We start from the raw sequence: 60017 nt of genomic DNA on the forward strand, positions 1-60017 counted from the left end.
TTAAATACATTTATAGCTCTAGAACAAGAATTTCACCATGAAAATGCTTATCATGCTTAACTCAACCATTTAAACTATTTTGAACTTCTAATGACTCACTAAGATTCAACTTTTCTTCTCCTTTAGCTCTTGAGCTTTCTCCTATCTCCTTCACTTTGATTGATCCAACTAGGCTTGAATTTCTTTAAGATTCTTACTTAAAGAAAAATAGAAGAGAGATATGAGAAGATAGGAAGAGTGTTTGGTGAGTTGTCTAAGGGGGTTGTTCACGGTGAAAACATAATATAAGGAGGGATTTTCAGCTTCCAAAATAGCTATGGGTAAACTACACTTTTAGTCCCTTTACTTTTATTATCATGAATTACTCATCTCCCTTCATTAATTCTATTGGGCCCTAATTCAGGCCACTAACAACAACTTGGTCCAACTAAAATAATAAGGTCCAATGACTCAATTTTAGGCTTCGGGTTGACCCGAACTACTAACCCGGGATTCTGGGGTTCAGGACATTACAAATTTAATGGTCCGAAGCGTATCTCAATTTTCCATTGCTAGATTTGTGACTATTTTGCAGGCAATTTTTTTCTCATTGATTGTCTTTCATTAATATTGTTGACTTCTTTATAAATTGAAGCTGCCTACTCTCTCTCTCTCTCACACAAAGTATGATTGACCAAATATTTTATTATAGTTTAAGCACGAGTGTTTATCCTATATAATTTTTTTATTTATATTCCCAACCAAATTAAGTTATTTGAACGGTAAAAGGAAATAAATTAAGCTACTAAAGATGGAAACTATTGTGTGAATAACATCAAACAGTAAAACATTCTTTGATCAATTTATAACGTATTTATCATTACTTATTATTTTATTTATTTTTATGGTCTTCAATTATTTTTATTCAATATTCTTTTACAAAAAATAATAAAATTATTTGATCAGTTTTTGAATTAAATTATAAAATTATTTCTTTTAAAGCTCAATTTGCAGATATTCTCACAAATTAAGGTGGTGTTTGTTTTCACTGTGCAAGCTCTTCAAACCACTTATGTCTGCGTCGCGCAGACCACGTGCAGACATTAGGCTTCGTAGACTGTTTTTTTTAGAAGACAGAAGCTCTTCAAACGTCTGCGCGAGCTCTTCTTGGTGCAGACTTGGTTTTATGTCTTCAAACCTCTTCAAGAACAATTATAAAATATAGTTATTTATTAAAATAATTTTAAATAATTTAATAAGGTTATTTATTTTAAAATAATTTATTTTAAAATAATTTATTATAAAATAATTTACTTTAAAATAAATTATTATAAAATATGGATTGATTTATTTTAAAATAATTTATTTTAAATAATTTATTAGTATGAATTGATTTATTTTAAATAATTTATTAGTATGGATTGATTTATTTTAAAATATGGATTGATTTATTATTGTAGTTGTGTGGATTGATTTATTTTAAATAATTTATTAGTATGGATTGATTTATTTTAAATAATTTATTAGTATGGATTGATTTATTTTAAAATATGAATTGATTTATTTTAAAATATGGATTGATTTATTTTAAATAATTTATTAGTATGGATTGATTTATTTTAAAATATGGATTGATTTATTTTAAATAATTTATTAGTATGGATTGATTTATTTTAAATAATTTATTAGTATCGATTGATTTATTTTAAATAATTTATTTGTATGGATTGATTTATTTTAAAATATGGATTGATTTATTATTGTAGTTGTATGGATTGATTTATTTTAAATAATTTATTAATATAGATTGATTTATTTTAAAATATGGATTGATTTATTTTAAATAATTTATTAGTATGGATTGATTTATTTAAATAATTTATTAGTATGGATTGATTTATTTTAAAATATGATTGATTTATTTTAAATATGGATTGATTTATTTTAAATAATTTATTAGTATAGATTGATTTATTTTAAATAATTTATTTGTATGGATTGATTTATTTTAAAATGGATTGGGATTGATTTATTTTAAAATATGGATTGATTTATTATTGTAGTTGTATGGATTTATTTATTTTAAATAACTTATTAGTATAGATTGATTTATTTAAAATATAGATTGATTTATTATTGTAGTTGTATGGATTGATTTATTTTAATAATTTATTATTGTAGTTGTATGGATTATTTAAATTTCAGTATTGTAAAACTAAAATTATTTAAATTTCAGTATTGCAAAACTCTTTAAGTTTAAAAAATCAGTTTATTTATATTTCAGTTCATTTTAGCAGTCTGCAGACGTTATAAAACAAACAATCTTTTTCTTGCAGACTGCAGACTTTTGGTCCACCTCTTCTGCTGCAGATGCCTGCAGATGTGGTCCGCAGACTGCAGACCTTTTACCTCTGCAAAAACAAACACCACCTAAGTCTCTTGATTGAAATCTTTTTCTTCATTTTCAACCCAACATTAATGTCTCTAACGAATCAATCTCCCATGTTGAGAGGTGTATTAGAGATAAATAATAGTAATTTTAATTAATTACTAAATCTTGTTTAATTGAGAGTACTCTATGACTTTATCTGTAACATCCCAAACTACGGGTTAATGACTAAATTGTAAAAAATTTTAGAATATGGTGATTAAAGTAGAATAGTTGAATAGTTTAATGATTTATGTGGAGATATTTCCTGAAAGTTGTTAGTAAATATGAAAGGAGTCAAAGGGCAAATAAGTAATTGAACAAGGAAAATAATTAAATAATAATTAATGGGTATTATAATACCCATGTGGATAATGACTGAAGAGATAAGATTCAAAGCAATTCTCTTCTTCAAAGCAATTCTCTTCTTCATCTTCTTCTCTTCTCTTCTCCACGTGAAAACTCAAAGCAAAGGTGAGTTCTCTAATTTCTTGATTGTTTGTTGATTTTAAGCATGAGTTTTGATCCTTAGAGGATAACTAAGCTTAAGGAAAGCTTAAGTTATCTTAAAATCAAAAGATGAAGAAGTTATAAGAGATTTAAGAAAACGAGTTTTTATATGAAATCATGGAATAGAGTTGATAAGTTGAATTTTAAGTTGAATTTGACTTGTCATCTATGAGAATAAGAAGATAGAAGTGTTAGAATTGTATTTAGAACATATTGAAATTTTAGTATGATTCTTGAATTACATATGAAGGATAGGATTTTGAAGTCATAGAGGATTTTCATGGATATAAGTTAGTTTAAGTAATAGTAGTTGGGTTTAATGACATGGTAGGGGTTTAAAATAGAAGAATTGAAGGAAAAATTGATGATTTTCGAGCTTAAAATACAATTTATGGGTAGAGGGAACCGATACCCTATGAATGGGAATCGATTCCCCCTCTTGAACGAAAAATTCCAGTATGTTCAGGGGGTATCAATTCCCCTGGGGGGTATCGATTCCCCCTAAATGAAAATATAGAATTTGATTCATTAAACCGGTTTAAGTTATTAACATCAAGTTTAAAGTTTAGGCTTCTGATAGTTGTTTTGAAATGATATATTTATGTATATATTGAGCCTAAACAAGTTCCGGAATAATCAAAGGATTATAATCGAATTAAAGCAAGGCTAAGGTGAGTGCAATCTAAATTGTACTTATGTGATTGATCAAACATTGGCTTGCGATGAGTCAATGATAGAGTTACTATGGTAAGAAGTAACTTATAAAATGTTATGTGATTACTATGTGTGCATTAGTACATAGAAATGGATGTATGTTTATATGTTACATGATTTACATGCTTACGTGAAAATGCAACATATGATATTAGATATATGTTTACACATACATGTGGTATGTGACAGAAGAGAAGGAACATGTGATTATGAGATCAATGATTACACGTACATGTGATACGTGACTGAAAAGAAAAGATATGTGTTTATAAGAGAAAGAATATGAATAAGTAATGTGAACTGTTATAAATGATAATGCCCATGTTATGTGATATGAGAGCTAGGGGTATAGTTGGCATGCCAAGGGTCGAGGGTTTACCTATGTTCTTCGGGACATATGGACTGTTTACCTATGTTCTTCGGGACATATGGACTGTTTACCTATGTTCTTTGGGACATATGGACTGATTACCTAGGTTCTTCGGAATCTATGGACTGGTCCTTCGGGACATTTATACGAGCTGTTGTGACAGCATAGTGGTGTACAACCTCAATGTACTCACATACCTTAAGTTCTCAAAAGTATACATGGGCTAATACATGGTCTTTACAGAGAGTAAATAAATAAATTGATTTGCTACTATGTATGTTTTGTTGTGAAGTAGTATATGTGTTCCATGGTATATAGAGAAATGTTCGTTATATATATACTTATACGATAAAAAGGTATTAAAAGTACTTGTATTATCTTATGTTATCATGTATACTGAATTATATACGACACGATTGAATTCATAGATTGAATGTTTATATTATGAGAAATGCATTATTATTATGTTTTTGCTTCACTAAGTCTATGACTTAGCGTGTAAGTGATTTACACGTAGGTACTGAGAAGCAGAAGGATCAAAGCTAAGTTCAAAGTAACAACATAACTCTGCTCAAAGATCAGAGCAGAAGTAAATTACACAGTATGTATTATTATGTGATAAATAGGTTGGCATGTAAATAAAGTAGGTAAATTAGGTATTTATGCTCTGATCGAGTTTTGTAATATTTTAAACATATTTATATAAGTATAAATGCAAAGAAATGAACGGTTAAATTTTTACGAGTGTTATGTACAATTTACGAAAATCACTGTAGCACTGTAGCAGGTTACTGTAGTACTATTCATATCGTATTTCACAGTTCATAAACACGTTTTTATCTCAAAATTTTATACCAAACACAATTGAATAATATTTGATTGTATTTTCTTAATATAAATTCAAATGTTCAGTTATTTTACAAGAGTAAAAGTTTTGAAAATGTCAATGTGACATCTCGGACTCGTATCCAGGTCAGGTATGGGTTAGGGTATTACATTTAATGGTATCAGAGCTATGGTTTAGCCGATTCTCGGCATAAACAAGATTCTATGGTGTCTTATAATGTATACATGCCAACAAAATAGTGAAAACTTCTGATCTGGTATAGTAATGAGTATGTTGTTTTGCTAATAGAACGATATGTTTATTCTTAATAGATGTCCGGACATGATAGTTATAGAAGTCAAACGGGAGATGATCGGCCCGCTGAGAGCAGTAATTCACCTGCCCTGGCCAGGCAAGGTGAAGAACATACACCTTTTGGAGTGCCTGTAACTGATCAAGATGTGTTCTTTAGAACATTAGATGCGGTATTGACGCGTTTTCAACCTCCTGTTACTTCAACTCCAAGAATGAATGTTGCAAAGGAGTTGAAGGGTTTAGGAGCTACAGAGTTTAAAGGTGAAGCCGAAGAAGGTCTTGTTGCTGCGGACCTTTGGCTTAATGATGTAAAAATTATGTTAGATGGACTCCACTGTTCTAATGTAGAGAAGTTAGATGGAGTGGTCTCCTTGCTTCGTGGGCAAGCGAGAATTTGGTGGACAAATGTCACTTTGAGAATGACCAATGATCAAGTGACATGGTCTCTGTTCTTAGAAGAGTTTAAGCATAAGTATATAGGAGACCAATTTATCAGGCAAATGAAGCAAGAATTTTTTATTCTGAAACATATGAATCGCACAGTGTATGAGTACGAGTGCGAGTTTAATAAGTTAAGTCGTTTTGCGGCTGAGTTGATCCCAACAGAGAAGGATGTGTGTGAGTGGTTTGTAGAGGGCTTGCGCCCAAGGTTGAAAGAAATGTTAATAGTATTGAACTTTTCCTCGTTTCAAGAAATAGTAAATCGTGCTAAAGCTCTAGAGAGAGCTCAGAATGAAAGGTTTGGGGATCAAAGAACCCAATCATCTAAAAGAATCGGGGCTTTATCGAGTTCTGCACTACCCAAGAGGGGTAGAGATTCTGGTACTCAGTCTCAGGCAAGGTCTGGATTGGTAGTATCATCCGTTAGAGAATCAAATCAGAAAGCTAGACAGACCCAATCAGTAGGGTTTGGTGAGGACAGAAACCAACAGAGACATTGTCAGACTTGTGGAAAATATCATGGTGGAATATGTAGGGTAGAATCCGGAGCTTGTTTCCGATGTGGTGAAATGGGACATTTTGTGAGAGATTGCCCATTGGGGAAAGGAGAACCAGTACAGTCGGAACGATCTGCTTCGATACCTTGGAGAGGGAGAGGTAGAGGAAGAGGTAGGAGCCAACCTGAATCCTCTACTCAACAAGAAATACGCTCCACTGCTCGAATGTATAATATTAATACCAATGAAGATTTTGATGATCCGGAGATAATAGCAGGTATCTTTCGAGTGTGAAATAAATACATTATGATAATGATTGATTTAGGCTTGTTTGTTCATATATTAGTAGTAAATTGGTGAAAGAATTGAGAATTCAATTAGAACTTATTTATAGTAATATGACAGTGACAAATTTATTAGGGTACAGTGTGTGGATAAGTAAGATTGGAAATAAACCAGTTTATAATTACCATAAAAATGTCAATTATAATTGAAAAGAGTAGAGTTAAACAGTTTAGATGAATTGGAAATTATAATGTTAGAGGATTTATATCGTTCTGAAATAGAATAGTTTCTTTGCTGCATTGATAAGATAAGGTAGAGGGAATGATTGTTATAAGGAGAATATTAAAAGATTAAATGATGCAGAATATTGTTATAGAAAAGTTTAAGAATATGTACATCAGTGATCAGTTTATAAGACAAAGGAAAATGGAATGGTTGAATCTGAACCATAAAAAAATATGGTAATTAGAGATTAAAAAAATAGATGGATTACTGGTATGGAGTGATGAAAATAGAGGTTACTGTCTATATAATGAATTACATTATATGGATTTTAGAAAGGTTAAAGTAAAATGCATTGGAGACGTGTAGACAGTATCTTATCTCCTGGTGCAATGAAAATTCGAGGACGAATTTTCTTAAGGGGGGAGATTTGTAACATCCCAAACTACGGGTTAATGACTAAATTGTAAAAAATTTCAGAATATGGTGATTAAAGTAGAATAGTTGAATAGTTTAATGATTTATGTGGAGATATTTCCTTAAAGTTGTTAGTAAATATTAAAGGAGTCAAAGGGAAAATAAGTAATTGAACAAGGAAAATAATTAAATAATAATTAATGGGTATTATAATACCCATGTGGATAATGACTGAAGAGATAAGCTTCAAAGCAATTCTCTTCTTCATCTTCTTCTCTTCTCTTCTCCACGTGAAAACTCAAAGCAAATTGAGTTCTCTAATTTATTGATTGTTTGTTGATTTTAAGCATGAGTTTTGATCCTTAGAGGATAACTAAGCTTAAGGAAAGCTTAAGTTATCTTAAAATCAAAAGATGAAGAAGTTATAAGAGATTTAAGAAAACGAGTTTTTATATAATGGAATAGAGCTGATAAGTTGAATTTTAAGTTGAATTTGACTTGTCATCTATGAGAATAAGAAGATAGAAGTGTTAGAATTGTATTTAGAACATATTGAAATTTTAGTATGATTCTTGAATTACATATGAAGGATAGGATTTTGAAGTCATAGAGGATTTTCATGGATATAAGTTAGTTTAAGTAATGGTAGTTGGGTTTAATGCATTGGTAGGGGTTTAAAATAGAAGAATTGAAGGAAAAATTGATGATTTTCGAGCTTAAAATACAATTTCTGGGTAGAGGGAACCGATACCCTATGAATGGGAATCGATTCCCCCTCTTGAACGAAAAATTCCAGTATGTTCAGGGGGTATCGATTCCCCTGGGGGTGTATCGATTCCCCCTAAATGAAAATATAGAATTTGATTCATTAAACCGGTTTAAGTTATTAACATCAAGTTTAAAGTTTAGGCTTCTGATAGTTGTTTTGAAATGATATATTTATGTAGATATTGAGCCAAAACAAGTTCCGGAATAATCAAAGGATTATAATCGAATTAAAGCAAGGCTAAGGTGAGTGCAATCTAAATTGTACTTATGTGATTGATCAAACATTGGCTTGCGATGAGTCAATGATAGAGTTACTATGGTAAGAAGTAACTTATAAAATGTTATGTGATTACTATGTGTGCATTAGTACATAGAAATGGATGTATGTTTATATGTTACATGATTTACATGCTTACGTGAAAATGCAACATATGATATTAGATATATGTTTACACATACATGTGGTATGTGACAGAAGAGAAGGAACATGTGATTATGAGATCAATGATTACACGTACATGTGATACGTGACTGAAAAGAAAAGATATGTGTTTATAAGAGAAAGAATATGAATAAGTAATGTGAACTGTTATAAATGATAATGCCCATGTTATGTGATATGAGAGCTAGGGGTATAGTTGGCATGCCAAGGGTCGAGGGTTTACCTATGTTCTTCGGGACATATGAACTGTTTACCTATGTTCTTTGGGACATATGGACTGTTTACCTATGTTCTTTGGGACATATGGACTGATTACCTAAGTTCTTCGGAATCTATGGACTGGTCCTTCGGGACATTTATACGAGCTGTTGTGACAGCATAGTGGTGCACAACCTCAATGTACTCACATACCTTAAGTTCTCAAAAGTATACATGGGCTAATACATGGTCTTTACAGAGAGTAAATAAATAAATTGATTTGCTACTATGTATGTTTTGTTGTGAAGTAGTATATGTGTTCCATGGTATATAGAGAAATGTTTGTTATATATATACTTATACGATAAAAAGGTATTAAAAGTACTTGTATTATCTTATGTTATCATGTATACTGAATTATATACGACACGGTTGAATTCATAGATTGAATGTTTATATTTATGAGAAATGCATTATTATTATGTTTTTGCTTCACTAAGTCTATGACTTAGCGTGTAAGTGATTTACACGTAGGTACTGAGAAGCAGAAGGATCAAAGCTAAGTTCAAAGTAACAACATATCTCTGCTCAAAGATCATATCAGAAGTAAATTACACAGTATGTATTATTATGTGATAAATAGGTTGGCATGTAAATAAAGTAGGTAAATTAGGTATTTATGCTCTGATCGAGTTTTGTAATATTTTAAACATATTTATATAAGTATAAATGCAAAGAAATGAACGGTTAAATTTTTACGAGTGTTATGTACAATTTACGAAAATCACTGTAGCACTGTAGCAGGTTACTGTAGTACTGTTCATATCGTATTTCACAGTTCATAAACACGTTTTTATCTCAAAATTTTATACCAAACACAATTGAATAATATTTGATTGTATTTTCTTAATATAAATTCAAATGTTCAGTTATTTTACAAGAGTAAAAGTTTTGAAAATGTCAATGTGACATCTCGGACTCGTATCCAGGTCGGGTATGGGTTATGGTGTTACATTATCTGTATCCCAGAGTTGGTAGAACTCATCTCTATTCTATTGTTTATATATACTCATCGACTATAACATTGATATTCTATTTTACACAACGTATCAGCCAAGTTGGCCTACCAACGACGAGTGAAGTGTTTAAAAACGATGACCATTAGCTTTCCAACCACGAAAACACTATTCGCATACAAAAACATATGACAACGGGATCATCGACCCCATTCCCTGTTTTGTTTTGACATCTACAGATCGAAAGCTGTATAATGCAATTAAGTTTATCTTGAATCTCTCCCCTTCACACATTTTACGGTTCCCATTCTCGTCCTTTTCTTATGGATCCTTGAAAACCCAATGGAATAATAACATAACAAATACTTGAAAGAAGTGAAAATTTAGAATCTTGGGATTTTCCAACGTTTACATTATGTGGAATCTAGACAACAAGACATGAAATTACGACCCCTTTTCTTAATCCCATCAAAATTGTCCTCGGTGAAAGAGGTTTAATAGTTAGGCAAAAAGTTTTCTCCAAGGAAATAACTATAGCTTAACTACCCTATTAATATAGGTTAGATACATATAGTCTATAAATAATGTTGAGAATTGGAGGAACCGATTTTGCTGTCTTTTATTTGATCACATGTCAAAGACCCAAAGAAACTCTGTTGCTTGTTTATGTTAAGTGAAACCTAATCGTCGAGCCAAAAAAAAGCTGTAGGATCAAAATGTTAAAATATTTTTTCTTCCAGTTGTACTCATGTTTTTGTTTTCTTCTTGAACACTTTTGTTGCACTAGGTGCCAGTGCCACACGGTGGTCGAAAATTGTCCACCACTATGGGCTTTCTCGTTCAAGATAGCATCTTCCATGTCCAAGGATGTCTTACATAGCAAATGACAGGGTTTTTCTAAAAACAAATTCATGCAACATTTCAATCGAAATGTTTATCGATGTTAATCATTTAAATTAATTAATAATACTATAGATATAAAGAGATAAAATTATGTTAAATTAAAAATTAAATCCTAAATCTGAGTTATAGTATGGGACAAAAGCATCATTTTTACCAAAATGAAATAGAAATAATTTAATTATTCTTTTGTTAAGGTTTGTTTTTTTATTAAAAGAAATTAATCTGTGTTGTTGACTTTTTAAAGGATAAGGTTGAGTTCGGGTAACGTTTAGAGTGAAAAATCTTGGGTCCAAAATAGTAGTATAATCATCCTTTATATTGAGAATTATTGCAATAATATTTCTTTATTTATGTATGAACCAATTTACCTTGGTGGTTAAAGGAATCGTTGTTCTTCCTAGAGATCATGGGTTCGAGCACCAACGATTGTAGCAGGGTGATTGAGCGTTCATTGTCAAATGGTTGAAAGTATTTAGAACATATAATATTTTGTAATCATCTTAACTTAATATAACAAGTAGTGAGAGAGATGAAGGTAAACATGGCAGATGGGCTGATGAAGGTTCCTGTAAGTGGGATGGAGAATATGACAAGGCTCATTGTTTATCAACTATTATGGTGTATGGGGACTTATTATATCTTCTATTGATCTTCTCTACAAACAAATTTGATGTAGGGGTAATGTACCCTCAATTGATTGTGGATTTAGGAAGGAAGCAAAACAACCTGCAAGCAAGTGAATGGCTCAAACAAAGTGGCTTGGTAGTTGATGTAGGTGAATATGGTAGACTATTTTGATGGTAATGAAGATTTGGTTAAGTGTTGGAAGTGTGGTGGTTTATGAAAGAATGGTTATGGTGTAGAGATAGTATCCTTAGAAAGACTATAAGGAGAACCAATGCTAAAGAGCAGAGACCCTTCCTCAATATGCTTTCAAAAGGGGTGGTAAAAAGGACTTGGACCCACTAGATAGTAATCTAGGAATCACAAATTTCAAATGGAAAAAGATGGACGCCACAAGTATAAAAATACTTGATAAGTCGATAAAAGTCACAAAGAACTTGAGAAAAGAGAGAAATCTCACTTTAATTAATTATAAAAATTGTGTGTTTACAAGGAAAATGACTTAGCTTATTTATAAGCTTTGAAAGGCATGGCTGAATGGTTACAAGAGGTTTCAGCCAACCTTGTATCCCTTTGAAAAGTCATAATTTAATTAGTTACATGCATGAATAAAAGGTGTGATGTTTCGGCTGGATGGGAGAGACATAACCCTTCGTCGAATGATGCTTGAACCTCTTCAAATTGGCGCCTAAATGAAGTAACATGTGCTTTGGTCGAATGGTGAGGTTTCTTGATGTTTGGCGTGCCTAGAGAGTCCATACGCATAGCACATGCTTGTTGGTCATATAATATGCACATGGTGCTCTAGGATGTTTATGGTGAGGCCTTGAACATGTGATGAGTTGTGGGCAGCATAAGCGTGAGGTAGTCTTCGTCCAAGCTTGTGTAAGCGTAAAACTAGCTTAATCAAATAGGGGCTGGTTTGTGAGTGAGCTTTCTAGCCGTGATCTTCTAAGCTCCTTAGCATTACTTTCAGCTACTTTCAGCTGCCCATGTTGTCACTTTTAGCAACTTAGGTTCAAATGACTTTTATAGCTTGGTTTAGCTACATGTTAGCTCCTCCAGCTGAATTGAGCTTTCCATAAGACTCCATGAGTTGCTTGAATCCCTTTGAGCTGATTGTGAGCTACCAATGAATGTCAAATACTCCACCAAGCTGTCATTATGTGTGTCGTCCTTAGATGTACCTACATGTGCAAAGAAAACAAGGTAAATCAAAGTGATTGAGCTGGAATGAATGCAAATGCATGCTGCCATGTGTGAATACATGCTTGTGAGCTAAAGAATGACATTATGAGCTAAGTTAAGATGATATTATATTAAGGAGATAATATATATGACTTGTGAGCTGAATTGAATTGAATTGAAATGAGATAGGAAATAAAGGATTAACATGCTGCCAATTCATGAATGAAATGAAACCTATCTAAATGAATGTAAAACTAATATGAATCAATAACATACTTAATAATGAGTTGAAATAACATCATGCAGCAAGTAACATAAATATGTGATTAAAATAAACTAGTTACTTAATTCATAAAATACATAATTACTCTAAACATGAATTGTTCACCATATGTTAAAGGATGGATTATGAAGGTAAAGATGATCAGAATAATATAAAAGAATATAAAATTTAAGAGGTCTCCCTTGAGTGCTAAGGAAAGGATGGGTGTAAATGGTGAGAACGAGCTTGCATCAAAATTTGGAATAAAAGAATCCTTTGAAGTAGAGATAAAGTTGGAATCCTAACTTGAGAAGGATAGAGCATAATTTTTTTAAAAGTAGGGGGAGAGAATTCATAATTATTCCATAAACATTTAAATTTTATATAAGTATAAATTAAAGATAAAAAAATTCCCAGGTTGGGGTCTCAATCCCACTCTATGATTCTAAAGTCTCATGATATACAACAAGTTATTTTTTGTTAACAAGACTTTTGATATAATTATCGACAAACCCATGAATCTGTCGAATCCAAATCTATTATCAATAGACATATTTATTTAACCTACCAATATAATGGTCTTAGGCTTAATACTGGTAATAAGAACCGCTATAAAATCTTACATCCAAAATTGAGGAAAAAAATTTCATCTTCTACCTCATTTTTACTCGATATATTTAAGAATCGGATAATATTAATCATTTACAACTCAATCATAAATAAATGACTATGGTTCTTTGTTTAAATCAAAAAGTAATAAATTGTAGGAAGCAACGTGACTTTGAATTTTTTTTTTTTGAACAATGACAACTGAATTTTATTAATAATAGAATGAATTAAATTACAACGTATCAGAATAAAGAGATAAATTTGGAGATAATAGTTATCATAATACTCAAACAAAAGTAAATAATAAATCTAAAAATACGAAGAAAATTAAAACCTTCCATTGAGAATGACGACCAATATCGAAACCCAATAACCTTCATACAAACTATTTATCTCTGTTTTATGATACACTTGACAAAATGATAAAAGAGTGGAGAGCAAACCAAATAATTTGACAGGTTTTTTTACTATACAATTTTAATAATATCGACAAACAAATTTTTAATCGTAATCACAGACTAACCGACTATATATGATTTTGAATTTTGAAATACATGTAAGATGCTCAGCTAAATCCATGGGTTTCGTCCACATATATTAATATCTTTCCTTCTTTTCTAGAAGCTACCAAAAGAATGCCGCTCAATCCCAACGTTTTCATATTGAGGAATCGGCAAAAACCACTAAGCGTTCACACGCACAGAACCAACAAGAGGAAATAATACATATTTTAGTCCTTGTACTATACTTAAATTATTAGCTTGGTGTTTCTGTCATATTACTCCTTATACAATCATTCCGTCCCAACGTTGTCCCTTTATAATTTTTAATTAAAGAAATACACAATAAAATAACACATAAAAATGACAGTACATAGGGTAAACTGATAAAAAAATTTGTATAGTTACCAATATAACAATTAGTTATAGAACAGGTACCAAAAAGGGCATTAACCCAAACAATCCGCCTCGTGACGTATTCGCTGATGCAAATATTGCCCTAGCTATCCCGCGTGCAAACAGGTGAAGACTCCACGTGTATATTTCATCTTCATGGTATAAGAAACACGATACCCACACGAGATTTGACCTTGATTTGGAATTCACAGATCCTATAAATAACGCTCCATAGTTTTATATTTTTCTTGTATTGTGCTCGTTTGATACAGTTGTTCTTCTTCTCTTTTACTGAGTTCTAAGCAAACTTCTGGTTAGTTTCCGATTTGAATTTGATCATACTATGGCCAGTCAATCCTCCAAGGGATCCATTTATGACTTCACTGTTAAGGTTGGTTTCGGGTACAATTTCAAATCTATGCTCCATAGATGAATTTTGATATTTCTTTTATTTATTTTTTTTATTTTTCCTAAGATATGGATTTTGTTTTTGTATTTTGGCTCTTCAGGATGCAAGAGGAAATGACGTTAATTTAGGCATTTACAAGGGCAAGGTCCTGTTGATTGTCAATGTTGCATCTCAATGGTACCCTTATAACCATTTTTTTCAAACAGAAGATACTTTTTCATTAGATTACATATTTAGATTGTGAGGCTGCGAATTTATTGAGTGGTGTGTTATTAATGGTTAAGCAAAATTATGAAGAGATACTATATTATATCACCTCAGATTATTTTTAATAAATTATGAGGCTGCAGTTTGGCTTTTTATGTTTAACTGCTAATGCCTGGACAGTTTTTGATTTGCTACTTAAATGTTGATGCAGTGGCTTGACCAATTCCAACTACACTGAGCTGAGTAACTTGTATGAGAAATATAAAGATCAAGGTTTGTTTTAGGCTTTTACTATCGTTTTGCCTTCCTATTTGTGCGTGTTTGTGTGTCTGTATGTATATCATTTTTTTACCTGGAATGTTTACATGGTTAAAAGTAATTTGATCAATGGAATTGTTATTTCTTTTGGATAAGTAAGATTTTATTATCCAAGAATAAGGTTCAACAAACAACCAACATCCCAAAGGGGTAAAAACCCCTATTTACAACAAAAAATGGATTAGACTAGACCCCAATAGGTACAAAGATTATAATTTACATTATCAATTCTATTGACATCTTTATCACTAAGTTGAATACGAACAAACTCTTTGACAGAATTAAGAACTTGGTCCGTTGTTCTTGATCACCTTTGAAAATCCTTCTATTTCTTTCCTTCCAAATCAAGTAATTGAAAGCGTTCCAAGCTAGTCTTAGAATGATAAAAAGTAATGATTTACCCTTCCATTTTTTAGCAGCACCTTCTATCCTTGAATCCCAAGTCTTGTGAGTATCACGTACATTGGAAAGCTTCGTGATGGAGTTCCAGATCGAGGAAGCATAGTTATAGTCAAAGAACAAGTGATTTATGGATTCGAGTTCTTCATTACAAAGGATACAAAGACGGTCAGTAGTTATTCCCATTCTGAAAAGTCTGTCACGAGTAGGAAGCTGATCAAGAAGAATCATCCAAGAAATCATGTTGTGTTTGGGTATATGAAGAGAAAACTAGAGTAACTTCTTCCATGGGACCTTGTCACTATGCTCCCTTATTTCTTCCCATATGTCTTTTGTATTAGTGATTCTAGTTGAGATAATTGGGAGGGCCTCTGTTCTTAGTTTAAGGAGTTTTTTGATGCTCCAGCTAAAGGAAGTACCCACATTGATTTCACTTAGTTCTCTGTTTTTAAAGACATAACAGTGAATCCAAGCAACCCACAAAGATCCATTTCCAGCAAGAATTTTCTGAATGAGTTGAAACATGCAAGCCTTATTCCAAGAATTAAGATCCTTCAAGCCAAGACCTCCTTCGGATTTTGGACAGCTTAATCTGTTCCAGCTGATTCTGGCACCTTTGGCAATTTTATCAGATTCCTTTCCAGAGAAAACGAGAGCATAGTTGTTCAAGACGATTGATAACTTTCTGGGGAAGAAGAAACTGCTGGCACCAGAAATTAACCACACTATAGAGGACAATTTTGATAAGCTCAAGACGACCAGCATAACTAAGAAATTTTCCAGACCAGTGGTGGAGTCTTGCTTTGATATTGTCAAGGAGAGGAATACAATCAGTTTCAGTAAGTTTTCTAGTAACAAGAGGAACACCTAGATATCTTACTGGCAGAAATCCTTGCTTAAAACCAGTGGCAGATTTGATAGAATCAAGAATTCTAGTTGAAACACCAGCAACAAAGAACTCAATTTTGTTGGCATTGAGTTTTAGGCCAGATAAGGTATAGAAGTGATTAAGAACACTGGTAACACCAACAATAGACTCAAGGTTTCCTTTACAAAAAATCAAAAGATCATCTGCAAAAGAGAGATGAGTGATACCTAGCTTTTTGCATTTAGGGTGGTATCCAAAAATCCCTTTGGCACCAGTGAGGTTAAGGATATTAGAGAGAATGTTCATAGCCAGCACAAAAAGAGTTGGAGATAATGGGTCTCCTTGTCTTATACCTCTCTGGCCTTTGGAAAAACCTATTGAAGTTCCATTAAAAGATATGGAATATCTAGCATTTCTGTAACAAGCTTCAATCCATCCTATGAAGGTGGATGGCAGCCCTATGGCAAGGAGAATAGAGGATATCAAATCCCAGTTAAGAGAATCAAAGGCTTTTTGAAGATCAATTTTGATAGCACTCCTTGGAGAAATGTTTTTCCTACCATAGCCTTTCACCAGTTCTTGAGCAAGAAGAGTATTGTCAATAATTGATCTTCCTTTCACAAAAGCAGTTTGGTTGGGAGTTATAAGATCAGGCAGCAGCAAAGTAAGTCTTTTAACAAGGATTTTAGTGATAATTTTGTATATCACTGATCAACAAGAGATGGGTCTGTAATCTTTAACTTTGCAGGGATTTTGGGGATTAAAGCAATTATGGTGGAGTTGAAGGCAGGAGGAATATTAGTCTCTTGAAAGAAGAATAGAATAGCATTGGTTACATCCTCCCCTACCACAGACCAGGAATTTTTGAAGAACATAGGTGTAAATCCATCTGGGCCTGGAGCTTTGTCATTACCTTGACTAAATAAAACTTCTTTTATCTCTTCAGCAGTAACAGTCTTAATAAGAGCAGATGCAGTCTCTGTTGGCAGAGAAAAACGAAACAAATTATTCAAGAAAGCAGGATCTGAAGAAAGAACATTAGGGTCAGAAGTTCCTAATTGATTCTTGAAGTAATCTATGATTTCATTAGCCATATCATCATAGCATTCCAATCTTTTACCCTCATTGTTAGTTAGGACCCTGATGGTATCTCTTTTGAATTTAGAGGCAATAGCAGAATGGAAAGTTTGGTGCATTTGTCTCCTTTTATCCACCTAACCTTAGCTTTTTTTTTTAAGGAACATGAACTCAGATTTTTCAAGGGCAATTAACTCCTTTTGGACATTTAATTCGTCTTCAAAAGAGTTTTTCCCATTAAGAGTTGAAATTTGAGCATTCTCCAGTTCTGTTCTCTTCAATCTAACCCTTGCCGAGATGTCACTAAAATTATCTTTGTTAAGTTTCTTCAGGCAAGGCTTTAAACGTTTAAGTTTAAAGAATAATTTCTGCATCGGGTGGCCTTGAGTAGGTTCCTACCAAGAGTAAAGGACTTCATCTAGAAAATTAGGATGTTTGGTCCAGAAATTAAAAAATTTAAAAGGCTTTGGTTTACTGATTTGATTTTCTTTGGAAATCCTTACCAAAGCCATACTGTGATCTGAGGGGCCAGGGGCTAGAAACTCAACAAAAGAATCTTGAAAAGAAGAAGCCCAAGGAGGGTTAATTAACACCATATTTTTCTTGCAAGATAATTATCCTTTTGCTTGTTGCTCCAAGAAAAGGTGGGGCCAAAAAAAGGGTGATCTTGGAGGAATAAGGACCAAGAAGATGAAAGTCAGAGCTTTCTTTGTAGTGAAGGAAGGTGTTGAAGTCACCTCCCAGAATCCAAGGAAAAGTTCCATACATGGAGTCAAGGTCTTTGAGGTGTTGCCAAAGAGATCTTCTATGAGAGCCACTATTACTGCCATAAATGGCAGTGATAAAGAAAGTAGTGGTATTATAAAGTCACTTAACAGTAATACTTTGATCATTAGAGTGGCAAGGGGCAAGGTCAATGCCATTCTTCCAGAGAAGCCAGATTCTACCATTGACAGCAGAATCATAATTAGTAAGGACATTTCAGCTCCCAAATAAAGAGTGAGATTTTTTCAGAATTTTCAGGTTTAACTCTGGTTTCTAACAGACAGAGAACATCAACATTATAGAGGTTAGCTCTATTCAGAACCTTCATATGTTTTTGAGGATTATTGAATCCTCTAATGTTCCAGAAAGAGATGATCATTGGGGAATAGAGGAGGAAGAACCCTATATAATTTTTCCATGGGAACTGTTGGTCTTGCTGATAAGATCTTTCTTTTTAATCTTGAGCTCTTTGATAAGTTTAGCTACCCCAGCAGCAGCAGGCCTTAATTTCCTAATTTGGATCTCAGAAGATGGTGAATTTTCATCCACTGTGGATAGGATTTCAAATCTGTTGGCAGAACCTCTTATAGCAGTTTTAGATTTGGTCTTTAGAGGTCTACCTCTTCCACGTTTAGGAATAATGATAGGATCATTAATCTTAAGGACAGGTTCAAGAGGCTGGTTAGAAAGATCATCTTTAACTGAGTCTTCACTAGTAGGAGGGATAGGAGGTTGATCATTAGAGTCTTCGATTGGCAGAGCTAAAGGAGAAAGAGTATCACTTTTAGAAAATTGATCATTATGATTAACATGATCTTTTCCTTTAGAAGCAGTCTGAATTATTGAAGAAGAAGATTCTGGCAGAGAAGTTTGCAGTGAAGGATCAGGCAGGGGAACTTGCAAAGTTTCAGATTTTTCTTGAACTTGAGGATCAGAAATGATATTGTGAGTGTTCTTTATCCTCCAGATTTTAGTAGTAGAGGGAGCAGAGGATGTTTTGGCTAAGCATCCTTTATCTGAGTGACCAAAAGTATTGCATCTCCTACATCTACTTGGAAACCAAGGAATTTCTACATAGATAGTAGTAGTAGTACCATTGGCTAGCATCACTTCAATAGTTTCAGGTATATCTTCTTTAGCCCCTATTTCAATACATACCTTAGCATATTCTAGCCTAGTTTTAGAAGCTGTGATTGCGTCCATAGAAAGAGGAACTCCTAGTGCACTGGCTATATAGCTTCTTTAGAAAACAGTTCAAGAGGAATATTAAAAAGGTGAACCCATAGAGGCAGTCTTGATAAATCGAAATTCAGCCTTTGAAGATTCGGTTCCCATTTCCTAAGGATTAAAGGTTTATTTAGTACATGCCAAGGGCCATTTTCTAGGACCCATTCCTTAGCTGATTCGAAAATGTACAAGTTATTTCCAGCAAGACTTACCTATACTCGAGCCCCTTGAGATGGGTGATTCCAAAGCTTTTCAATTGTTCGTTGCAAAGTGATGAAATTGGGGGCTGCACCTAGGAACTGCCCCACCAGTGAAGATTTCCACTCCGCCGTACCAGCTTCAAAGACCTCGGGAGGAGGCTGAACAATTAGGGTTTCTTTGTTCTGATTTGGGGGAAAGTAGGTAAGTTCTTGGTTGGGTTGGCACCCGAATAGCTTTCTCCAATCCATAACACAGAGAGGGAAAAAGAGAAGGAACAAATGAAAGCGTACTCAGACAGAAAATCGGAAGGAAACGCTGGCGACACGACGAGAAACCCAGGATCCGTTAGTCCTGCTAACGTGCGCCCAGAGAATCGTGCTTTTTAACTATTAATTACTAGCCCCTTTAGAGCAGCTTTGGAAATGGGGTATGCTGTCATACTGTTTTGAAAAGAAACTGGGTAAATTTATGTGAAAAAAGTGGAATTGTTATTTCTCTCCTAACTCTGTACGCTGTTTTTTCAGGTTTTGAGATTCTTGCATTTCCATGTAACCAGTTTGGAGGTCAGGAGCCTGGGAACAATGAGCAAATCTTAGAGTTTGCTTGCACTCGCTTTAAAGCTGAATACCCCATATTTGATAAGGTATACCATTTGGCTCTATGATGGAAGCACGGTTTGTTGTATATTTTAATGTTGTTCTGGAACTTCGAGACCATAGACGAATTGTGAAGCTTTCATCATAGCTTATGCTTAATGGTGTCAAGGATCAAAGATATATAAACAGACACTGATAAAGTCAGTCTCGAAACTGTTTATTCTGTTTGCCTCTGTGATAACGGTGGTGTTGTGGAAGCCTTTTTGATGCTTTAGCGAAATTATGAAATCCATAGTATCTTCAGCTAAGTTCTATAGTATCAGATATTCCTGTCTTCTCCATGGGATTGTAGGTTCTACGTTTTTGTTGTTGATTATTATAGTATTGTCGTGTTATTCAATTACAGGTCGATGTTAACGGTGAGAAGGCTGCTCCCATATACAAATTCCTAAAGTCTAACAAAGGTGGGCTTTTTGGGGACAGCATCAAGTGGAATTTCTCCAAATTCCTGGTTGGTAAGGAGGGCAATGTCGTAGATCGTTATGCTCCCACTACTTCTCCTCTTAGCATTGAGGTAAGGCCTGTTTATGGCATTCTGTGCCATTCTTTTTTCATATTCCAACTTAAACTACAAAAGATCACGAGACTTGTATTTATTTGTAAACTATCAACTTAGTGTGTGTGGTGGGTTGAAAACTTCTAATGGTTGCCATTTCTATTTGCAGAAGGATATAAAGAAACTGCTGGCCTGAACCCTATGACTGGAGGCGGTTACCTGATCACTTCAGAGAGTCGATAAACTAGATAATACTTTTATGAATAAAAAGACTATTCTATCTCTGTTTATATTTCATCATCTCCAACTGATGGGTTAGACTGCACTACAGTTTAGGAGTTGTACCTTACCTTTTATAATATTTTATTCACCATGGAAAAGTTCATCTGTCTATTTCTGTTTATATTTCTTCATCTCCTACTGAAGGGGTTAGACTGCGTTACAGTTTAGAAGTTGTACCTTTTATAATATTTTATTCACCATGGAAAAGTTCATCGGTCTTCATCCTTGAGTTTATTTTGCTATTAGCAGCAGGATTTCCAGCTTTAAGATGAGACTAATGTAGGATTCATGTGGATTTCAGTGACTTCGTAGGAAAACACAAATCCCCAGAATCCCATATTAATGATACCATACATTGGAAAGAATTCCGTTCTCATTGTTAAGGGTGAGTATTCAAATCGAATTAACTTTTTGTTTTCCTATTCACTATAGTAACATATAGCAATGCGGTATGAAACCACAAATGTCAGACCTTTCACCTTAAATTTGGGAGAATCAATTACAACATAACCTTAATGACTACAGATTGGCAACTAATTGTTTGCTGGAATTACCATGACCCTTTATATGGCATATCTACCAACCACATATTAATGTTCTACTCCAAACCACAGATTTTACAATATGCTCACTCACAAGTAGGGGTGCACAAAAAATCCGAATATCCGATTTTACGAAAAAAAATATCTGAAACCGGATTTGGGAAAAACCGGTTTTTTTTTAACCGGATCGGATTTTTTTAAACCGGTTATTTTAACCGGTTTGGAGAAAAAAACCCAGACCGGTTTTTTTACCGGATAAAAAACCGGTTTGAAAAAACCGGTAAAAAACCGGTTTTTATCCGAAAAAAAAAACCGGTCTGGGTTTAAAAACTAGCCGTTAATATAGCCGTTTGTGACCGTTTTTGACCGTTTTTTTCTTTAAAAAATTACCATTTTACCACCCTAAACATGTATAAATAGGTTGGGGATGTATTTGGTTGATTACAACTTTCTCAAATCTTATTACACAACACTTAAACATCTCTCAAATCTTAGTTTTGTAATTTTTTGTTCATCATGAGTAACACTGCTGAATCTTCCGTCGGGGGAAACCTTGAAGTCGTGAGAGTGATCGAACACACTCGAAACAAAGATATTTGGGATCACTACGATTTATGTGAGATGTCAAATGGCTCGAGGAGGGCGCGTTGTAAACTTTGTCTAAAGTTTCTTGCATCGGAAGGAAACACAACGTTGAAGAACCATTTGACAAAATCATGCAAGGCACTTCGCTCAAGATCGGATCCTAGTCAATCGAATCTTACACCGCAAGGTGGTGTTTTTGTTTACGACAACGAAAAATTACGAGAAGCGTTTACAAAGTTCGTGATTACAAAAGCATTGCCGTTCGACCACTTTGATGATGAAGATTTCACGACAACAATTCAACAACTAATGCAACCACGTTATACTCAAGTAAGTCGTACTACCCTTAGAAGAGATGCTATAAAAATGTGGCGTACGGCGAGGGAAAAAAAGATTTTAGGATTCCAAGAACACCGTTATGGTGTGTCGCTTACATGTGACGTTTGGAGTTCCCCTCATAATACCGGAAATTTTTTTTAGCCGTTACGTCACATTGGTTAGATCAAGATAATTGGCAAATGATGAAAAGAACAATCGCGTTTGAATTATTCGGTGAGCCGCATACCGGTGCTAATTTATTTACACTTTTAAAACGGATAATTTGTCTTTATAAATTAGAAAATAAAGTTCTTTCTATATCCTTTGATAATGCATCGAATAATACAAACGCGGTTCCAAGATTGAAAATATTACTTTCACCGATTTTAGACGGTGCGTTTTTTCATATCCGTTGCGTTGCACACATAATTAATTTATCCGTGCAAGTCGGTTTGGAGGTTATTGAGCCAATTAGATTAGAATTTAAAACAATGATAAAATCGATTCTTTGTAACAACAACAAAAGACTAAATGATTATAAACGATTTTGTAAGTCTGTTAATAAAAAAGCTTTGGGTCCTAATTTGGATTGTCCAACTCGTTGGAACTCAACTTGGATGATGATGCATACTGCCTTAAGGCAAAGGGAAACATTGCAAATATTTCACGATCGGCTTTTCGAGAGGGGTCATGTCCCAAACATTTATCCGGATTCGAGTTGGGAAACTATAGCCAAAATAACCGATTTGCTTGAGGTTTTTAAAAATGCAACAACTTTTTTATCCGGTGTTTATTACCCTACTAGCCCGTTGGTTCTTAATCAAATATTTTTGTTGGCTACCCGACTAAATGACTTTGAATTTGAAACCGAAGTTTTTCAAGAAATTGGCTTTGCAATGAAGGAAAAACTTTTAAAATATTTTAAGGAGATTCCCCCCATTTTTACTTGTGCCGCCGCTTTAAACCCAACGTTAAATGTTGGTGGGGTTGAAACACTAATTGAACAAATTGCGTTTGCTTTTAATCTAACCGATGATGAACCCAACTTTGTCCAAAACCAAATAAATTATTTTAACAAATGTTTTCGAGACATGTTTGCAATTTATTTAACTAAATACGGATCAAGTAGTGTAATACACGATCAAATGAGAATGAATGCGGAATCATCTAGTAGACGTCCAAGTAACATAAATTTGAATCTTTTTAACACTCTTGTAAATTCCCAATCCAAACGATCACGTACTACCACCCCAAGTAGATAGTTGGGAAATTACATGTCATGCGATTTTCTATCAAAAATGACATTTGAAGAGTTTGAAAGTTTGGATATTTTGGCTTGGTGGAAAGAAAAGGAAGCACAATTTCCGATTCTAGCCGCCATGGCCCGTGATTTACTAACCGTCCAAGCTTCTACGGTAGCTTCGGAATCCGCTTTTTCTGTTAGTGGCAGGGTTATATCACAACGGAGATCAAGACTAAGTCCCGAGTCGGTGGAAGTATGCATTTGTTTAAAGGATTATTTGGATGGAGCGGCTCGTAAGCAACATATCACCACCCTAGAAGATGCAATTGATGTCGATTTGGAAGCAAACTTACACATTGAAGAAGTCGAACTTGGAATATCCCCTCCAAACGAAGAAGGCGAAGATGATGAAGAAGAGATGGCAATGTAGTTTATTTTATAACTTTATTTCAATTATCGTAAACTTTGTTTCAATTATCGAACTTGAAGTTTTTAAGTATTTGAATTTATCGAACTTTGAAGTTTTTAAGTATTTGAATTTATCAAACTTGGAAGTATTTAAGTATTTCAATTATGTTGAGTTAATTAAGTATTTCAATTAAGTATTTGAATTTATCGAACTTGAGGTTTGATGCTTTCTCTTTGATTCTCTCTTGATTCTAGTTGCTTGATGTTTCTTGTCTTTGATTAATGACTTCTAAGCTTGCTTAAATACACCTTGAATCACTTCTGAACGTTAGTGATAATTAATGAAGATAATATAGCCGTTTAAGTGTGAAAACATTTAATAAAAATGCTTGGAGCATGGGGGAATCGGTACCCTCTCATAGGGAATCGGTTTCCTCTCATAGGGAATCGGTTCCCTAAGTGTAAAATTCAAATATTTCGACCGTTGAATAGGGGGGAATCGGTACCCCTATGGGGGAATCGGTTCCCTCCGAGCATTCTGGAAATCTCGGAGCCAAACCATTCAGTGAGGAATCGGTACCCCCTTGGGGGGGAATCGGTTCCCTATGAGCAATCTGGAATATTAAAATCGGTTTTTTTATAACCGGTTTTTTTTAAAAAAAACCGGTTTTTTTAAAACCGAAACCGATTACACCGGTTAGGATATCCGGCCCTCCAAACCGGTTAGAAACCGAACCGGTTATTTTATAAACCGGTTTTTTTTCTATGGGAAAAAACCGGATCGGATAAAAACCGATCCGGATCGGATTGAAATCCGAATTATGTGCAACCCTACTCACAAGCCACACCCATTGCCCCAATTGTGAAGGGGGAGGATTTTAAAATGACGATGCATCCAGTGGTGTTTAGCATTTGATGGTTATTTGTTCTTAGTATCGTCTTCTCTAACTTGTGTAATAAAAAAAAAACGCATTTGATTGAACATGCACTTTTCTAGAATTTCAAACATAAAATCATAAGATGACGGCAAATCCACGATCAGCTTAGATACATTAGAAGCAAGAACACTGGAGAGAATGAAAAATGCATATAATTGATTATTGGGCTGACAAAATGTACAGAGGGGCTTTGGCCACAAGAATCAATCGAATTAATGCAATGTTTGTTAACTGCTAACTGCTAATAGCTAACAATCGTTTATGAGGTTATCGGCCGTGTAGTGTATGGAAAAATTGTAGACTATCCAACTCAGCACGCTTTTTCGCTGCTCTCCTAGAAGGCTTCCGATTTTGCCACCTTAAACGATCTATCCCAATCCCACTCAGATGAACAAATACACTATTCTTTCCAACTGTCGGCGATCTTTGAGACTCAGATTTCTTCGATCTCATTCCTGGTTTTTTATGTCGCGGAGACGGGGTTTTCGGCTCCACAAATTTGGCGTCCATGTATCTTCCAAAGCATTAAAACAAGAACAATTATCAGAAGAAAGAAAACTTTAATGCTCATGCCCCAATAGAAAACAATGTTCCATTGACATACCTCTCATGAACCAATGAGGAGTCCAAAGAGGACACCAGGTGTTCACTCCCAGGCATACAAGCTGCACATATAAAAACCTTTGGTCTGAAAGTTAATTTAACGCATCTGACATGGTACCACTCCTCACATTGACTGCAAGCAATCATGGTTTTCTCATCATACGGCTTTCGGCAAATGCAATGAAGCATACTTCGGACTCTTAATACCTGAATTAACCAACAAATTTTATTATTATCTTTTTGAAGAAGTCACAAACATACTTGGTTGTATAAAGATGCAATTCGATACCTCAAGTTCCTTCCTTAAGCAAACTGGCAAACTCTCTCCCAGGCTGATAAGTTCATAAACTCCATCTAAGCCAAGTGCCCCAGAATCAGCTGCAACCTGTTAAAGGAAACGACGGCTTAAGTGAAGAGTCATGACAAAGTTTGAAGTAGCGTACACATGCAAACAAAGGATCCTGACCTTGTTGGCACGATCAGTCCACTGCAATCCGATGTCCTTCAATTCTGAAAGCTTTGATCTGAAGTGATCTTCAGGTAAAATGTTTATCTCATTTCCCTATCAGAAAACTATCTTTAGAAGCACAACGTGCGAATGAAAATGCATTCATGAAAAAAAGACATACACATCCAGAAAAGCCGATAACCATTGGTTTGCTGAAAGGAAAAAGTGGATGTAAACAACACAGTCCTGTGATATTTCTCCAAACATTATCAGTTCTTTCCCTTTTGACAGTCTGTACAGTATCAGCCAAGATAACTTGTTCCTTACTTCTAGAAAGCTAACTGACCAAACGGCGAAATCTAACGAAATGTGTGAATTTGCAATGGTTAATCAATAAGGATCTAGATAAGAAAAAAAACATGGTTACATCTTCAAGAGCGTGAAAGAATCTGCAGTGAGCAGACAAGGAGATTTAACAACTCATATTATACCACCTGGAACTTTATAACAATTGATTGTTGTTGATATGTTCATTTCATACGTCAAGTAACACAAGCAAAATAATTAGAGGAAATTATGTTAATAACTGAGGAATGTAACTTTTAATCATAAGTATCCGACTGCAATGGGCTTGAAAATTTCATACAAGGGACTCTATATCAAACTTGAAATGGTGGAAAGCCAAGCATTGTCAGTAGCATATACCTCTTTCAGGTTCCGGTCAATCTGTGGATTGAAGGCTTTTCTAAACCCTTCTCTAAAGCATCGAACAATCTAGCAACTCGGAATCTCCATGAGCATCTTGCCAATGCCAGCTCAAGATCACAATAACTTCGATGATCATACACACCTGCCACTCCAATGGCCTGTACCCAGAAATCAAATTAATTCGGATTGCTAATACTTTTCTACAGCAACAATACCTCGATGCCAGCAAATATCATTTCATGTCCAGAAAATAGTCTTAATAGCAAAATATATGAATGATAAAACAGGATGAGGAAAAGTGGGAAGAGAATCGGTACCTTCAAAGCAGTTGTAAGTTTTTTACTGACAAAAGTGAGCTGATCTTTATCATAGCAAGACATTTCAAAGTCCACTATCTCTGTCAAACACTTTTTGCAAGCATACGCTTGGTCCACAATTTGTTGTAATATATCTCTTTCGTCAATCCTGCAACATTACCCAAAGAAACCAATTCTTTTGTATTCAAAAATTGCAAAAGTCTATCAAAATGGTTTCTTTATTGCAGAAAATATCGACATTCATGTTCTGCAAAAAGTATAGAAGGACAAGGGCTTCCAGTTTATGTAAAACATTCAACATGAATAACTGACAATCAGTTTCAGGTGAAAATGAAACAATAAGATATTCGTTACATGCCAACTTTATTTTCCAGAACTTCAAAAAATAGGAACACAATACTTCAACTGAACATGGAACAAGGGTTCCTAGCAACTCTTTTGTTTAATTTAATATTTTAAAGCATTTAAATTACCACTTCCAGAAGGCAAAACGGTGTCCTGGTCTAAACCTCCAGAAGGATTTATTAAGCTGAATGTGGATGCGGCTGTGACTGCAGATTGGAGGAAGAGTGGTGTTGGGGGCATTCTTAGAGATCATGATGGTTCGGTGGTGGGCTCTTTTCAAGAGGCTGCTGGTCCAGGTCCTCCAGTTTTGTTAGAACTAAAGGCAATTTTGAAAGGGTTATCTTTCTTTGACTCGCTTCAGCAGCGGTTTAAGGAAAGGTTAATTGTTGAATCAGACAGTAAATTAGCAGTGGAATGGGTCAAGGACATCAACCGTTGTCCCTATGTTTACTTAGACATTGTGACAGCTATTGGTGGCAAGGTTAGTGGACTGAATAGTAGTATTAGATGGATTGCAAGGTCAGCCAATGTTGAGGCTGATAGCTTAGCTAAGGCTGGTATTGGGTAGATCTTTGGTTTTTAGTTGGGTTTCTATTAGGTTTGGGTTGCTTATTTGAATGATTGATTGTATGGTTGTTTTAAGTATCTGTAACTTGTGGTTATCAATGAATTAATGAGGCACTCTTTTCCTCCTTCCGCTGATTAAGGAGCACCGTGTGATCCGTTAATCATGAAGGGGGTTTTTAAAGAGGCCTACCTTTCCTATCAAAAAAAAAAAAATTACCACTTCAATTTTTTTTAACCAATGTACATGAAAGTTGAAACCCCCATACATAATTGATCATTGTGAACTTTTTTTTTGCAGAGATGAGAAGGCAATAGTATATTCAAATTTAAAACATATTGAAAATTAAACTTATAGAATACCAGACACCACAAAATAGCATTTAAATTTTCACTTGTATACCTTACACAAAAATTCTCATCCACAGATAGAAGATTAGAGAGAAGCTCCAAGTCTGAATACTTTCCATTAAGTCTCTGTGAACAGTGAGAGAAGCTGTTAATAGACATACAAGCTTCTACTAGAAGATGATTAAAATGTAAATGCATACCAGGAAGCAACCTCTGTTGGGAGGTATTAATCCACCCGAAAGAAGCTTACAATACGAGCATATATACTTCTGGATTATCTCTATATCCCAGGCATTGCAAATGGTAGCTGTTCAAAAAGAAGACACCAATAGGATGAGGACAGGAGATATCAATTACAAAGCATGCAAAATGAGGATAGAACTTGAATCATACTTGCATAAAACTTCAAACTTGATAGAATAAAATTTAGAAACAGACGAAGAAGGGAAAACTCTAAACACCAACAAAGACCTTACCAATCCTTGCATGCTGACATGTCACAAAATCCAAATCTTCGGAACCATTTATACAGCACATGTAGAGACATCGTCCTTCACAACTCTCGGACTTTTTGTATACATACAAAGATCTGTCTAAGGACTCTTTGATCTGTAAAAAACCAGAAAAGATTCTTAAAAGTTACCTAATAAGAAATCAAAGTTTGGAATACAGAAAGGATTATCTGACTAAACCTTCTGCAAGGCACAGAGCAATGAGCTCTCCTCTCCAACAGAGTTTTTTATAGCATCAATGCAGCGTTGCTTCCACTTCTCAATCTTTACAACTTCAGACAAGACCATATCTACTTCTTCACATGCGAAGAATGATGCTTTTCCATACTCCTGTGTGTGAAGTTCATAAGAAATCAAATCATCAGCTTCAAGCTTAAAAAAATATAAATTACACACCAACGCAAAAAAACATTATGAGTTCTCAAATACATAAAAGGTGAAGCAAGGTTTTACTAAAACGATTAGGAAACAACAAATAAGAGAACAACCAAATCCATTGTAAAATGTAATTCTTTTCATATTCATAACACGAATACAGTAATAGATAGGCATTCTATTTAATTTCTTGGAAAAAAGAGAACAGTAATTAATCCCACAACCACAAGATAAAACATGAAGCAAAAACAAAAAACTCATGCCTCAACTTTACTCATCAGACATCCATGGCATACCTCAATTTGCATTAATTGAGACCAGGACCGCTCCAACTCTAAACTAAAAAACTGATGCACTTGTTCCTGCCAAAGCCTACATTTACAGTTGAACACAAAACCAACAATCAACATAAATTGCATCTCTGGTATCAAGATGAAAGCCATACAAAATATAGTAATAAGTATAATGCACATAAACATGCATGTAACCAGATTTCACACCGCCTTCAATCAAAAGTTGTGGTAAAAACAAGAAGCAATAAAAACAAGAATATTGATACCTCAATGAAGTTAGTGCATACAACCTAAATCACCTAGACTCGGGACACGGTTGTCAACAAAATAAGGATCCAAGAATCAAGTCTCAAAATTCCGGACACATGGGCATTGTCCAAGTTTTGGAAACTGGTATTTGGACATATGAATATATTATTATTATAATATATTTAATACTTTAATAAATTATTTTATTGTTACATACATGCCAATAATTAATTCGATTTATAATCTAAATATTCATAGGTAAAACATTGTTACCATAATATATATACGCCTTCACACTTGCCATAGCTTCTTTCCTTCTTTTCTTTCTTAGCTAAAAGGCTTTATTTAGGCCAAAAGGCCATACACGGGCTAAAAGGCATTACGCAAAAAATTCTTTACTTATGCTAAAAGGCCCATATTGACGGCCCATAAACCTTTGCCATAATTTCTTTTCTTCTTTACTTTTTTTTCAGCAGATGATGTTTTCCTTCTGATCGGCCACCGCCACTGACATTTTCTCCTCAATCGCACTTCTTCTGGTTTTTTTAATTCTTTTTCTTTTCCTACTCTTCTCTGTTTCACCCACTGTAAGATCATGTCGACGCCAGTTCGGCACCCAAACTGCCGAGCCAGGGTAACATAGATTAATATTAATTATCTTTAACCTTCTGTGTCGTAGTAGCACTTTATTAGTGTTCTCTTATATTACATTCAATATTTATTTTATAATAAAATATTAATTAATTTTATTTTTTATACATTAAAATCAGGAAAAATTTTCCAGCAAGAAACAGACAAATCAGAAAAATGACATCAAAATGGGTGAAACCACCTTAAAGAGCTGATGCTGCAGCACAGAATTACAGCAAGCTCAGTGCTGCAGCCTGGGCCAATTAAACTACCTTGCAACAAATTACATTTGTTGGTTTCTAGGGCACAAAATAAGCCTATTTAAGGATAATAAACCTAAGTTTATGAAGAGAATCTATCACAAAAACTAAAAAGACCCAAGGAGAATTCAGAGAAACATTAAAGACTCGAGCACAACTTAGTTTTCTCTTCTCTTTACTCCTTTTTATTTTTTTAGTATCTCTTAATCAAATGATAGTTGAATTGTTTTTTCAATCTTGTGCTTATTGCTTCCAGTTGTTTGGCTACAATTAATAAGTTTTTCTAAATATTAATGAACTTTAAAAATGGAATTATATGTTTAGACATTGATTATCATATGTATCATAGTCATTTAGTATGATGGATTGAGCTGCATGTAAGATAGGAAAATATTTACATGTCATATGCAACCACCACTAGAGTCTAAGTTGAAGGAATTTCTCTTATTTAATTCTCAAATAGTAATGAATTAAAGGGATATTTTTGCTTGAGCTTAGGAAGAGTGTCATCAATCAAGAGAAAAGAGAAATAAAAAAAAACAATTTAATGAAGTGTTAAAACAAATTGAATTCCTAGGATTTTATCCATTATTTAATCAATTTTGATTATTTTCTTTGTTATTTATATGCTTTAAGTTAACTTAGTTTTATTAGATTGATCGGTTGTTCAAGTTAATTTTAGTACTTAAAAAAGGATTAGTTTAATTTCTTCATGGTAGCAATAGTTTACTCCTTATTAAGCTCTCCTATTATCAAAACGGTGTCCTGGTCTAAACCTCCAGAAGGATTTATTAAGCTGAATGTGGATGCGGCTGTGACTGCAGATTGGAGGAAGAGTGGTGTTGGGGGCATTCTTAGAGATCATGATGGTTCGGTGGTGGGCTCTTTTCAAGAGGCTGCTGGTCCAGGTCCTCCAGTTTTGTTAGAATTAAAGGCAATTTTGAAAGGGTTATCTTTCTTTGACTCGTTTCAGCAGCGGTTTAAGGAAAGGTTAATTGTTGAATCAGACAGTAAATTAGCAGTGGATTGGGTCAAGAACATCGACCGTTGTCCCTATGTTTACTTAGACATTGTGACAGCTATTGGTGGCAAGGTTAGTGGACTGAATAGTAGTATTAGATGGATTGCTAGGTCAGCCAATGTTGAGGCTGATAGTTTAGCTAAGGCTGGTATTGGGTAGATCTATGGTTTTTAGTTGGGTTTCTATTAGGTTTTGGGTTGCTTATTTGAATGATTGATTGTATGGTTGTTTTAAGTATCTGTAACTTGTGGTTATCAATGAATTAATGAGGCACTCTTTTCCTCCTTCCGCTGATTAAGGAGCACCGTGTGATCCGTTAATCATGAAGGGGGTTTTTAAAGAGGCCTACCTTTCCTATCAAAAAAAAAAAAAATTTAAGGTCACATATAAGCAGTAACCTAAATTGAGGGCTGTTACATGCAACAGAGCTAAATTTAGAAACAAGTCTAAGATAAGGGCACCTTTTACTTATATACCAAAATACTGAATCCTTCATCATACCTTTTGGTTACTAGAGTAGAAGTTGAAGTAAAAGCTGAAGATAAACCAAATTCCAAAAGAAAAATGTGTCATTCAAATGGAATGTTGTTAGAGAATTAAAAGACCAACCTATGTTTGCAGGTGGCCTCTGTAAGTTGGGCAAACATCATCGGGAAGGCGACATGAATACCCTGCATATGCGAAGTTTAAATGCCAAGATAAGCGGAATAACTATTCCAAATCCAGAAGGTGCATATGGAAGCTTTAAATTCCTACAAGCACATCGGAAATGCAGGATAAAAAAATACCTGATATTCAGCAAGCATCTCTTCAGCGTCAGTCAATTTGCATGCATTACCCTTTATGGGTGCAGAAATCACCTCTGAGACATTCTTGAGCCATTTTGCTCCATTAATTAATGAGCTCAACAAATTACTTGAAGGATGCATAATACAGAGGTTCTCCACGCTATTCATCAAACTCACAGCATCCTGTGAAACAGAACCCATCATAGATGCGAATAGGAAGAAACGGCACTTTCGAATATTGTTAAGCAATAGAACCTCAAGAAAAAGCACAATTTTTTTCTTTTTTTCGGGGGGGGGGGGGTACGCGGGGGTGCACCAAAACCAGGTATAATTCATAATATTCAATGTTCTAAACAACTAACTAGAACATGCAAAACAAAGTATCCAAAATTGTTACCTCATAAGAAGGCATCAAATAGCAGAAAGAAAGGACTTTATTGCACCAATGCAGTGTAGAACAAGCATTTTGAAGCTTTGGAATCTCAGGAAAATCCAGTCCAAGAGATAAACCAGCTTTTGTGATAGATTCAAGCAAGTTAACAAGATGTTCGATTTTCAAAATAAGACCATTGCTCCTACCATCCCCAATGTCGGTCACACCATACAGGCACTCCATATCTTGCAGAAGAGAATACGCATCACGCTGCCATCTCTTGCTATCTTCAAAAATAGTTTCCAGCACATCTTGCTGCTTAAATGTCATCTTATGATATCTCAACTGAGAAACCAACTCCTGAAAAATATAAAACCATCTTCTCAAATTTGTTTCAACAACCTCAGTAGATATGTCAAATTAAGGAATGATATGTACCTTCAAATCATCAAGTTTCAGCAAAGAACGAGATGTGGATGACTCAGAAAAATCAGATTCTAAAAATTGCTTGCTATTATTTAACCATAAGTTAGCCTCTGATATTGCAGTTTGGACATCATCTAATGAAGGCATAATAGCAACTATGTTGTTCGACATCCTAAAAAGAGATCAAATTCAGTATGATCATATGCAACAATGGAGCAATACATAGAACTAAGTGAGGTGAGGCATGGTAGCAACTGAACTAAACCTTATAAGATCCTCAAATTCAGACATCTGAGCTTTGCATGCAAGTGTATCCTTTGCTCTTTCTTCCCACTGCAGGGCACCAGCAAGTTCTCTAGACAAACTAAGAAATACCTCCTCTGTCTCAATCTGCAAACTGGGAGGGAAAAAGAACACCAGAATGAGTTAGAAGCAAGAAAAAGCGTAACAAAGGCAATACTTGATGCCATCGGTTGTGAGGAAAAATTAAGGGAGAAGAGTGCATTACACAACAGCATCTGCTAACAGTTGCTGAAGAAAGTCCAAAGCCATTTTTGTATTGCGTGCCTAAATCAATAAAAATATATGCTGTAAATATTAGGCAATTTTAAACATAAGATATCACGATGCATGCGCTCTGAAATACTAACATGTAAAAGCATAAAGAGAAAGGATATCATTACCTTCATTGCCTTTTCCCTGCAACAAGCCTTCTTCAACTCAATCTTCACAAGTGACAACTCATCGACTGTTTAGAGCAAAAAATAAATCAATAACAAAAGAATAGTCCAAAAGAACACCAAAGAAAATTTATGTATGGCTATTAGAAGAACCTCGAATCTTCAAAGACTCTCCATCTTCTATAAGGCAATTTAATTCATTAATAACACTTTGTTGATCCTCTCTCTGATTGATATTTATCATAATATCATTAAAGCATATGATCCAAAAAGAAGTATCAATCTGGTATTGCTTCAGAACTCTCAACTCCGGTATGTTAACACTGAAACTTGCCATTTCTTGAAGAAGCACTTCAACATCCTGCACAATTAAGAGTTCAAAGTACAAGTTCTTAAATATCCATGCACATTTATAAGTGGACACATAAGAGTGAAGTGACTACCTTTAGAGTCATGGAACCACTCAACAAATATCTACACCGGGCCTGATATGATTCAGCCAGGCATACAATATCAAAAATCATTTCTCTTTCCTGAACTTGGACCTGAAGCTCCAATATCTACCAAAAAATGATGAAATGTCATAAATAATAAAAAGATAATCACCATACTCTCAGGGTTTTTTTTTTCCTTCAAAGAAGAAAGACATTTTATGAGGTAAAGAAATTCAATCACCTCGGATTTTAACTTGTAAAGAATGTCAACCTCCACTGCTGCAGGCCGTTCATCAAAGATAGCTTTCCTTGCATTGTCCACCCATACCTGGGGTCATCAATGATGGAAGTGGATCAGGAATGACAATGGACATTCATAGAAAAAAAAAATTGAATGTTAAAGATATACCTTTACCAAAGAGATTTTCTGTGATAACTTCTCAGTTTGTGCTACATGGATTGGTGAGCTGCAAGCCCTTGAATACAATAACTCCAAGTCATCAATCTAGAATTAGACAATGAAAATATTAGTCAAAACTCAACATGATAGAGAAGAGAGAGTCCAGTCCAAACAATAAACTCTCTAGATAATAAAAAAACATTAAATTCATTGGAATAAGAAGTGGAAGCATGTTCAGAGATACCTTAGAGCACTTTGATAAAGCAGTATCAATGTCGTGAACCAACAAATTGCCCTCTTCAGCAAAATCCTACACAAAATAAACAGTTCTAAGAACTCGCACACAGAGACAAGATAAGAGATTAAGCAATGCTACACTGCTGTACCTTCAACTTGAGATATCCAGGCTCATTACAGGGAACAGGATCAACACTAAGCAATTTGTTAACCAATTTAAGAGTCACTTTCTCAAATTCACCTCCAGGAGACCAGTTTTCAATTTTAGAAAGACAGTCTCTTAAGCCTTGTGCCCATTTCCGAGCTGCAGTCAGATTCTTTACTGCATCCCGGACCTATATTACATGAAAAATAGTTGTTTAAGCTATCATTAATGTGCAGAATAAGAGCATATACAGGAATGAACCATATCAGGATCAAAGCTTACCGAATCCATCTCAGCACCAGCCCAGAGAAACTGTTCAGCTTCCTTTAATAGACTAGTACATGCATCACCATCAAAAGGACTCTGCAAAATCTTACACGAGTGCGAAAGCCATTGTTCTGCAAGTTGAGTATGATGGGCACCTTTCGCCTACATGCGTTCAATTAGTTATGTACCCACACAGCTAAACATCCCATCATAAACAGAAAGACACTAGACTGCTAAATGTCGACATTCAGGGATCATTCTCTTATTATTGAAACCCACTAAACAACAAACAATTCCAGTAAGAATTAGTGTAACTGTCTCTAAAGGAAATTTTCAAGGCAATGTAGGCAATATATGTCTACAACGTCAACCACCGAAAAGGGTTAGAAAGGTGTATTACCAGATAGGAATACTATGGCTTTACAGGGAATAAAGTAGAACATGGCAGGCCTTACTAAGGAATTTTCACAAATCAAAATTCTTGGTAGATTCGATTTCTGAACCCAATTGAAGAGTGTCCAGTTGAAATTCTAGTATTAATGGTCACCAACATGAGCAATAGGAATCATAAAGGAAACCACAAGTTAAACTCACTAACCAAACAAACAATTCCAGAAAGAATTAGTGTAACTGTCTCTAAAAGAAATTTTCAAGGCAATGTAAGGCCATATGTCTACAACTTCAACCACCAAAAAGGGTGAGAAAGGTGTATTACAAGATAGGATACTATGGCTTTACAGGGAATAAAGTAGAACATGGCAGGCCTTACTAATGAATTTTCACAAATCAAAATTCTAGGTAGATCCTATTTCTGAACCCAATTGAAGAGTCTTCACTTGAAATTCTAGTATTTATGGTCACCAACAAGAGCAATAGGAATCATAAAGGAAACTACAAGTTAAACTCACTAACCAAACAAGTATGTCAAGAAGCATTTCACAATAAACTAATCTTTACAGGTCCGATAGGACTCTTTGACTACTAATTTCCACTCAAACACCGTAAAAAAAACAATAAAGCTATCAAATTATTAAATTAAGACTACTCGACATTCACGGTATTAAAAAAAACTCATTTAAAACAAATAAAATAAATAGAGCGATTTTTACAAACATCAAAAAGAAAATGATAACCTTTTTTAAAGCATTTAGTTCCTTGGAAGATGAAATATTCCTTTGTAAACTATCATTTTGTGGTGTCTCCTCTGAAGCATTCTTATCCACCATAAGCACTAAATCTGCCAATTCTGCCAGTGTATAACGATAGAGAAGACGGAGTTTACTGGATTTACACTCACAGAGGTGTTCCCAATGCTGCATAATTTATTTTGAAAAAAGAACAGCAAAATCAGAATAGAAGGAATTAGCCTCAAAAATCCTTCATCAGCAAAATAAAATTCATTTGAAGTAAGCCTAGGAAGGGCACACTAACATCTGATGGTTGGAGCGCAAGCAGAATGCTTTGTATTATTAAAAATTCACTATATAAAAAAATGCATGCGGCTTTAAGTTTCCAATAACCAGGCATCAGGAAGCAACACCAATAAGGGCAAATACAGTCAGAAAAAACTATGCATCCTTAATTCTCTTTTGAAAGTAAAGGAACTTAATTTCAGAGTTTTTCTTTTTTTTGGGTTGGGGGTTTACAAAAGTAATAACAATTTTACAGAACAATTTTCAAAAATTTAGATGTAATAAGAATGCAAATGAATAAAGAATAGAAATTATCCATAAATTTAGATTACCTCCAGGCAGACAAAAGAAGATGGCCTGCAGCGGCAAACAACAGCAGAAAGATACAAATACTGCTTACATATAATGCATGTTGGATCCTACAAAAGCCACAGTGAGATATTGTCATGATCAAGTATTATCTTGCTATAAAGCATTGAAAATAAATAAATCCAGAGTTTTCCTCCATCACCAAGTACTACCTCTTCAGTACCCACAAATTCAGGAGATTTCCGAGGAGACATGGGAGATGATCTTGTTATGCCACTTAGCCAAAGCCTCTCCCTCCATGTCCTTTCATTTTTATATATTCTGAGCAATTCTGTTTTTAAATAAGTTGATGCCTTGCTATCCCAATCACTTTGCTAACCAAAAGAATGCAATAAAAAAATTAGGAACCATTTTAACTCTGACATCAACATTCAACATATGATAAATTTAACCTCATCAGTCATATATCCCAATTACTCTGACAACCAAATGATGCAACAAAAAGTACAAATCATTAGAGCTCTGGCATCTAATTCAACATAGGATAAATTTAACATCAGTCATTGGCCTCACATTCTTCTTGGTTTTATTTTTAAAAAATAGCTAAAAGAACATCAAACCATCTGTTTTATGATACTTATTCTTGAAGTAATGAATAACAATGGGTATGGGAACTTATACCTTGGCCACCACACAAAGAAGCTCCTCATGAGATAAAACTGCAGCTTTACGATATAACTGATACAGCTCTGCCCCAGACCCACCATGTGGTAACCAATCAGCAGGAGCAAAATTCACAGCCTCTGCACAATTTAAACCTGAAAAGACAAAGCAAAGTTCACTGAAAATAATTTTCAGGGCTGTGGATCATCCACTTGATGTCATTTTCCCAAGACTATTTTCTATTTCCATAAATCAGTTTGGGAAATTATCTGAATTTGGGGAGTATATCTCTTCCGTTTGGACTTGGGATGTCAAGTTCAGAAGAAATCTTCATGACTGGGAACTTGAACAATGGTCTAACTTGTTGGCTATCATTACAAATTTTTCACTCTCTTCGGAATTTCCTGATCGTGTGATCTGGAAAGGTACTGAGGATGGGTTTTTTACTGTTAGACCAGCTGTTAATCTATGTTCATTGGAGACTTTGGGATCGGAGGAAGTCTTTTTCTGGAAGAAGATTATTTGGAAAGGTCTACTGCCTCCAAGAGTAGAGTGTTTTCTTTGGCAAATCGCTCATGGGAAGCTGGCTGTTAGGACTGAACTTGTCAAAAGAGGTGTTCAAGGAATTGAAGATGTGTTGTGTCCCCTATGCAAGATGTCGGATGAGTCTCCCTCTCATTTGTTTTTCTCTTGTTCAGTGGTGTGGTCCCTTTGGAATAAGTTTTTAAGTTTTTGGAGGATTTGTTCTGTTTTACCAGCGGATGCTAAAAGCTTCTTTCTAGCTTGGGATGGTTTAAAGTCCAACTCTTTGATTTGGCCTTTTATTCCAGGGGTCGTTCTGTGGACCACATGGAAAAAGAGGAATTTCGTGGTGTTTGAAGGGGGAAAGTTTGATAAGGCAGAATTCTTCTTTTTAGCAAGGTTTAGGCTTGCTTCTTGGTTTTTAGCAAAGTATAAAGAAGTGTCTATTCCTAAGGACTCACTTATTTCCGATCCTTCTCTTGGGGATTTGTTTTCTCTACGCTCTAATCAGATTACACCTACTTTACTTTGGTCTCCTCCTCCTTTGGGTTTTGTTAAATTAAATGTTGATGCTGCCACTACAAGGGATTGGAAGAAAAGCGGGTAGGAGGAGTTTTAATAGATTCCTCAAGTTCTACTATAGGCTATTTCAAGGAAACTGCTGGTTTGGGACCTCCTACGTTGATGGAGTTAAAGGCTATTCTTATGGGGTTGTCTTTCTTTGCAAACTATTGACAAAGGATCAAGGACCGTCTGATTATTGAGAGTGATAGTAAGGTGGTTGTGGATTGGATTAAGGGGGATGAATTATGTCCTGTTGTATATGCCTTCTTGATTAAAGATATTGCTCATAGGCTTAATGCCTTTGAAGGTGTTGTTAGATGGGTTAATAGGACAGCCAATTTAGAGGGTGATGCCTTAGCTAAAGAAGGCATAGGATGAGTTAGTAAAGTTGTTGATGGTTGTTTAGGGTTGTTTCTTGATTTTCTGTGTTTTGTAAGGGGATTGCTATTGTTGTTTCCGCTGATTCTGTGTTTTTAGTTTGGGTGTTTTATGGGTGTTTACAGCTTATTTGGTTCTGTTGGGGTGGTTTGTTGGTTGTATTGTTGGTTGTATCTTATGTAATTTTATTGTTTCAATAAAATCCTCAGGCACTCTTTTCCTCCTTCCGCTGATTAAGGAGCTTCCCTACAAGCTCCATTAATCAAGAAGGGGGTTTTTAATGAGGCCTGAAATTCTTATAAAAAAAAGACACTAAATTATACCTTTAATTAACAAATGACTAGCTCGTAAAATTATGGCAGCTTACCCAAATTGAATCCTCCATGATAAGATCTAGGGAATGTAATGACAAAATTTCCTGGCTCCTAGGAAACAAGAAGCAAGAAAAATATTATACAAAGGGCAACTAGATCAACACGCAAAATTGATAACATAAACCAAACATAAGGGTTGTGTTACTAAGTGCATAGAAGGCACTAGTTAAGGTGATATTTATAGGAAACCAAATCTGTAATTAACATACTGCCCCTCTTGATTTTATTGAGAAGAAAACATTAAATGCCAAACTTCCTCGAAGTAGAATTTTAATACCCTAAACTAGTTCCTATAGGCACCGTTTAACCAGACACAAACAAAAGAAAAAAAAATACTTGAGAGAAATATATCAAACAGCCAACTCAAAGTTCATACGAAAATAAAAACTCATACATACCTAATTCCTAACCATGTAATAGTATAAATGCAAACTCAGAAAAATTCCATTGGAAAATTTCAATGAATATATGAAGTAAAAACTACATATACACATGGATTGCAATCATTGAACATCGAACTTAGCCTACTGAGTTATAAAGCCATGGCCGCCTTTAAGAAATTGAAAGAGTTGAGCAACCATAAAACATTAACAGTTTTCTTCATTCAACTATAAAATAAAAATGATGACAAAAAACCTGTAGCACACTATAGACTGGGACACCATTTTCTTGCAAGACAGATGGATTTAACATTGTAACAAGCTGAAAGAGCAAGTCAGGTTGCGCATCAAATAGATCAGGGAGACAATCCCGCATCACCTACAAAAACAGGAAAAGCTCAGCTGCGTTCATACTTCAGAAATCAAGAAAGAGTAATACTCAAATTCATGAAATGCTAGAGAGGAACCATGAATACATCAGCTAGGGTACTCACAAACTATTCACCAGAAGGAAAAACAAAACAGGTGAAATCATACTGCTAGTATAAAAAATATTTAGATGTCTACATTATATAAAATGTGAGGGGAGGGGGTACAAAGTAAAAAAGAAGAGTAAAGTCACAAGAAAAAAAAAAGGCTTTAAAGGACTCGCATGTCAAAGTGAAACGTATGACATTAATCTCTAAAACTCTACCTTCTCAAAAGCACTAGCTTCACTGCCAGGGACACTGTACCAGCATTTAGGTTCTCCCCTGAAAACAAAAACTATAACCATCAAACTTCACAAATGAAATTTATGCATGTATTCTGGAAAACACAAGAGGCACAGATCAACCAAAACCCTCAGAAGATTAAGAATATATAAATATGTATTATGTCCAGTTCCAATAAGGTATGTCAATATCATGCAAGTAAATTGATACATATGTGCACTGAATTATTATTACTTAAAATATTCTCCTCAGTCCTCAGTAATGTCTTGATTGCTTATAAAGGAACCTAAACAGAGAATTCATAGATGAGAAGCACAACAAGTTGTAAATGGACCAGACACTAATAGATGCATGAACTTACAGACACATCCAGAATCTAATGCTGATCTAATCTGAACCATCTTCCAGATCCTATAATAAATTCAGTCCTTAGCTTACTTTCATCCAGCCTCTGATGAAATACATCTGAACCATTTAACTTTAGATTGACATTTTGGCTTGCTATAAAGCACACGTCCTAGTAATAGGAATGCCCAGACAAATTTTATAACATAAATGCACAAATCACGTCTCAGTCGAACCTCAAAAGCAGTAACAAGAACGTCAACATGATCTACTGAAAAGACAAGAGCAGAAGACAATAAAGGAAACATACCAGTGAAGGTAATTCATTGAATAAAAGCAATGATCTTCAAAATGCCAACAGAAAGCAGAGAATAGCATTCCAATATACAGCCAGGGAACCATGACACCAGTAATATTATGATGAACAGCCCTCAGCATCGAACCTTTCAACTTGGGCAAGTTATTGAGATTCCATGGGCTCCTACAGTATTCATCCCAAGCGTTAAGCTCAACAGATTCTGGCCTCTGGTCATTTATACGTGGAAAACCGCTCCCATAAACAGAAGTATCCAGATCACTTCCATACATAACTTCCACTTCACCTGCCAAACCCTCCACAATCTCCCAAAACTTTTTCTCTATCTGTACCCTTGAAACACATCCAGATCCAAACCATTTCTTCTTGGCTCGATCAGCCAAACGCCTAAAAGCTTCCAATGTAAACTGTTTTCCAGGAATAAAACCAAAACTATCTTTGTCAGAATTCAGGCACTCAAAGCAGTACCAGTTACCTGGTGGAACCTGCTTCAAAGGTGGTGATAGACAATATATGCCACCCCTTATTACATCTATCACACAGTAGCATCACTTCCCCGTGTAACCCACTTCTACATTGCTCACATATCTGATCAAGATCTTCGTCCTCGACCTTACAAACCGTATCATTCCGATGGTCACTATTCTTCCTTCTCCTCTTGCAGCTATAAATTTTAACCTTCTTTTCACTCTCTGCATCCTCACTGATGCCTCTCTTGTAACTCTTTGCCCTCTCCTGACTCAACCGTTTATAATAAGTTTCATAATCATACAAATGCTCTCTATACAACTGACATAAAACATGCTTAGCACACTCTGAAATCTTCTTCTCCCAGGACCTCACAAACCTAAAAACCTCCCCCCACTTTTTCCCCTTCACAACCTTATCATAACCCCCATACCTCCTCACAGCATTAAACAATTTACACAAATCCAACTCCTCCCCTTCAAAAATCACACTCTTCTTCAACTTCTTACCACAATGTCCTTCCAAAAACCTATTATACTCTAACTCAAAGGTCTTTGAATCACAAGAAGCAGGCCGTGCCTGCAACTGGTGAATCGCTTGTGTTTTAGTAGGAAAAGTAAAAGACTCCACATTCAAGGCAAATGGAGGGCTCCAAGTCTTAGGTGGAACAATCTTACAAATCCCATATGGCTCGGCCTCTGGCCTGATCTTATAAATATACTCTAATGGGTCCCTGAACTCCTCTTCACTGGGGTAATAAACCGGCCCTGACTGTATATTCAATGACCCAGTGGATGAGACGCTCAAATTTTGCCCTGTTTCAACTGCCCTAGGTCTCCCCTTCCCCATCACCGCCACCACCTCAACTTGTACATAAAATCTAGACAAAACACCATGCATATCAATACGATCACATAACTGTTTTTGACAAGCAATAATAACAGTAACGCGTCCTTCGTTTCAAATATATGTAATAAAATTAGAGTAAGATTTTCTAGGGTTTTAAGCGTACCTTTAGCGGGGATTGTAAGGTTACCTTTGTTAGTGAATGATAAAACGAAAAGAAAGACTTGAGTTTCGTGGGAGATTTGATTCTAAAATAAAATGGGAATAAATGTTTGTTATTTATGAAAGAAATGAGGGCATGTGGTTTTACTAAAATAGAGCAAACTTTTGTTAAATTTACGAGATTGGTATTACGCTTTCCTGTGCTTTTTTATTGGAGATTGCGGATCTATAGTCGTAATTGTCGTGAGCATCTAATGAATTTTAAGGAAAATGAACACGCGATGTTGAGATTGCACGCGTTAGGTGATCGACGGAAGATAATGTTTGAGGGTGAAAACGATGGGCCAGATTCAATTCCGTGTTATTAAGAGCCGGTCTTGGCGACTGTCATTACCTGGTTCTTGTGCGCGTCATTGATATATAGTCAAAATTTTGCTAACTATATAAAATATTAATATAAATTGGACGATAATATTAAGTGATGTTAGCAGTAATTACTTTTTATAAATGTTTGAAGTTAAAAATGATAGCTCTATATAGAGTGTATTATGTGTTATTAATAAATTATAAAAATTTTAAATAGATATTATCCTTATAATTATTCTAAATTATTTATTATAATATATATACTTCTAAAATAATTATAATATTATAGAAAATAGGTTTGATTGTGATATTATTCTAAATTTATGATAAAAATAATTTTAATGATAAATTTACTATTATAATTTAATTTTAAAGAATGTTGCATGAACCAATTTACCTCAGTAGTTAAAGAAATCGTTATTGTTTCTAGATGTCACGGGTTTGAGCACCAGCGGCTACAGCAAAGTGATTATGTAACATCCCAAAAACCGGGTTAGTGACTAAAACGAAAGTTTTTGAAATTTGGTGATCAATTTTGGAAAAATCAAAAAGTTTAGGGACTTAATTGGAGAATCTTGATGTTGGATTTAATAGCAAAGTTTGAAAGTGGAAAGGGTATAAGGGCGATTTGGTAAGAAAATAATTATAAACTTAAAATGGTATTATATATATACAAGTGTAAGTGGGAAGAATGAAAAATCAAAGAACTCAATAAGTTTAGCTTCTCATTCTTCTTCCACCTTGAAGGCTTGGTTAAAGGTAAGTCGATCTCAAGTTATTTATTTTTTTCATTTTAAAGTTGGTTTTTATTCTTGGGATGATAAGAAAGTTTAAGGGAAGCTTAAGATGACTTAAAACTCAAAGATGAATAAGTTATGAAAGATTGAAGATAAATAGTTTATCGCGGCCGTCTTTCGGTCGGGTCCGGAATTGGGTTTCGACTTAGGGAAATGGTTTGGAGCCGCCACCGATTATTCATTTTAAAAACAAATAGGTTGATCGGATACCTTTATTTCTTACCTGATCTGCATCTTACCAAAAATATGTCGAATTTGGGAGTCAGTTACAGTCAATGAAGGGTTAGCACCCTTGAACTTCCCTTTCGGCACTACGTAATTTCCAGTTGTATTAAATTAAGAAAATCGAAAGTTTAAATTAAAAGGTAAAAATACGATCCCAAATTACTTACCTCCAATCGTTTTGAAAGTGTACCCTTAAAAGATAAAAATGTTAGATTTATAGTAAAGTGTAAAATCGAATTAAAATGAAAAATGCCTATAATAAAGAAAGGAGTTAAAATCAAAACATAAAAACCTTAAGTAAAAGCTAAGTAATAATAAAGAAGTAAATGAATGACTAATCTCAAAAATACAAATAAAATAAAGCACAATAAAAGGGAAAATAAGGGAAATAAAAACAAGATAAATAAAATAAGCAAAGCAAAGCAAATTAAAATAGAAACAAAATAAGAAAAAAATATCAAATCAAATAAAACCAGAAATAAAAATAAAAAAATAATAATAAATAGAAAATAAGAAAGAAAAGATAAAATAAAGCAAAACTGATATATATATATATATATGTAAATGAAATGAAATGAAAAGGATAAAAGACCAAAATATGTATTAATAACGTTACGTAAAAAAACAAATAATATAAAAATATATATGTATAAAATGATAATAAAATCGAATCAAGTAAAAATAATAAAGAAGAAAATATAATAAATAATATATATATATACGTAAAAAAATATTATATTAAATCATATAAAGAAGGAGGAAAAAAATTAATTGTAACAAAGAATAAAATAATAATAAAATTATATATATATATATAAGTGACTAAATTGGAAGAAAATAAAAATGTAAGGTCGAATTTAAAAAGGAGAAAATTGATTTTGGGGCAAAAAAATCTGTAAAAATTCGAGGGACTAAAAACACGATTCGCCCCTTTGCTACACCAAAACACGCGGATCCTACATTGGACCGGGTCACCCAAACTCAAGCCTAAATGTTTCATTTTCCATTTCAAATTCAAAACCCCTCTTCCCCCATTTTAAAATTTCTCTCTCGCATGTTCTTGGTTGTTCTTCATTTCTGTAACTAACCCAGAACGCGGTGGCCACCACCTCTCCGGTCGTCGTAGATCGACGTCAACCTACTAAAAAATGGCTTTTTCGATAGATCTTCTCCCACTCGTTCTAAAATCGCTTTTAGTTTTCCAAAATAGGCCTCGGGGGAGAGCAAATCTAAAAAAAAGAAGTTTCGAAATAAAACCTCTCCCTGGGTCCTTGATCAAACACCTTTTGGTTTTTTCGGAATTCAAACAAAGCGAGGAAGAGTGCAAGCAACAAAAAACAACTAAAACAAAGGTAAAAACTATACCTTTTTTATTCCCTTGCTTTTCGAAAGTTTAAAACCCTTGATTCGTATTTTCAGTGTGTATTCATTGTGTAAGTCGTAACTATTTCGAATATAAATGTACATGTATTTATAGTCTATAAAAGACCTATTTTTAGTTATAGATTAGAGTCTCCCTTGGACTAAAACACAGCGGCTGGCTGGATGAGAGGGATGCGACGCTATGGAGAAAACAAAACTAGGGTTTTAAACCCTAGCTGGACCGGTTCACGTTGGCCTGCTGGTCACCAGACAGGTCGCGGGTCTTGCTCAAGTGGTCTGGGTGTGCAGTTGGGTTCCGAGCTGCAATTTGGGTGTAACGAAATTAGGTGTCTTCATCTGTTACAAATTAATATATATAATATAATTTGTAATATTATATAATATAATAATATTAATAACAACAAACAAAATTAGGTGTCTTCAGCTGCCTCTCTTTGCTCATTATCGTGTAACGAAAATAGAGCAAAGATTAAAAAACATAAATTTCGGCCATATCGAACGTCCTCTATCATAGAGTTGAAATATGATATTAAGATTGGTTTGTCAATTTCGATTGAATCATAAAATAATTCATTCGCCGTGAGGTTGAGTTGAACTGGATAATTCTGAGCACGATATCCTTCGTTGTGAAGTTGAAACTAAACTCAAAGCTTTTGGCAAATAGTCCCTGAATCACCTTCTAGCTCAAGATACTTCGTTGTGTAGATGAAACTTAACCTGAAGACTTTGGTGTTATTGTGTTACAGATGACTCCTTCGTCGTGAAGTTGGGTCAATCTTTTGGGTATGATATCATTCGTTGTGAAGTTGAAATCGTAGGAAAAATAAGAAAATGACTTCTTATTGCCATTCTTGACCTTGGTCTTCTTCTCAGTTTAAAGACCTTGGTTTAGAAATTGGACTGAAAAATGTGATCAAACTTGAAAGTTTTTATTGATAGATAACCCTTCATGCATTGAGTTATGTTGAACTAAGCTGAGAGATTGCCCCAGATCTTATTTTTGACTTGAAGACCTCGGCTACAACCAGAAAGTAGTTTCTCGATGCTACCATGTAGTTGATGTGTCATCGAGTTGAATTGAATCAAACTCGATAGTTTTTGTTTGACAGATAGCCCTTCTCGCCTTGAGCTATGCTGTAAATTTGATATGTCTTTGAGCTGAGTGTAATCGCACTCGAAGGTATTGGTTGACAGATAACCCTTCTCGCCTTGAGCTATGCTGTAAATTTGACATGCCTTTAAGCTGAATGTAATCGAACTCAAAGGTCTTTGATGACAGATAACCTTTCTCGCCTTGAGTTATGTTGCACTGGGTTGGGGAATGAATCCCTGTTATTGCAGATGACTTTAAGTCAATCCGTTGGGCACGATATCCTTCGTCATGAAGTTGAAATCGTGGATGGCTCTTTCGTCGTGAAGTTGAGCTTTGAATTGGATATCCTTTATTGTGAAGTTGAAATCCAAGGATTGTTTCACCAAATCGGTTTTGAGTTGGATATCCTTTATCATGAAGTTGAAATCCAATCTTGAGTAAGTTTCACTAAATTGGTTTTAAGTTAGATATCCTTCGTTGTGAAGTTAAAATCCAATCTTGAGTTAATTGTGTCACTTCGAGTTCAATATCCTTCACTGTGAAGTTGAAATTGACTCTGAATGAAACCGAAAAAGTTGTTTGTTGACAGTCGCCCCTTCCCTGTGAAGTTGAGCTTTGAATTGGATATCCTTCGTTGTGAAGTTGAAATCCAATCTTATGTAAGTTGCGTTGTTTCAAGTCCAATATCCTTCGCTGTGAAGTTAAAATTGACTCTGAATGAAACTTGGAAAGTTGTTTGTCGACATATAGCATTTCTCGACTTAAGTTGTGCTGTAAATTTCCTCTAAATGAAGGATGGCTCCCCCTTCGCGGGCTTAAGTCAATCGTAAATCTTTGGATGACTCCCCTTCATGGGAAAGCCCAATGATAAATTCTGTCAGTCAGATATCATCCGTTATGGAGTTGAAATCTGACTTGAAAATGTTAACTAGAAGTTAACCACTCGTCATTTGAGTTGAGATGAACTGGATTCATTCTGGATTGGCTCTCGAACCTGTCTGAAATTGATTATAAGATCTTTCAACATATCAAGTTGGTTGAGGTGTAGCTACTCGCTGATGAGTTAAGCAACCACCATCAATTTCTGAAGGTGCTTTCGAATCGAGTATTTTTTTCTTGAAATTGAAACTTGACTCTGAAAGCTGCAAAAAATTATGTATGCAAAAAAAATGATGAATATGATGCTCTTAAGTATGTCTAAGATGCATGCAACATGAATTAGTTCTTGTTTTATCTCTTAGATGGAGCCTCATTGTTTGTCTACTGGCCTTGTCCTTGGAATCGACCATACCCCATTTTCTTCTCAGGTTGTTGACAATGTCACAAGTTCTATTTGGTATCTCGGACTAGTTGTTTTCAAGAATGTGAAATGCTTGAAATTTGACATTGTTCGTTCTTTCTTCAATAGAGGCAAAATAAGCCTTAACAGCTTCCAGGACTTTTCACATTTGAGACTGTCATGTTTGAAAATGTTTTTCTCTTTTCTCTTATTTTAGGAGAGAAGAAAAAAAGATATAAAATGTAAGAATTCTGTAAAACATTACCCCTTAATCCAGGCACACAATCGAATTAAATCATAAACATGAGTTCAAAGAATATCAAAAGAATCAATAGTTCATTATCTTTCAGAGTTATAGCTCTTTGACAAATGTCCAAAATTGATGAGTTGGTTTCAGGTTGGCTTCCTATTTTCTAAGGTTTTTGGCCACCAAAATGTCATTTCTTTCTCGATCCTTTTTGAACATCGCAACATGCCCCTATTTCTTGGCTTGACATTTTAATCGGATATGGACAAAATGACGCAACTAGCATAATCAATCACTAGACCTTTTATTTTGGTTCTCTGAAATCTTCCATTTTTCAAGCTTCGTGGGCTCCTCTAACAAAGGCAATGCAGAAATATCGGTCTAAAGATGAAATTCTCGAGTTCTCGTGTGAAATTGACTATAACAGGTGTTCCTTAACTTTCTTAGTCCATCTTTACCGAAACTCCTTATTTAAATAAATTTAATTTGACATTGTCTGGCTAGTTGAATCCATAAAGCCGGGGTGTTTAACCAATTGTTCTAGAGGGACAACTCAATATTATAATCACATTTATCAGACTAGCTGAATCTTATCTATAAAGCCAGGGTGTTTAACCAATTGCTCTAGAGGGATGGTTCAAGCTTTATTGTATAGATATTATAATCACCTTTATCAGGCTAGCTGAAGCTTATCCATAAAGCTGGGGCATTTAACCAATTGATCTAGAGGGACAACTTAAACTTTATTGTATATATAAAATATTATAATATGGGTATACGGTTCCAATTTCTTAAGTTTGTCAAGAAGAACCTGTTATAGTCAAGGTGCTGTTAAAAGTCAAGGAATCTCATCTTTAGAGTTCAATTTCCAAGCAACTGACCTAAACTAGATTCACCTACTCGACTATTCCATCTGTGAAGATCATTATCATCATCGAACGTCCTCAACAAAAGTGTGATAATGTCATATACAAAAGGTGCCCCATGTTGTCCACTCTTATGCATATCTAATACCAAGCCTCTTGTTCATTCTCTTATGAAAGGGGAAGGTTATATCAGTTCTTGCAAGAAAGGGGTATAGTGTTCGAGTGTGTCTTTTAGGGTAAAACCAAGGGTCATTATTTAATCATGTCACTTTGTCAAATATCTATAACTCTGATCATTTACAAAGTTTCTTAACCCTAGTTGATATTCAAATAATTTCAACTTGTAAATTTGATCCAATGCTCATCACAAATTTACTTAAATATCCTTTTAAAAAGAGAGTTAAAAAACAAATAAGTTACGAAAAAATATGAGAAAGTTCAAAAAATAAAGTAAAATAGGATGCTGCAAAATTGAATAAGGCCTCATTATGATGCCCCACCAGTTGAATTAGGGCCTTTATCTGCACTTGCTCCCTATTCTACAATTGTTTCACTTGTCGGGGCTCATTTGACGTACCCTCAGACTCACAAATTTTTGCTTCCTCCTGAGTAGCTTCTTAGGAAAATCCCACTTCTTTGTGATTTATCAGCATTTCTTTTCCTGGTTGGAAATTGGGCCCAAATTTAGATCCAAAACGATTTTCCTTACTAGTGATAGTTTTGTTTGGATCCCGAACGCATATTGCAGCTGTGATTGGCGTAATATTCGTCAAGCCTTCTGAGCTGCCTAGAACTCTTCTTGCCTTCAGGAAATCTGATATAGGTTTTGAGGTGTCTTCAAAGCTGCGTATGCCCTACTGATTCTTAAACCCACGGGCCAGTCTCGAACTACATCCATGGAAGCCCTTTTGCTTGGATTTGTTTTTCAATCCTCTTGCGCCTTATTTTTTTCGCAGTAATCCTCTGTTGAAGCAGTTTGAGGCTTTTCCTTTTGTCGCAGATAAGTCCCCTTACAGTCCGGGTAAGATCCCAAGTGAGACAACTACTTGTGGGGTTGGTGGTATGGTTACCCCCTCAGACGAACCTGCCCCTGGTGCACTTGCTTATTGTAAACCGGACAACTTGGTCACGATTTGTTCGACCAAGGACTCCTGGCTTTTCGTGATGGAATCTAAAGTACTATGACTATTCTGAGCTATCTTGTCTTCCGGCTCTCTCTGTACCTTCAACATGTTATCCTCAAGATGAGTGATTTTAACCTCTATTTGTCTTTTCTTCATTCGGGTATTGTGTGGATGATGCGTGTCTAGATCTTGCGGAGGTAAACTCGGTGTTTGTTCTTTTTTTTATGAGACATCTCTTGTTAGTTAATGTGGATGTAATGAAAAAAAGGAAAAGAAAAAAAACTAATGCGAAATATGCAAGGATGCATGATACATGAAACGTTCGACATTGATCCAAAAATGTTTATGTTATTATAATTAATTTTTATTGGGGGTAAAAGTGTTATTTCTTAATAAACAAAAAACATTTTAAAGGTAAACCCCGAACAGCTTCTGACAGGCTGATTCATCTTCTGCCTTCTTCTATCACCGGTTGAATACCCTGTCGAACCGTTCCAGCCTCTCTGAGCTGCTTTTTGTACTTGTATAATGAGTATCGAACGACTTCATCTCTGGTTTTCACTCTCTGTTGAGTCTGCCCTCAACGAGAATGCCTTTGGAAGCCTCCATTGAAGAGAACTATCTGAAACTCACTTGTTTGCTTCTTTAATTCATCAACAATGGGCTCCAATTTCAGCTATCGTCTTGCTCTTACTGTATTTGAAGGGATTTTCTAGGTCAGTAACCTTTTTGTCGTCTGCCCCTGCAACCTTTGCCAGCTCAAAAAGTTGACCTTTGGTGTGCTCGGTGTAAATCCATGTCCATTCTGAGCCTTTTCTGACCAAAGCCGGACTTATGATCTTTTCATCTCTTGTATTATAACTCATTTGTCCATTAATATGAATTATTTACGTTTAACGAACACGTTTTTTGTGGATTAACACCTCTTTTGAATGATGCAAATGACAAAAAATGAAAGAGAACAAAAACGAAAAAGAGTTAGTGAGGTAAATCAAAACAATAATGAAAATAAAAAGTCCTACCCCACATGATATCTACCTCACATGCTTATTATTCCTACCCGGACATGATCTCTAATCTATATATTAATTTTGAACCAGTCATAACCGCATAAATTTCTAGTTCATATGCTTTGAACAGGAAATAAAATAAGGAATAATATCAAAGCAGCCTAGGGTTTGGAATGAGGTTTTGGGGTAGTTTATAATTCTCCTTAGTCTCTCGGTTTAGGTTCTAAAAAGGTACCCGAGTTCTCCTTGCTGGTGCTCCCTTGGGCTTGCCAGACCCTTAGTCCTGAGCCCATTACAAGCTTGTGTGGACTAAGTTAAACTCGAGATGATACATTCCCTTATGGCCATACGGAAAATAAATTCACACGAAAGCATATAGTATATGAATCCCGAAGGTTACTTGCTAGGACCATATGGAGAATAAATTCTCATGAGAGCGTCGCTTTCACCCCCACTTAAAAATGGGTTTGGAGTTTGGGTATAGAGCCTTAGATGAAAAATAAGTTTTGACAAGCTGAAATCATTGAGAGAAATCGTCAGTACAACTATTTATTCGAAAATATAATCAAAAGTTAGCAATAAAGATCGAAATATTACCTTAAAATTTAAACTTACCCTTTTCATTAAAAAGACAATTGGAAATTACTTTAGCATGACTCACTTACCTGTCCCCAGCGGAGTCGCCAAGCTATCGCGGCAGTCTTTCGGTTGGGCCTGAAATTGGGCTTCGACTTAGGAAAATGGTTTGGAGCCGCCACTGATCATTCATTTTAAAAACAAATAGGTTGATCGGATACCTTTATTTCTTACATGATCTGCATCTTACCAAAGATATGTCAGATTCGGGAGTCGGTTATAGTCAAGGAAGGGTTAGCACCCTTGAACTGCCTTTCGGTACTACGTAATTTTCAGTTGTCTTAAAATAAGAAAATAGAAAGTTTAAATTAAAAGGTAAAAATACGATCCCAAATTACTTACCTCCAATCGTTTTGAAAGTGTACCCTTAAAAGATAAAAATGTTAGATTTGTAGTAAAGTGTAGAATCGAATTAAGATGAAAAATGCCTATAATAAAGAAATGAGTTAAAATCAAAACATAAAAACCTTAAGTAAAAGCTAAGTAATAATAAAGAAGTAAATAAATGACTAATCTCAAAAATAAAAATAAAATAAAACACAATAAAAAGAGAAAAAAAAAGCAAAATAAAAACATAAAGCAAAGCAAATTAAAATAGAAAAAATAAGAAAAAAATATCAAATCAAATAAAAACATAATTAAAAACAAAAAAAAATAATAAATAGAAAATAAGAAAGAAAAGATAAAATAAAGCAAAACTAATATATATATGTGTGTGTGTGTAAAATAAAAGAAATGAAAAAGATAAAAGACCAAAATATGTATCAATAACGTTATGTAAAAAAACAAATAATATAAAAAATATATATGTATAAAATGATAATAAAACCAATTCAAGAAAAAAAATATAGAAGAAAAATATAATAAATAATATATATATACACAAAATATATATTATATTAAATTATATAAATAAGGAGGAAAAATTAATTTAAACAAATAATAAATAATAATAGTAATAATAATAATAATAATAAAATATATATAAGTGACTAAATTGGAAGAAAATAAAAAAATAAGGTCGAATTTAAAAAAGGAAAAATTTTGGGGCAAAAAAATCTGTTAAAAGTTCGAGGGACCAAAAACATGATTCACCCCTTTGCTACACCAAAACACGCGTATCTTACCTTGGACCGGGTCACCCGTGTGTCTGCTTGACGGGTCTATATAAAACCCAACCTCAAGACTAAATGTTTCATTTTCCATTTCAAAATCAAAACCCCCTTCTCCCATTTTAAAATTTCTCTCTCACATGTTTTTGGATGTTCTTCATTTGAAGAACAGCCGTCGTAACAAACCCAGAACACAGTGGCCACGGCCTCACCGGCCGCCGTAGATTGACGCCGGCCCACTAAAAAAATGGATTTTTTGATAGATATTCTCCCCCTCATTCTAAAAACGCTTTTAATTTTCCAAAATTGGCCTCAGGGGAGAGCAAATCTAAAAAAAGAAGTTTCGAAATAAAACCTCTCCCCGGGTCCTCGGTCGAACACCTTTTGGTTTTTTCAGAATTCAAACAAAGCGAGGAAGAGTACAAGAAAAAAAACAACCAAAACAAAGGTAAAAAGTATACCTTTTTTATTCCCTTGCTTTTCGAAAGTTTACAACCCTTGATTCATATTTTTAGTGTGTATTCCTTGCGTAAGTCGTAAGTATTTCGAATGTAAATGTACATGTATTTATAGTCTATAAAATACCTATTTTTAGTTCTATATTAGAGTCCCCATTGGACTAAAATGCTTTGACCTGATTGTGTTTGTTGGTGATGCTCCCCTTTCGTTGGACAGTTCGAGGTTGATTGAGAAACGCGACAGCTGGCTGGGTGAGAGGGATGTAGTACTGTGGAGAAAAAAAAGCTAGGGTTTCAAACCCTAGTTGGACCGGTTCACGTTGGGCTATTGGTCACCAGACGAGTCGCGGGTCTTGCTCAAGTGGTCTAAGTGTGTAGTTGGGTTCCAGGCTGCAATTTGGGTGTAACGGGTTGCTGGGTAGTTTATTTGGGCCATTGTTAGGCCTGTTGTGTTGTAAACGTTATTGGGCCTGTAGTATATAAACAAAATAAAATGTAAATATAATATATAAATGTAAATATATATAATATAAATTGTAATATTATATAATATAATAATATTAATAACAACGGACGAAATTAGGTGTCTTCAGAGTTTTTAAGGGAATTACTGAGAAAGAGTTAGTAAATAGGTTTTGAAGTGAAATTTGACTTGTCATGAGCTGAAATAAGAAATCTAAAGTGTTAGAAATGAAATTAGAACATGTTGGAAAATTAGTAAGATTCGTGGTTTCAAGAATTATGATGATATATTGAAGATGATGATGTGTTATATGGATATAAGATGATTTGAATAAGTATAGTTAAGTCTAAAGGGTTAAAAGGAGGTTATAGTATAAGATTTAAGCAAGTTTGGTAAAATTTTCAGGTAAAATCAATAAGTTCTAGGCATGGGGTATCAGTATTGTTCATCCAGTACCGATACTTCAAAGCCAAATGAGTAGAATTTGAGCTTGGGGTATCAGTACTGAAGGAACAATGTCGATACCATAAGATAAAATCAGATGACATCTTTAAAGAGTTCCGATACCTAAAGAGTTGTATCGGTATTGGTTAAAGAGGTATCAATACCAAGTGTCTAGTATCGATACCATTATCAAGTTAAAAATACATAATGTCAAAATGACATTGGTACCTAGGGGGTATCGATACCATGAGAGGGTAGTATCAGTACTAGAGTACCGATACTATTAAGCTTGAAATGCTAAATTAAGTGGTTCTTTCAGCTTACGTTATATTGATTGGTTATGAGTGATTAGAACTCTGATATTCACATAAGTCGTATAATTGTGTAGATATCTATCGGAAGCGAGTATATGATGAGTCAATGAGATAAGATTGAGCAAGAAAGAGATAAGTGCATGACTTGGACTAGTGAGGCTAAAGTGAGTGCATACTAGTATGAAATATGATTTGATGGAAATTTAACTTGCGGCAAGTCTGTTTCCGACGTTTTGAGTAAATGATTGTAAGAATAGAATAATGATTATGATTGTACTGTTTGAATATGCATTGTATGTAATATATGTTATGTGATTTATGTGAATATAAGAGAATAGAACATAAACTATATGATATGATATGATATAAGTTATTATATGCATATATGAGATATGTTATTATACAGGACATATGTGGTTATATGATAAATGATATGAGATATATAAGTAAAGGTATAGGTGATGATCTAAGCGGCCATATGAGATTATATGCCTATATAATAATATGAGAAAGTGAAATAAGTTCAATGACATTGATCTATGTGATTATGTGAAGAAGAATATGAGCTAGGTGATTATGAACTATGTGATATGCAATATTTGTGACAATGAACTATGGGAATAGACGATAATGTTATATGATCTACATGATAAGAAGTTATGAGACTATATGTGAAATGATATAAGTTATGTGATGATTTATGTGACTATATGAATATGTGACAAACATAAATGAAAATGCCCATGTTATGTGATGTGAGAGCTAGGGGTATAGTTAGCATGCCAAGAGTCGAGGGTTCTATGTGGTCCTTCGGGACATGTAGGCAATCCTTTAGAACATATATGCGTTACTTTGATACACCTACTTGGTCCATTGGAATATAATGTGGTTCTTAAGGAGAATTCTATGTGGTCCTTCGAGACATATATGTGGTCATTTGGGACATTTCTACGTAGTCATTTGGGATAATTTTATATGACACTCAGTGGAAATTTATACGAGCTGTGGTGATAGCATTTGTGCACAACCTCAATGTACTCACATATCTTTAGTTCTCACAAGTGTACCATGGGCAAATAAAAGAGATAATATAAATAAACTTTATGTGATGTTATGTGTTTTGCTTTGTTAATTGTATGATATAATTTGCATAAGTGTTAAGGATAATATCACATGATTAAAGAAATGAATGAAAACAATATTGATAATAATAAGAATGTGAATAATGATAGTGATATGATATGATATGTATGTATGCAATGGTTATATGAATTGTTATATGATTTTGTATAATATTATCGTGTGAATTATTTATGCATTTTTTAAGTAATAAAAGGTCCATCATACGTTTTATATGCCTTACTAAGTCATCGACTTAGCTTGTGAGTGTTTCACACGTAGGTACCGTTAAACAAGAAGAAGAGCATGGATAGGCAAGTCAGGTCAGCTTCTCTTTTCAAAAGATCGGATCAGAAAAGTATTTGAATAATATGTATTTTGTTGTATGGAATGTAGTGGGCATGTAATTAAATATTTGAATTGTATAAGCTCTGATCAGTTTTGTAAACCTTTTGATTGGAATAGTATAAATTATGCAGTTTTATTTAATATAAGTTGGAAATTTTCATTATTGTGTACAAGTATAGGTTTTGAAAAGTCAATGTGACACCTCGGACTCATATCCGGGTTGGGGGTGTTACAGATTGAACTTTCATTGTCAAATGGTTGAGAGTATTTAGAACATATACTACTTTATAATCACATTAGATTAATTAAAAAGTGATTTTAAAGAAAGTCAAATCATTCTTAATTGTATTTATGAAAATTTAATTTTTTTTGTGAAACGAATATTAAATTTGTGTGTTCAATAGACTAAAAACGAGTGAATTAAAAATCTTGAAGATCATCAATTATCGAGGTGACAATTGATGATAAAAAATTTGGATTGAATTTAGAGATTAAATTAATATCTTATCTAAACTTAAGTGTTATTTGATACATTATCTAAAATTCATAGTTAAACTATAATTAAGCCCTTTAAGTATCGTTATTCGTCATCAAACTAATGAAAATTACACTTTAATGATTAAAGTATAGTGAAATAATATTATATATAATTAATGAGTTAATTGCATAACATATTCAGAAAGTATGTTCTTCATTTTAAATTGGATCTTAAATTTTTTAAATATTCTAATTTTATCCCTAAACTATGATTATCATCTTAAATTAGTCCTCAAACTTTTGAATATTTTAATTTCATCTCCAAACTATGACCTTCATTCTAAATTGGTCCCCAAACTTTTTAAACATTCAAATTTCATCACAAACTATATGTATATACAAATCACATCCCTTGTTAAAAAACCGTTAGACTAATATATTATTATATGTTTAAAAAAATAGGTTAAACTATGATTGAAATTAATTATATATTTGGATGAATTTGGGGATGAAATTGGAATATTCAAAATTTTGGGGACTAATTTAGAAAGAGGGTCATAGTTTAGGGATGAAATTAAAATATTCAAAAGTTTAAGGATCAATTTTAAATGAGGATAGTTTGGGGACATATGATACAATTAACTCATAATTAACATTAAAAAAATGTTAAATTTAACTTAAAAATATAAAAAACATAAACTTTTTTTTTAAACTAAGGTGATTACAAAGTAATATATGCTCTAAATACTCTCAACCATTTGATAATAAACGCTCACTCACCTTGCTATAGTCATTAGTGCTCGAACTCGTGACCTCTAGGAACAATAACAATTCCTTTAACCGCTAAGGTAAGTTGGTCTATGCATAAAATATTAAACTTATTTTCTCTTTTAATATAAATATTGTATTAACTAGAGTTTAAAATACATATAAAATCAATCCAGCTATCGATCAAACATTAGATCTGATTGAGTGATTAGGTAATCTCTTATTTTCTATTAAGCTTGTGTATGAACCCCACCTAGGCCATTCTTTTTTTTTTGGCATTAACCATAATATAAGTTATACAAATAATGTTATGATTTATAACTCAAATTTAGAACTTAGCCCAGTGGTAAGGTCGTGCATAACTCATATTAAGTTCAAGATTCAATTCCAACTCTTACATTTTTTTCTTATAATCGATTTTCCTTTTAATCATATATTTGCAACTGGGTTCTTTTTTTCTTTTTGGTATAATTATCGGTATCTTATCTATTGATCGACTATGTAACGCCCCGAAAATCGGGTTGGTAGTTCGGGTTAATTCGAAAACCATAAATTGAATCAAGAGACCCAATAGAATAGTTTGATTTAGCTAATTAAGGAGTGGGCTTGAGTTGGGCCCAAGGGTAAATAGTGATTTTGATTGCTTTTGAAGTTAAAGGGTCTAAAAGTGCAATTTATCCATTTTCAATTTGAAAGCTTAAAACCCCCTTATTTTAAGTTGGTTTACGTGGACCACTCCCCCCATAATATCTTACCAAACTTCTTGCTTCTATCATTTCCATTTCTCTTCTTTTTAAAAGTCAAGAATTCAAGTATTTCCATTCTAGATTAGTAAAGCCAAGGTAAGAATATTAATCATTATCCTTCATGCTTCAATTTAAACTCCATATTGTAAGATTTTAACCATAGTTTCAAAAATGGGTTTTTGTAAAGGTTATGAGAAACTTTGGATTCTAGCCATTTTTAGTAATATTCAAGTTATAGAAGAATTTTAAACCCACCCAAAGAAGTTATTTGAGATAGTAACCCCCTTTTCTTACCTTTATTTAGAGGGGGCGTGGGAGAGATCTCAAAGGCCAAAGTTAAAGAAAATTTGAAATTTGGTTGAGTTGGAGAGTTTTCTAGTAGCCAAAAAGATAAGGTAATCACATTTACAACTCTTCCATACTCTCTAGTGGGTCATTTAAAGTGCATAACAATATAACAATTGAGTTTGGAAGCTTAATGAGCATATTCATGGTGGATTCTAAATTTTTCATATTAAAAGTATGTTTAAAGCCTTATTTATGACCTCACATGATTATATAAAACACTAAGAACATCGGGGAGCCTCTAAGTGACAATGTGAGTGAAGTTAAGTGCCCAAATAAGACATTTTCAGGTAAGGGTATTAATATTGGAAGGATCAATACCGATACTGTTTTTGTTCACGCTTAAAATTCTAGGTTTTGTGAAGGCATTATTTATACCCTTGGAAGGAGTATCGATACTAAAGGATTGGTATCGAGACCCATATTCCAGAATACCATGTTGGTATCGGTACTCTAGGGAGTATCGATACCCAAGGTCCAAGTATCGATACTCCCATATGAGTATCGATATTCCTTTTTTTTTGTTCAAGAAAGTTTAGTATACTCAATAGTTGGTATCGATAATGTAAGGCCAGTATCGATACCCAGAGATTTGTTTGGGCTTCAATTTTAGAGGACTTGTAAGGTCTAATGAGGTTTTCCAAAAAAAATTAATTACTCTTAAATAAGACTACAAGTGAGAACAATAATAACACATAATTACACGTAGAACCAAGATCAATTAGAGTGAAATAAAAATAGCCTTGATTGATGCTCGAGAAATTTTTCAGACACCTGAGTTCCTTTAGTAATGTCAAGGGTGTTGATGTATAGATTTAGTCTGGATATCCTTAGGTAGTGCGCAAGGCACTTTAAACTGACTAGCTAGGGCACAAGGTCTGATACTCTCAAGGGGTGGGCTAGTCGAGGGTATTGTATCCGATACAGAGATTTTGGGCCTCATCCTTGGTAGACTAGAGGGGTGCATGAGCTCCGAGATGCAAAAATCCCTCAACTGCACCATGATGTCTACCACAGAGTAGAGGGTGAGTGTACAAGTATACTCACTATATTATTTTATCAGTTGGCTTGAGCATGTAAATGAACCCTATTTTAGTATATTTTAGTTGTTAGTGTGGTGGTGGGCTATTTAGTTCAGCGTTTGGAATTTGTTTCCTTACGTAGATTTGGTGAAGGGCAGTAGCGGGGCTTTTTGACCAACAGTGATCCAGACTAGATTCATAGCAGAGTACGTCTCGAGTTCATTAGAGGATATGGTAACTTGTTTAAATTGATGGTTTATATATATTGAAATGTTATTTTGGGAGCTCCGATTGTAAACTGATTTATATAAATGTTATTATTTATTTTAATTGTGAGTAATTACAAATGAATGTTTTCAATTGAGTATGTCAAAGAAAAATTTTGGTTAGCCACCCCAGTGGTTCCATGTGGCACTTTATCGGTCGACTGTGTGTCATACTGGTTTAGGGTGTTACAGACTAATCTAGATTGAATACTACAGATGCAAGAATGCCCTCTCAACCTAATTTACTATATTCGCAATCGCCAGGATTCGAACCCCTGGCCTTACTTAAGGGATCTAGTGCATCATCTCACTAGACCAACTGGTTGTTAGTAAGTGGTTTCTTTTTAATCATATAGTAATATGTGTTATAACATAATTAAAA

At 34.3% G+C, this 60017-nt stretch overlaps 2 protein-coding genes across 2 annotated transcripts; one reads left to right on the plus strand and one right to left on the minus strand.

Moving 5' to 3' along the window:
* Window positions 1-14164: 14164 nt before the first annotated feature.
* Window positions 14165-20771, plus strand: LOC120214312 (probable phospholipid hydroperoxide glutathione peroxidase). Its single transcript, XM_039212235.1, has 6 exons — window positions 14165-14301; window positions 14420-14496; window positions 14738-14799; window positions 19906-20024; window positions 20384-20551; window positions 20703-20771. Exons 1-6 carry the CDS (start codon window positions 14254-14256, stop codon window positions 20727-20729), a joined length of 501 nt encoding a protein of 166 aa, XP_039068166.1. The 5' UTR covers window positions 14165-14253; the 3' UTR covers window positions 20730-20771.
* Window positions 20772-24988: 4217 nt separating this feature from the next.
* Window positions 24989-42790, minus strand: LOC120214314 (lysine-specific demethylase 5D-like). The gene is given in 27 exon segments (XM_039212236.1): window positions 24989-25363; window positions 25454-25659; window positions 25742-25837; window positions 25919-26014; window positions 26606-26652; window positions 28386-28398; window positions 32711-33046; window positions 33125-33284; window positions 33378-33509; window positions 33621-33679; window positions 33796-33860; window positions 33946-34153; window positions 34236-34352; window positions 34468-34554; window positions 34636-34731; window positions 34871-34936; window positions 35013-35198; window positions 35291-35437; window positions 36409-36588; window positions 37020-37106; window positions 37209-37370; window positions 37678-37814; window positions 39491-39548; window positions 40134-40256; window positions 40572-40629; window positions 41246-41764; window positions 41766-42790. Coding segments are annotated over 27 exon segments (4542 nt in total). The 5' UTR covers window positions 42620-42790; the 3' UTR covers window positions 24989-25116.
* Window positions 42791-60017: the final 17227 nt, after the last annotated feature.

Source organism: Hibiscus syriacus, unplaced genomic scaffold (assembly GCF_006381635.1).
Source record: "Hibiscus syriacus cultivar Baekdansim isolate YM2019G1 unplaced genomic scaffold, ASM638163v2 tig00110057_pilon, whole genome shotgun sequence".
Taxonomy (NCBI): domain Eukaryota; kingdom Viridiplantae; phylum Streptophyta; class Magnoliopsida; order Malvales; family Malvaceae; genus Hibiscus; species Hibiscus syriacus.

Bases quoted from the DNA above. Each gene is read 5' to 3' on its own strand.
- LOC120214312 (XM_039212235.1), top strand. From the start codon at position 14,254: ATGGCCAGTCAATCCTCCAAGGGATCCATTTATGACTTCACTGTTAAG. The intron at 14,800-19,905 runs GTTTGTTTTAGG...CTGTTTTTTCAG, and splicing joins TGAGAAATATAAAGATCAAG to GTTTTGAGATTCTTGCATTT. The intron at 20,552-20,702 runs GTAAGGCCTGTT...TTCTATTTGCAG, and splicing joins CTTCTCCTCTTAGCATTGAG to AAGGATATAAAGAAACTGCT.